Source organism: Xenopus tropicalis, chromosome 2 (assembly GCF_000004195.4).
Source record: "Xenopus tropicalis strain Nigerian chromosome 2, UCB_Xtro_10.0, whole genome shotgun sequence".
Classification (NCBI taxonomy): domain Eukaryota; kingdom Metazoa; phylum Chordata; class Amphibia; order Anura; family Pipidae; genus Xenopus; species Xenopus tropicalis.
Window position 1 is genome coordinate 7,848,986 of NC_030678.2, and position 72,089 is coordinate 7,921,074.

At 45.2% G+C, this 72,089-nt stretch overlaps 3 protein-coding genes across 3 annotated transcripts; all 3 read left to right on the forward strand.

Moving 5' to 3' along the window:
- Positions 1–785: 785 nt before the first annotated feature.
- Positions 786–10,577, forward strand: LOC105946696 (OX-2 membrane glycoprotein). Its single transcript, XM_031896463.1, has 5 exons — positions 786–887; positions 3,940–4,284; positions 5,762–6,052; positions 9,299–9,429; positions 9,703–10,577. Exons 1-5 carry the CDS (start codon positions 836–838, stop codon positions 9,763–9,765), a joined length of 882 nt encoding a protein of 293 aa, XP_031752323.1. The 5' UTR covers positions 786–835; the 3' UTR covers positions 9,766–10,577.
- A 13,274-nt stretch (positions 10,578–23,851) lies between these two features.
- On the forward strand, positions 23,852–37,984 carry LOC116408943 (OX-2 membrane glycoprotein-like; the record flags this gene model as incomplete). Its single annotated transcript, XM_031897468.1, has 5 exons — positions 23,852–24,014; positions 31,826–32,176; positions 35,509–35,796; positions 36,945–37,081; positions 37,955–37,984. Coding segments are annotated over exons 1-5 (861 nt in total), but the record flags the coding sequence as incomplete, so codon positions are not given.
- Positions 37,985–44,050: 6,066 nt separating this feature from the next.
- LOC108645831 lies at positions 44,051–57,349 on the forward strand. Its single transcript, XM_031897469.1, has 4 exons — positions 44,051–44,163; positions 44,530–44,865; positions 46,982–47,194; positions 57,054–57,349. Exons 1-4 carry the CDS (start codon positions 44,079–44,081, stop codon positions 57,347–57,349), a joined length of 930 nt encoding a protein of 309 aa, XP_031753329.1. The 5' UTR covers positions 44,051–44,078.
- Positions 57,350–72,089: the final 14,740 nt, after the last annotated feature.

A 72,089-nucleotide genomic window follows, 5' to 3' on the forward strand; every position in this document is an offset into this window, starting at 1 on the left:
AGATGGTGAGGAGGGAGGGGGAATGGGAGGAGGGCAGCAACATCTAAGAAGTTCTGAATTGAAAGTGAAAGTAACTGTCTGCCCCGCCCCTATGCCTAAGGCATAGAGGCGGGGCAGGCAATATATGATTGACAGCTGGGATTTTAAAATGCTTTTATAATGGGTATGGATGTGTTAATAAAAAAATTATTTTGAAAAGGACTTTTATTATACAGCTTTTTATGTCTGGGTGACAGGTCCCCTTCATTTATCCATATGATGTGTTAATATGGTCAGTGAATTGAGATCTCATTTCTGTGGGTTTGCGCATATGCAAAATGTCTCCTCTTATTGATTGTGTTGTCGCTAATTAATCTCCCATGGTCTATTTCCCTAATTAATGACATAACAAAAAGCCATAAGCTGGCCAGCTCCTATGCAGCCATTATCGCCTGTATTGGGTACAGTTATTCTGAATTCTGTGACAGATTTACAAATCAGATCAGTGACATTTGCCCACTGGTTTCTTTGTCATTAAACTGAATAGAATATAGTGAATATGGCATTGGCCCTACACTACTGGGAGATGTTTGTAGGAAGCTGCAAGGGTTAAACCTGCAACGTAACTGGTACTTACTTATAGGCTAGGTAGCAATTTACAGACACAGACCTAAATATGCCCCAAACTTCATGCCCATCACATAAGCAAAAATCCCCACTGCCTCTGCCTCAGTCTCCGCCTATACAGGAAGTATAAATACAGTATCTCAGAGCAACGGCAACACCAGTGCCAGAGTGTGAGTCTCTCAGGCACGATACTCCCAGCTGCCATTATTCACTGCCGCCCGGTACCGACATGTACCTACTGGGTCTCTGCCTGCTGGGCTCTCTCAGCTGGACCCGCACAGGTAAGTTATACCCCTCTACCCATAAACTGATTTATACAGGGCAGGACTGGCAATCTGGGGGATCTGGCAAATGCTGGGGGGCCACAGACAGTCACTATTTATTGGGCTGGGGGGGCTGTTTGTGCCTCTGGGTACTGGGAATGCCAGGGGGGGGCTGTAAGGTGCCACAGACAGTCACTATTTATTGGGCTGGGGGGGCTGTTTGTGCCTCTGGGTACTGGGAATACCAGGGGGGCTGTAAGGTGCCACAGACAGTCACTATTTATTGGGCTGGGGGCTGTTTGTGCCTCTGGGTACTGGGAATGCCAGGGGGGCTGTAAGATGCCACAGACAGTCACTATTTATTGGGCTGTGGGCTGTTTGTGCCTCTGGGTACTGGGAATGCTAGGGGGGCTGTAAGGTGCCACAGACAGTCACTATTTATTGGGCTGGGGGCTGTTTGTGCCTCTGGGTACTGGGAATGCCAGGGGGGCTGTAAGGTGCCACAGTCACTATTTATTGGGCTGGGGGGGCTGTTTGTGCCCCTGGGTACTGGGAATGCCAGGGGGGCTGTAAGGTGCCACAGACAGTCACTATTTATTGGGCTGGGGGCTGTTTGTGCCTCTGGGTACTGGGAATGCCAGGGGGGCTGTAAGGTGCCACAGTCACTATTTATTGGGCTGGGGGGGCTGTTTGTGCCCCTGGGTACTGGGAATGCCAGGGGGGCTGTAAGGTGCCACAGACAGTCACTATTTATTGGGCTGGGGGCTGTTTGTGCCTCTGGGTACTGGGAATGCCAGGGGGGCTGTAAGATGCCACAGACAGTCACTATTTATTGGGCTGTGGGCTGTTTGTGCCTCTGGGTACTGGGAATGCTAGGGGGGCTGTAAGGTGCCACAGACAGTCACTATTTATTGGGCTGGGGGCTGTTTGTGCCTCTGGGTACTGGGAATGCCAGGGGGGCTGTAAGGTGCCACAGTCACTATTTATTGGGCTGGGGGGGCTGTTTGTGCCCCTGGGTACTGGGAATGCCAGGGGGGCTGTAAGGTGCCACAGTCACTATTTATTGGGCTGGGGGGGCTGTTTGTGCCCCTGGGTACTGGGAATGCCAGGGGGGCTGTAAGGTGCCACAGACAGTCACTATTTATTGGGCTGGGGGCTGTTTGTGCCTCTGGGTACTGGGAATGCCAGGGGGGCTGTAAGGTGCCCAGTCACTATTTATTGGGCTGGGGGGGCTGTTTGTGCCCCTGGGTACTGGGAATGCCAGGGGGGCTGTAAGGTGCCACAGACAGTCACTATTTATTGGGCTGGGGGGGCTGTTTGTGCCTCTGGGTACTGGGAATGCCAGGGGGGCTGTAAGGTGCCACAGACAGTCACTACTTATTGGGCTGGGGGGGGGCTGTTTGTGCCTCTGGGTACTGGGAATGCCAGGGGGGCTGTAAGGTGCCACAGACAGTCACTATTTATTGGGCTGGGGGGGCTGTTTGTGCCTCTGGGTACTGGGAATGCCAGGGGGGCTGTAAGGTGCCACAGACAGTCACTATTTATTGGGCTGGGGGGGGGCTGTTTGTGCCTCTGGGTACTGGGAATGCCAGGGGGGCTGTAAGGTGCCACAGACAGTCACTATTTATTGGGCTGGGGGGGGGCTGTTTGTGCCTCTGGGTACTGGGAATGCCAGGGGGGCTGTAAGGTGCCACAGACAGTCACTATTTATTGGGCTGGGGGGGGGGGCTGTTTGTACCTCTGGGTACTGGGAATGCCAGGGGGGGCTGTAAGGTGCCACAGACAGTCACTATTTATTGGGCTGGGGGGGGGGGCTGTTTGTACCTCTGGGTACTGGGAATGCCAGGGGGGGCTGTAAGGTGCCACAGACAGTCACTATTTATTGGGCTGGGGGGGCTGTTTGTGCCTCTGGGTACTGGGAATGCCAGGGGGGCTGTAAGGTGCCACAGACAGTCACTATTTATTGGGCTGGGGGGCAGTTTGGGACTGTCAATGCCTGGGTCTGTTTTGAATCCCAGTCTGGACCTGGTTCTACACTGAGAAGCTCATAGACCAGCCCTTTACTCACTGTATTTATTTATGGGAATAAATCAGTTACTCGTTATTTAATAACCAGATATGTCTCACTGTATGGCGCAGCCGCTCCCGGCACGGTTATGGGGGGATCAGCATCCAACAACCAATCAATATCCATTAATGATAAATGTTCCGTTTCCTTAGTAAATGTAACTAATGTGAACTAACCTGGAGGAGACTTCTGCTGCGCTCTGGGGCTTATTGCAACCGTAACTGCAGTCTGCAAAGCGCAGCCATGCAATTGGTCCTTTTTTTTCTAACCACAATGTTCCGCACTATTTCTCCATAATTCCAGTGTATGATGAGCGTCATTTTTTGCGAGGCATGGATCTGCAGCAAATTTCCGCATTTCGCCACTGGCGGATTATTTCGTGAAACGGGCGAGACAAAAAAAAACATGCGTTCAAAAAAATTGTTGTGCCATTTTTTTGATGTGCGCAAATTGTTTTTTGACGCACAACATTTTTTTGCCGTTTTGCGAATTGGACACATTGCTCATTACTATTCCAGTGTAATCGCGCCCCTTACTCCGAGGGCAATTTCGCTTATGTATTTTGACGAATTGTATGCAATTGCGCTGCAGAGGGAACGCTGGATTTCTAGGGCTCATTCGCAGCAGGTTCCCCAGTGTGCATTCTGTGCCATTAATCTGAACAGACGCAATGAGAGCACAGGGGGTGGGTTTAGGCGCAAATACCTTTAATGAATGGCGTCAATAGTGCGACTGCAACGGTCATACACAAGCCCCTATATTGATTTCTGCCAATTAGACCTTCAAATTACTTCTGTGCAGTTGGTCAGCAAAGCTCCCAGACAAGCAGGGACTGTCCCTGGAAAAATCCAATCTCCCAGCATGCTCAGCCAGAATGAAACACTGTAGTTCAGCAGCAGGTGTGCAGAAATGATTTCCTTGTGTCCTGGCAAAGGATTGTGGGAGTTGTAGTACACAGATGATGTTTTATTCCCCACTAATATTTCCCTTTCCCCCCCACAGCTGCCAGCCTAGTCCTCTGCTCGGTGGATAAGAGAACAGCGCCAGTAGGGGGCAGTGTAACCATGCAGTGCAAACTCCATAGCGCTGAACCCGACGTCCTGCAGGTGACCTGGAGCAAACAGTCGGGGGACTTTGCCGGTACCATCGCCACCTCCAGCCGGAGCTACGGGCAGAGGTTCCTGGGCGCCTATTCCCACCGGGAGGTCCGACTCGCAGGAGCAACGCAAGATCTTTCTGCCATCACCATCGGGTCGGTGACCCCGGGGGATCGGGGCTGTTTCCAGTGCATATTCAATGTGTACCCCCAGGGGGCCAGTATGGGCAGCGTCTGCTTGGATGTGACGGGTGAGTGACGGGCTCTTACTCATACTCATACTCTTAGGGGTATATTTATCATGCTGTGTAAAAAGTGGAGTAAAACATTACAGGTGGTGTTGCTGATAGCAGCCAATCAGATGCTTTGCTTTAATTTTCTAACTATTGAAATCTAATTGCTGATTGGTTACCCTGGGCAACATCACCAGTAATGCTTCACTCCACTTTTTACACAGCATGATAAATATACCCCTTACTCTCACTGATACTCATACTCTTACTGATACTGAGTAACTGATCGTATGATACCAGGTTTCAGCACAAATTCACATGATTGCATTGTGAAGTTCCTTGGGCGCCACCTAGTGGCAGCAAGCGGAACGGATTGCGGCAGTGTCGTTACAAGGGAACTGCCCATAGGGAACTGTAGTGGGAATTTCCCCAAAAGTCTTTCTGGGATTTCGGCTCTTGTGTTTTTCATGTTCTAGGAAAAACCGTGGTTATTTTCTGTTGAATTTTGGGGGTTTCTAGTAAAAAAAAAAAAAAAAAATTCAGTTACATTTTCGTTATAGAGAGAGCAACTGTCTGTGCATATGTGTGTGTGCTATGTATATATATGCCACAAGGGTCTAGTTGCCATGGTTACTGCCATGGTACCCAAATTGCTCCCAGTTGGTACCCTGCACTAAAAGCACTGGGGCGCACATGAGTTAATGTAGCTTTAAAGGCAACATAAAAGGTTAGAAACAATTTAGTGGCATTGTGTTTTCCGCCACTTAAACGTGAATAATTGAGCTTTAAAAAAAGTCACCTATTTACTTCATTCATGATTTTCTTTTAAAAACCTCTCTAATATATTCAGCAGCCGCGCTGAGTGCAAGGTTCTCGTGCCCAGGCCAATGATCGGGGGCAGTGCCCAGGCTAATGATCGGGGGGCAGTGCCCAGGCCAATGATCGGGGGGCAGTGCCCAGGCCAATGATCGGGGGCAGTGCCCAGGCCAATGATCGGGGGCAGTGCCCAGGCCAATGATCGGGGGCAGTGCCCAGGCCAATGATCGGGGGGCAGTGCCCAGGCCAATGATTGGGGGCAGTGCTCAGGCCAATGATCAGGGGCAATGGCATGGGCTGCTGTTTAATGTAAAAAAAGCAAACAAATAGAATGAGTTACAGTCAGGGGTATAAAGTTAGGGGGCAGGTTCAGTCACTGTCTATTTGCCCATCAAGGAACCATGACAGCTTCCCAGGGCAATAGGGAAACATACCAGCCTGGGCACAGAAAGGGACAGATCTCTTGAGCAGCCGACTTTTACATTACTTAGGTGAAATGTCTGCATCATGGGTCTGAACTATGGGAACTGGTTTTGGATTTGGAGGAAAATGTTTGAAAGTGGCCCTGGGTGGGCTCGTCGGCACAGCTGGGGTGCTTTGTGGGTTCTGCGGTGCTCAGATATGGGACAGTGTGGGCTTTCAGGGTGTTAATAATATGATCTTTGTGTTGTCCTTATAGAAGCCAGGATCTCAGACCCCCATCTGGATGTGAACAGATCCGAGGAACATCATGTTATCAGCTGCTCAGCGACGGGGACACCTGCCCCCACAATCTCCTGGAACCTGACGGGGACCCCAGAGCAGAACCCCCAGGACTACAGCATCACTCACCCCGACCAGACAGTCACCGTCATCAGCAACTTCACCCACAGCCCCTCGGGGAGGAGGGAACGGATCAACATCACTTGTGTTGTACATCACCCCGCTCTCGCCAGCGACATTGTCCTCTCCAAGGCCATCGAGGATCCACGTAAGTAACGGTGACGGCTTCTAAATGGAACAAATATATAATTTATTATATATAATTTTCCTCTATAAATTGTTTTGACTAAAACCAATCCCATCTCCCTGAAGGAGAATGTAGTTGCTATTCCCACTATAATGAACTCCTCCTTATCTGTAAGGCCTATGGCACACTTGTTATGTAATAATAGATACTAAGATTGCCCAGGAGCAGTTACCAATCAGCAGGTAGAACTTACTGGTCACCTGTTTAAAAGCAAACAGCTTATTGGTTACTCTAGGTATTCTGACTGCTACTGTGTTCTCAGAAGGAAACACCCAACACTCCCTTGACCACCCATCACCTATTTCTAATAAAAACAATAGGTGCTGGTGGTCCGAGGGGCAGGGCCATATTTATATATATATATATAGGCAGCTGAGGGCCAGTGCCTAGGCAAGGCAGCTTTTGGGGTGCAGCTCTCGGTGCCTATATAATAATTTTTCTTTAAAAAAAACAAATCCTCCCCAGCCCTAGGTGGAAAGTTTCTGCTGAAATCCAGCACCAGAGTGTGACATCACTCATAAGGAAGTGACATCACCCACACGTGAAGTCACTTCTGCAGTCGTGAAGGGAGGGGTATTAAGGGCCGGTGCCTAATACGGCCCTGCCCAGGGGAGCACCAAGAGCGTAGACCCGCGCCCGACCTGCCCCGCAATGATGCCACAAAAGGGGCGGGGCTTCCAGATGCGCGCCTATAAATAGAGAAGCCGGAAGAGGAAGCCGGCAGTGTAAGGTTGTAGGTGGGGAGAGCAAGCGGCCCAAACCCACCCCACAACCCGCAGGTGATGTACCAAGGTCAGCCCAAACCCGCTCAGACACAGAAGGAACATTAGACTGTCTGTGGTCTCCCTTAATCAAATACCAAGTGTGCCCTACCCCTACCAAGTGTGCCCTACCCCTACCAAGTGTGCCCTACCCCTACCAAGTATGCCCTACCCCTACCAAGTGTGCCCTACCCCTACCAAGTGTGCCCTACCCCTACCAAGTGTTCCCTACCCCTACCAAGTGTTCCCTACCCCTACCAAGTGTTCCCTACCCCTACCAAGTATGCCCTACCCCTACCAAGTGTTCCCTACCCCTACCAAGTGTGCCCTACCCCTACCAAGTGTGCCCTACCCCTACCAAGTGTTCCCTACCCCTACCAAGTGTTCCCTACCCCTACCAAGTGTGCCCTACCCCTACCAAGTGTTCCCTACCCCTACCAAGTGTTCCCTACCCCTACCAAGTGTGCCCTACCCCTACCAAGTGTTCCCTACCCCTACCAAGTGTGCCCTACCCCTACCAAGTGTGCCCTACCCCTACCAAGTGTTCCCTACCCCTACCAAGTGTTCCCTACCCCTACCAAGTATGCCCTACCCCTACCAAGTGTTCCCTACCCCTACCAAGTATGCCCTACCCCTACCAAGTGTTCCCTACCCCTACCAAGTGTGCCCTACCCCTACCAAGTGTGCCCTACCCCTACCAAGTGTTCCCTACCCCTACCAAGTGTTCCCTACCCCTACCAAGTGTGCCCTACCCCTACCAAGTGTGCCCTACCCCTACCAAGTGTGCCCTACCCCTACCAAGTGTTCCCTACCCCTACCAAGTGTTCCCTACCCCTACCAAGTATGCCCTACCCCTACCAAGTGTTCCCTACCCCTACCAAGTATGCCCTACCCCTACCAAGTGTGCCCTACCCCTACCAAGTGTGCCCTACCCCTACCAAGTATGCCCTACCCCTACCAAGTGTTCCCTACCCCTACCAAGTGTGCCCTACCCCTACCAAGTATGCCCTACCCCTACCAAGTGTTCCCTACCCCTACCAAGTGTGCCCTACCCCTACCAAGTGTGCCCTACCCCTACCAAGTGTGCCCTACCCCTACCAAGTGTGCCCTACCCCTACCAAGTGTGCCCTACCCCTACCAAGTATGCCCTACCCCTACCAAGTGTTCCCTACCCCTACCAAGTGTGCCCTACCCCTACCAAGTATGCCCTACCCCTACCAAGTGTTCCCTACCCCTACCAAGTATGCCCTACCCCTACCAAGTGTTCCCTACCCCTACCAAGTGTTCCCTACCCCTACCAAGTGTGCCCTACCCCTACCAAGTGTGCCCTACCCCTACCAAGTATGCCCTACCCCTACCAAGTGTTCCCTACCCCTACCAAGTGTTCCCTACCCCTACCAAGTGTGCCCTACCCCTACCAAGTATGCCCTACCCCTACCAAGTGTTCCCTACCCCTACCAAGTGTGCCCTACCCCTACCAAGTATGCCCCTACCCCTACCAAGTGTTCCCTACCCCTACCAAGTATGCCCTACCCCTACCAAGTGTTCCCTACCCCTACCAAGTGTGCCCTACCCCTACCAAGTGTGCCCTACCCCTACCAAGTGTGCCCTACCCCTACCAAGTGTGCCCTACCCCTACCAAGTATGCCCTACCCCTACCAAGTGTTCCCTACCCCTACCAAGTGTGCCCTACCCCTACCAAGTATGCCCTACCCCTACCAAGTGTTCCCTACCCCTACCAAGTGTGCCCTACCCCTACCAAGTGTGCCCTACCCCTACCAAGTGTTCCCTACCCCTACCAAGTGTTCCCTACCCCTACCAAGTATGCCCTACCCCTACCAAGTGTTCCCTACCCCTACCAAGTGTTCCCTACCCCTAGCAAGTGTGCCCTACCCCTACCAAGTGTGCCCTACCCCTACCAAGTGTGCCCTACCCCTACCAAGTGTTCCCTACCCCTACCAAGTGTGCCCTACCCCTACCAAGTGTGCCCTACCCCTACCAAGTGTGCCCTACCCCTACCAAGTATGCCCTACCCCTACCAAGTGTTCCCTACCCCTACCAAGTATGCCCTACCCCTACCAAGTGTTCCCTACCCCTACCAAGTGTTCCCTACCCCTACCAAGTGTGCCCTACCCCTACCAAGTGTGCCCTACCCCTACCAAGTGTTCCCTACCCCTACCAAGTGTGCCCTACCCCTACCAAGTGTGCCCTACCCCTACCAAGTGTGCCCTACCCCTACCAAGTGTTCCCTACCCCTACCAAGTGTGCCCTACCCCTACCAAGTATGCCCTACCCCTACCAAGTGTGCCCTACCCCTACCAAGTGTGCCCTACCCCTACCAAGTGTGCCCTACCCCTACCAAGTGTGCCCTACCCCTTATTATAGCCATATTCATGATGTTGCTGTAGCCCCACCACTAACTGTATGGTTGTTATTTTCACTGCAGGTGACGACCCTATTGAAAGGGAAGATCCGCCCGTTATGGCAGTGGTTGCAGGTATAATTGTTCTGACTGCCATAATTATCTGCCTCTTCTTGGTTATTGTCTGGCGAAGGAAAAGGCACCAAAAGTACCAGGTGGGTACCCTACCGATGTTCCTTCCCCGTGTCTTCTGTACATACAGGGGCATATTTATTATAGTGTTTACGCTAACATCACCGGTCATGTTGCCCATAGCAACCTATCAGATCTTTGCTTTTGTTTTCTAACTTGTAGCTGACCATTCTGATTGAATTGCTGATTGGTTGCTATGGGCAACACACTATAATAAGTATGCCCCACAGTGTATATGGTACAAATGACTCTTCTGTGTCACAGAATGATTAATATCTGTCCCTCCCTCCTTATAGGGCTGTTGGACTGACACTGAAACCTCCCAAGAAACAGAGAAAATGAATGAAATTATCAAATAACATATCAAAACCTATCAGGAAGTTACATCTATGATGACTATAAGCTATAGCAGGGCTGGGGCCCTAAGGCTGGATTTCACCCGCTCAGAAACTTCATTGACTTCTACTTATGGGATCATCCAATCAGTTCCACCCGGAGTGAGATCTGAAGGTCCCACTGAAGCCCAGACAGACACTCAGCCCACAGCCGCGCATCACCCAAGAGATAAAAGCAGCCTATTGGGTCTCGGGCAGGAGAGAAGAGGTAATTGTTGTTGTGCAAAGGATTCTGCTCCTTTTCCTCATTATATGAACTGGGACATAGGGAACATGACGACGGTGACACTGGGGGTTACCCCCAAGTAGCAGATTTACCTTTGGTAACAAAACCAATGCAATCCTGCCTGCAGATCTGCTTCTCTGTGTTCTGCAGGGTGCCAGGGGCGGGGCTTTCTCTTTTGCACTGAAAACTTCACAGATAGAGGCCATTTTATTTCAGGGAGCCAGTACCCTATTGTAGGAAGAACTGTGGCAGCTAAAGCCGTACTCGCTATAATGGGCATTGCTTCTGCCTGCAGGCGGGTAGAAGTGTTTGGAAAGCTGTGAAATGTGTTAGAGCTTTAGGAATGTGAGAATAATAATAATATAACTGTGTTCTGCCTTTTATATAAAGTCTATTGTGTTCCTGCAACATTAAAGGAACAGTAACATTAATGTTTATACAACATAATCCTGGGGCAACAGGGTGGCCTAGTGGGTAGCACTTGTCTTCTGCTAGGAGTTTGTTTCTTCTCCCCATGTACCCTGAATTCCCCCCCCCCCATGTACCCTGAATTCCCCCCCCCATGTACCCTGAATCCCCCCCCATGTACCCTGAATTCCCCCCCCCCCCCAAAAAAAACTTACTGGCAGGTTAATTGTATGTATGTATAACTTTATTTATAAAGCGCCACAAGGGTACGCAGCGCTGTTCAATCTTACAGAATTACACACAGGGAGGACAAGTGTTATAATAAATACAATAAATAAGTATAAATACACAGGGAGTAAGTGCAATGGGGTATGAGACACAGTAGGAAGGAGGTCCCTGCCCCGTAGAGCTTACAATCTAAATGGTATAAAACTGCCCCTAGATTGTGTGAATGTGATAGGGACCTTAGATTGTAAGCTCACTGGGGCAGGGACTGATGGGAATGTGATAGGGACCTTAGATTGTAAGCTCACTGGGGCAGGGACTGATGGGAATGTGATAGGGACCTTAGATTGTAAGCTCACTGGGGCAGGGACTGATGGGAATGTGATAGGGACCTTAGATTGTCAGCTCACTGGGGCAGGGGCTGATGGGAATGTGATAGGGACCTTAGATTGTCAGCTCACTGGGGCAGGGACTGATGGGAATGGGATAGGGACCTTAGATTGTAAGCTCACTGGGGCAGGGACTGATGGGAATGGGATAGGGACCTTAGATTGTAAGCTCACTGGGGCAGGGGCTGATGGGAATGGGATAGGGACCTTAGACTGTAAGCTTACTGGGGCAGGGACTGATGGGAATGTGATAGGGACCTTAGAGTGTAAGCTCACTGGGGCAGGGACTGATGGGAATGTGATAGGGGCCTTAGATTGTAAGCTCACTGGGGCAGGGACTGATGGGAATGGGATAGGGACCTTAGATTGTAAGCTCACTGGGGCAGGGGCTGATGGGAATGTGATAGGGACCTTAGATTGTAAGCTCACTGGGGCAGGGACTGATGGGAATGGGATAGGGACCTTAGATTGTAAGCTCACTGGGGCAGGGACTGATGGGAATGTGATAGGGGCCTTAGATTGTAAGCTCACTGGGGCAGGGGCTGATGGGAATGGGATAGGGGCCTTAGATTGTAAGCTCACTGGGGCAGGGACTGATGGGAATGTGATAGAGACCTTAGATTGTAAGCTCACTGGGGCAGGGACTGATGGGAATGTGATAGAGACCTTAGATTGTAAGCTCACTGGGGCAGGGACTGATGGGAATGAGGAACAATATCTGCGCAGATGTGGAAGCACTTTATAAATACCAGATAATAAATAGAATAAGTCTCTGAATTGGGCGATTGGGCGGAGCTTTACATTCTCAGTGCAGAAGTCACACACATTTATAGTTCAGCAGCTTCAAATTCAATGCTATAAAGCAGCGCACGTCGGTGTCTCTCCGGCGCCATTAGTGGCACATTCCTATCGGGGAGGCCATTGCACAGTTACATTGCTGGGATTGGAGTCGCCGCGCTATAAACCTGCCCCGTGATAGGCTCCCGCTTCTGGGCTGAGAGTGAGGCACAAAGCTGGCGCTACGCCCCCTCGCCCTATTCCGGGACATATTTGTGGGTAAATGGGTGGGAGAGTTATCTGCAGTTACAGAGTGGGATTAGGTTGTAAAGATTTTTATTGTTACTGTTCCTTTATCCATACATGGGCCTTGTGCCACAAAGCGCTACAGAGGGGAAGTAAATATAATTACCAACGTCCCATCATTTACAGAAAGGGACCCAAATATTTCCAGGTGTTTCTCCCCTCGAGGCGCACTGAGCCATTTGTTGGGTTTAGCTGAAACCTCCGCTAAGGATTTGGCCGAATACTGAACTGAATCGAATTGACATTTATTCATATTTAAGAGAAATTAACAAAATTGCATCAAACATAAACAAAAGAGCTGCTCTCCGGGGGCTTCCGGTTCAGAATGGGATTCGGCGAAATCCTTGCTGTTTGTCTCCGGTCAGATGTTTACATGTTATTTATTCATTTCGTGCAGATGAGATATTGTTACACTGGATAAAGGGTACTGACCCAAAACATGTCCTGGTACCACTGCCCACAGTAAATGTTTTGCAGCAAACCTGCTCAAGCTTCTTTCCTATTTTTTGGATTTCTACGCTTGATATTGTTGCCATGTTGTGTGTGTATAAATGTCGTCCTGTGAAATTCCGAAATTGAGCAATAAAACCTTCCTGCCCTTTCTGTCTTCCCTCCCGTATCCCTGCAATCAGCTCGACAAACATGGAGGAGTCTGGGCTCAGCTCTGTCAGGGTCAGGGAGTAAAGCGCAAGATGGAATTTGGGTAGTGAGGATTCAGGAACACTGCCCCTGCCCCCCGATACTGCTCCTGCCCCCCCAATACTGCCTCCTGCCCCTCTGCCACTGGCCCCCCCGATACTGCCCCTGCCTCCTGCCCACCAATACTGCCCCTGCATCTTGATACTGCAACTGCCCCCGATACTGCCCCTGCCTCCTGCGCCAATACTGCCCCTGCCTCCTGCCCCCCCATACTGCCGCTGCATCTTGATACTGCCCCCCAATACTGCCTCCTGCCCCCTGATACTACCCCTGCATCTTGATAATGCCTCCAGCCCCCCAAATACTGCCTCCTGCCCCCCATTACTGCCTTCTGCCCCCTGATACTACCCTTGCATCTTGATACTGCCTCTAGCCCCCCCAATACTGCCTCCTGCCCCCCAGCCCCCTGATACTGCCCCTGCCTCCTGCACACCAATACTGCCCCTGCCTCCTGCGCCAATACTGCCCCCGATATTAACCCTGCCTCCTGCATCTTGATACTGGCAACTGAATTAAATGGCAGGAGTGGGGCAGTGTTAGGGGGTCACTGGTACTGGTTTGCCGTTAGTACCAACGGCAAGCTTGTCTCATTCCGGCTCCAAAAATTAAAAGTGATACTTTGTTATATCAATATAAAAACATTAGTCACCCAGTCTCAGACTAAGGCCTGATGCGTTTCGGGTTGATAAACCCTTAATCACAGGCTGACTATAATGACATCAGTTTAGCCAATAAAAGTTGACACACAGCACCATCTGGTGACAAGATTGCATAATTACACTCAATATAAAATCGCATTAAGAAGTTTTCCATTGGGAGCAACAATGCGATCATCATTGTTTTCTATTTCACACATTTTCAAGGGGAAGTTAATCATATCTAAATGATCTCAAACTCACATTCAGCCTGAAATTGTAGGATAAAGCCCTAAACATAACCAATGGGAGGAGGTTCTGAACATGAAATAGTTACAGGCACCAATGGTACCAAAGTGACCCCCATTGTAGCTCCCCCAAGGGTATCGGCACATACACAGATACATGCTACAAAATTGTAGCCTCAAAAAGAGGCTACAGGGCCGCCATCAGAAACATTGGGGCCCCACTCAAGTGAATTAGTCATTCAGTTTATTGGGGGTCAGTGGGGTTTGCCCTAAGTTTAACCCCTTCCCTCCTACCTGCCCCTGCTCTGTGCTGTCATTGCTTGATATGGAAGTTATGTGAGTTTTTGCATAAGTTACACAAACTGCATAAGTTTAGGGGCCCAATAATATTGCTGTGGGGCCCAATAACCAGTCAGTAGAAACAATAGGAATTCTACCCCTAATCCTGCAGCCAATTCAATGCAAGGGTGAGACCCCCCTGAACCCAAGAGAAATAAACATCCAGCTGTGCAGCTATTCCCAAGGCAGAGGAGATACCCAGTAACCTGATTAAGAGATAATGTACATGCCATAGTATTACCCTGCTTATGCCCTATGCCTCGTCTGGCATTAGGTAACTACACAATACTGCCCTAGTAACCATAACACAATGCGGGCAGCTGAAAGGAGTTAACACATTACCCAGTGTAGCAGCAAGTAGCCATAACACAGGACTGCTGCAATCTAAGGCAGAGCAACTGAAAGTAACCATAAGGGTGAAGACACACAGAGCTACTAGCAGCAGCTGCTTGTTTTGGCTACTAAAACAGACAATGCTGATCATTTACGGATAATTGTCTCTACGTGTGTTTTAGCAGAGGCAATTCTCAGTATTGTCTATGGCAGGGGATTTTCTGGAGTTTAGTAGCTGTGAAAAAGTAGCTGCTACTAAGTAGCTCTGTGTGTCTTCACCCTAATATAGGACTGGTTACATTCAGCTAAAGCTGCCCAGGTATGTAACAACTATCAGGCAAACTGGCCCATCTGTAGCACATATCATGGCAGCCCAATGGGTAAAGACAGTGGGGTGTCAGGCCCCAAAGACTTTAGGGAGGTGGTTGGCTCCGAACTCGGGTTCCATTCAAAAGATCTCTCCACACAGTAGAACAAAAAATGAAAATGGAGATCACCAGACTCAGGCCACTAACTAAATGCTGAGTACTTCTAACTTCCACCTCTCATCCGCAAAAGTATGAAGCGTGCCGGGCAACACACCATAGCCACCGGAGTCACGGCCCAAGAGGGATACGGATGGGGGACTGGTACTTGCCACTGGCTGCCATTATGGCAAACCAGAAAGGCCCATGGGATGAAGTATACCAAACTGCATTGCCCTACCTTATCAAGCAGAACGGCACCGAAGATCCCAGGTTCCCATATAATGTGCAGGGGAAAAGATCTCATGGAACAAAAACCCCGGTCCCTACGTGCCATTCCCGGCCCCCTAATGCTTTCCCAAGGCTAAAAAGCAAAAAATGTTGCTTCCAATGGAGCAAGGAAAGCAGAAGGATAAAAAGACGCCATAGAGGGGAGGATCCTTCTGACGGGGGCGGGGATATGGCCAATATGGAGTACGACCAGGGAAAGCAGCGATTTCTCTATGTGGTGGGAATGCGGCTGCGCTGTATATTCCATTTATGTGCACTGAGCTGCCCCGATTACTACATCAACTACCCCTCCAACCCCCATGGGCATAATGGACTTGCTATTAAACTGCCGGAGATTCTATAATCTAGTGTCAGTCTCTATTCCATTTCCATTCTATTTGCTCTTCTCTTGTTCCGGGCAGATAACCGCTAATGGATTTTATTTGCTTTAAAGGATTATGGTTTAGAATTGGCGGAACTGGATAAGAACTTCTCGTCCGGGGAACAGAAGGCACAATGAGCTCTGTATAATGTGTTTGTGTAATGGGAACTAAATGCAGAAATGAGAGATATGGAACTTGCACAACATCATTCTTATTCCATTATTGTAGTACAGATACAGAACCCATTATTCATATTCTGAATTCCGGGGACCTGGGGTTTTCTGGATAAGGTGTCTTTCCGTAATTTGGATCTTCATACCTTTTTGTCTAATAATCTATAGAATCTGCCCCCAATAAGGGGTAATTATATCTTAGTTGGGATCAAGTACAGGTACTGTTTTATTATTACAGAGAAAAGGGAATCATTTAACCATGAAATAAACCCAATAGGGCTGTTCTGCCCCAATAAGGGGTAATTATATCTTAGTTGGGATCAAGTACAGGTACTGTTTTATTATTACAGAGAAAAGGGAATCATTTAACCATGAAATAAACCCAATAGGGCTGTTCTGCCCCCAATAAGGGGTAATTATATCTTAGTTGGGATCAAGTACAGGTACTGTTTTATTATTACAGAGAAAAGGGAATCATTTAACCATTAAATAAACCCAATAGGGCTGTTCTGCCCCAATAAGGGGTAATTATATCTTAATTAGGTCCAAGTACAGGTACGGTTTTATTTTTACAGAGGAATGGGAAATAATTTTTAAAAATCTGAATTATTTGCTTATAATGGAGACTATGGGAGATGGCCTTCCTGTTATTCGGAACTTTGCACAGCTGTGTATGTAAAAAGTTGAGGACTTTGAAATAATTACTTTTATCCATTCTCCTGAGCACTGTGGAAAGGGCACCATTGGCAGACACAATGCATTGCTGGCACTTACCCCCACACACAGTGGCTGATTCCGATAGTGGCTGATATAGCCAAGTACCCTTTGTCTCTAAAGGACGCTTCAGGATATGTCAGGGTCACTTGAGATATTTTGCTCAGCAATATGCATGTTTACTGCCTTAATTAGTGGTAGATAAAGGTAATATTTAATTGTTAACTTGTTAAATCTTTAATTACAATTGAGTCTATGGGAGATGGCTTTACAATAAATTTGGGCTACTCTACGTATCAGATTTCTGGATAATGGATCCCTTACCGTGACTAATTACAATGTCTTAAAAAAAGAAACCTTACACTGGGGTTTCTGTCTATTTAAAACTGAATGAAGGAGTCTCATTTATCACTGACCGCATATCATGTTAGGGCAATGTAATCAGCCTGATATCTACACCTTGAGCATTAGTTAAAGGGGCAGTAAAACCCCCTTGTTTGACATTAGGGCAATGAATAGTCATGCACTAAACATACTGTTTGCCTTTTGTTTTAATATATATATCTATTTCTTGAGCTAAACAGGAAAGAGGACCTACTTCCTGGTCCTAATGAGCAAAATCAACAAAACTGAGAAACCCACTGCCTCTGTATAGTGGGCTGTTCTTTATCTATAAAGATAACAGGCTGCAGCTGGGGGAAAGGGAGGAGTTTATTTACACCCAGATTTGTGGGCAGGCCATAACAGCCTGGGAGGCATGAATTTAGGGGCAGGAAGACGTATGAAGCAGAAGGATGAGTGCGCTAGCATGGAGGGAGGTACTTGGATGGATTGGGGGCGGGCTTATAATATCAAGGGCGGGTTTATGACGTGGCGCCACTGTCAATCTAAGAGAATCCCGTCTGGTTTCTGTAATTTGAAAGACCGGGCAGAGAATTTTGACCTGGAGAGCCCTCCTCAAAATTGGGAGGTCGGGTCAAAACCGAACAGGTGGCAACCATAGTTGCAGCAAGTATAGGGGCTCATTGCCTTGCTAGTTTGCTTGACTTTGCTGTCTTTTTTGTCCACATTATCCAAATATTGGATAGTAAAAAAACACACACGATTTAAATAATAAAAATGTATCCCAGTAGCAAAGACAAGAGCGCCTTGCGAAAAGAACTTATCTGCTTAGAGAGCTTATGGGAAAAGCCTTCCATTATCCATCTCGCTAGAATAACATGGGGCTCCAGGCTGTCTGACTGTACAACTATAGGAAACGGTAATCATGGAAGCCAATATAGGCAGTCTCTGGGAAGGGAAACATATAGAAACAGCAATAACTGGGCACAGGGGCTGTATAACCTACAGTTGGCACTTGTACAAAAATATATTGCATTGTATTGGGACACAATAAACGCATAGCAAGCTCCCCGCATTTTATTTCTTCCTTGGGCAGCTTTATATTCTGGAATTATTAGTGAATAATTATAGTGAATAGAGACATCACTGGGAATCCGTGCTGTGTCATTGGTTGGTGTGTGCAGCGGCAAATAATGTGCGTCACTAGGGATTATGGGTATTTTCAAAATTCAGTTCAGAATTACGGGAAGGGCATCTCCTATTGACTCCATTGTAAGCAAATAATTCAGAATTTTTAAAAATGATTCCCTTTTCTCTGTAATAATAAAACAGTACCTGTACTTGATCCCAACTAAGATATAATTACCCCTTATTGGGGGCAGAACAGCCCTATTGGGTTTATTTAATGGTTAAATGATTCCCTTTCCTCTGTAATAATAAAACAGTACCTGTACTTGATCCCAACTAAGATATAATTACCCCTTATTGGGGGCAGAACAGCCCTATTGGGTTTATTTAATGGTTAAATGATTCCCTTTTCTCTGTAATAATAAAACAGTACCTGTACTTGATCCCAACTAAGATATAATTACCCCTTATTGGGGGCAGAACAGCCCTATTGGGTTTATTTCATGGTTAAATGATTCCCTTTTCTCTGTAATAATAAAACAGTACCTGTACTTGATCCCAACTAAGATATAATTACCCCTTATTGGGGGCAGAACAGCCCTATTGGGTTTATTTCATGGTTAAATGATTCCCTTTTCTCTGTAATAATAAAACAGTACCTGTACTTGATCCCAACTAAGATATAATTACCCCTTATTGGGGGCAGAACAGCCCTATTGGGTTTATTTAATGGTTAAATGATTCCCTTTTCTCTGTAATAATAAAACAGTACCTGTACTTGATCCCAACTAAGATATAATTACCCCTTATTGGGGCAGAACAGCCCTATTGGGTTTATTTAATGGTTAAATGATTCCCTTTTCTCTGTAATAATAAAACAGTACCTGTACTTGATCCCAACTAAGATATAATTACCCCTTATTGGGGGCAGAACAGCCCTATTGGGTTTATTTCATGGTTAAATGATTCCCTTTTCTCTGTAATAATAAAACAGTACCTGTACTTGATCCCAACTAAGATATAATTACCCCTTATTGGGGCAGAACAGCCCTATTGGGTTTATTTAATGGTTAAATGATTCCCTTTTCTCTGTAATAATAAAACAGTACCTGTACTTGATCCCAACTAAGATATAATTACCCCTTATTGGGGGCAGAACAGCCCTATTGGGTTTATTTAATGGTTAAATGATTCCCTTTTCTCTGTAATAATAAAACAGTACCTGTACTTGATCCCAACTAAGATATAATTACCCCTTATTGGGGGCAGAACAGCCCTATTGGGTTTATTTAATGGTTAAATGATTCCCTTTTCTCTGTAATAATAAAACAGTACCTGTACTTGATCCCAACTAAGATATAATTACCCCTTATTGGGGGCAGAACAGCCCTATTGGGTTTATTTAATGGTTAAATGATTCCCTTTTCTCTGTAATAATAAAACAGTACCTGTACTTGATCCCAACTAAGATATAATTACCCCTTATTGGGGGCAGAACAGCCCTATTGGGTTTATTTCATGGTTAAATGATTCCCTTTTCTCTGTAATAATAAAACAGTACCTGTACTTGATCCCAACTAAGATATAATTACCCCTTATTGGGGCAGAACAGCCCTATTGGGTTTATTTAATGGTTAAATGATTCCCTTTTCTCTGTAATAATAAAACAGTACCTGTACTTGATCCCAACTAAGATATAATTACCCCTTATTGGGGGCAGAACAGCCCTATTGGGTTTATTTAATGGTTAAATGATTCCCTTTTCTCTGTAATAATAAAACAGTACCTGTACTTGATCCCAACTAAGATATAATTACCCCTTATTGGGGGCAGAACAGCCCTATTGGGTTTATTTAATGGTTAAATGATTCCCTTTTCTCTGTAATAATAAAACAGTACCTGTACTTGATCCCAACTAAGATATAATTACCCCTTATTGGGGCAGAACAGCCCTATTGGGTTTATTTAATGGTTAAATGATTCCCTTTTCTCTGTAATAATAAAACAGTACCTGTACTTGATCCCAACTAAGATATAATTACCCCTTATTGGGGGCAGAACAGCCCTATTGGGTTTATTTCATGGTTAAATGATTCCCTTTTCTCTGTAATAATAAAACAGTACCTGTACTTGATCCCAACTAAGATATAATTACCCCTTATTGGGGCAGAACAGCCCTATTGGGTTTATTTAATGGTTAAATGATTCCCTTTTCTCTGTAATAATAAAACAGTACCTGTACTTGATCCCAACTAAGATATAATTACCCCTTATTGGGGGCAGAACAGCCCTATTGGGTTTATTTAATGGTTAAATGATTCCCTTTTCTCTGTAATAATAAAACAGTACCTGTACTTGATCCCAACTAAGATATAATTACCCCTTATTGGGGGCAGAACAGCCCTATTGGGTTTATTTAATGGTTAAATGATTCCCTTTTCTCTGTAATAATAAAACAGTACCTGTACTTGATCCCAACTAAGATATAATTACCCCTTATTGGGGGCAGAACAGCCCTATTGGGTTTATTTAATGGTTAAATGATTCCCTTTTCTCTGTAATAATAAAACAGTACCTGTACTTGATCCCAACTAAGATATAATTACCCCTTATTGGGGCAGAACAGCCCTATTGGGTTTATTTAATGGTTAAATGATTCCCTTTTCTCTGTAATAATAAAACAGTACCTGTACTTGATCCCAACTAAGATATAATTACCCCTTATTGGGGGCAGAACAGCGCTATTGGGTTTATTTCATGTTGATTTTTTAGCAGCCTTATGGTACGGAGATCCAAATTACGGAGCACCCCAGGTCCCAAGCATCCTGGATAACAGGTCCCAAACCTGGACATGAGTGATGAGTTGGTTGTGGTTTTGCTGAGTCACGCTGTATCACACACTAACATTATATACCAATTGCACAACATGGGTTATTTACTGCACACTTGTCCCTCCCTGCCCCATGTAGAACACACAGGTCCCACTCACAAACTTCCTCAAAAACATCAAAAATTTTTGTATTGCCTCAACAGCTTCACACAATAATCCCCATTGTTTGCAGGTTCATTGGAATAACAGTGTCCCTTTTTATTTTAGTAGAATAAATGCAATTTATACATTAATAGTGACACAAGCAGTCTCACACTGGCCTGGGCTGTCCCACACTATACCCCATATACCCCATATATTAGGTGAGGGGATACTGAAAGCAAAAGTGAAAGAACGATGGGAACCACCCAGGAAATGGTTAATGGGTTACTCATATAAATAGAGACTGTTTCCCCTCAGTTTCACTCTGGGATGGAGGCTGTGCTGCTTCTCTGCCTGTTCTGCTGCCTCCCTGGCTGGGTATCAGGTATGTGCTGTTATGTTGGGAAGGTCACAGAATCCTGACTATATGTCAGGTGGGGGAATTCATCCCAAAGGGATGGGAGATGTATCAGCAGAGATCAGTGGATAATTTCAGAAATGGCACAGAATTCTTGACTGATAATATTTAGACATTTTCTCATTTCCATGGGAGGAAACAGATATTTTAGTTTCTGCTACATTTCCCCTTTGAGAATTCTATCCCAATAGAGAAAAATGCTGCTAGAATCCAATGTGCTGTTTCATAGCGGCACTGCAGGGAATGCACTGGGGGCTCGGTGCTGTCTGTACATTCAGTAAAGATTCCAGAGAATGAGGGGCAGCAGCAACGCCCTAGGGCAGGGGATCGCTAGCTCAGTATTATTCTTTCTTTCTTAGCCTTTATAGGACATTAAATGTATTAATCATTTAATGTGATTTGCAGATGTAATTGCTACTGATGTGGCCGCGCAGCCTCCCATTTACTGGAATGGAATTGTAAAAATGAATTTGCATCTACAGTAATTAAATTGTTCAACCTGTTGGTCAAAGTATCACCTCCCCAAGTACCAGCCCCAATACCTCTCCCCAAGTACCACCTCCCCAAGTACCAGCCCCAATACCTCTCCCCAAGTACCAGCCCCAATACCTCTCCCCAAGTACCACCTCCCCAAGTACCAGCCCCAATACCTCTCCCCAAGTACCACCTCCCCAAGTACCAGCCCCAATACCTCTCCCCAAGTACCACCTCCCCAAGTACCAGCCCCAATACCTCTCCCCAAGTAACACCTCCCCAAGTACCAGCCCCAATACCTCTCCCCAAGTACCTCCTCCTATAGAAGTACATATAAGTAGATTTGGAGAATTTTTTTTTTTTCTGAATGCTTCTAAGATTTTATAAGGAGATTAGTTGAGATAGATTTATTTTTAATGACTTAATCACAGTTGCTCATCCTTCAAGTGCATTTGTAATTCATTGTATAAGTTTGCCCTATAGGGTTAAATTTGGTGGTACTTGTAGAGAGGCACTTACGTACAGAGGGGTATTTAAGAGAGGGTTGGTCCCGAGAGATTTTGCAGTCCATGAGTAAGCGCAGGAGCGCGTGTGCTTATAATTTGGGCCAAGTGGGGTGCGTGTATTAGCCAGAAGGGAGTACCCTAGGGATGCTGCCTTCTTTACTAAGTGAGGAGCTCGTTTAGGAGTTCTTATTATTTATTTGGGTATTTGGCTTCTACACAATATCTTATCTCCATATGACTCTGCTATATATCTAATTGATTGATTCCTATTTACTTTTCAATATAGGTTTTCTTCCCTAGACTTCTCTTATTTATTTAACATATCCTCTAATGAATTAAAATTTTGTGCTGACTTCACTCTTCAATGAACTAATTTTGATTGGATTAAGTCTAGTAATTTTACTGTCCCATTCGTGGCTTTTATCGATACATTGTAATCTTTTAATCTATTGATTTACTGTACAATAAATATTGATTGGTTGGTTTTATTACACATGGTGGTTTATTTTGAGCGCCAACTCCCTTATATAACGTTTAGGCACTTTGGGATTAGTTTGGAGGAGGGCAGCTAATGAACATACCAAGTTCACATCGAATTAATTGTTATTCTAGAGATCACTCATTATCACGCTTAAATTAAAAATTAATTGTTTTTGGTTTTTTTTTTCTTTTTTTCCCTTTATCCTCGCTTTCACTCATACGGTTTTCCTAAAAGGCCGTGAATGGTTGTATATAGTTATATTTATTTTTAAGCGCAGATAAGGTTTACTTATATAATAATATTAGTTGCATTTGTTGTTCTACCTGCAGCTGGCTAAAAAACAAAGCCAATTGCTGATTGGTTGCTATGGGTTACTGCCCATGGGCAAATTAGCCCAATGTTAAAGAGTAAGAGCCAGAGACTGCTAGAATGATGGGAACCATAGAATCCAATTATAACGTGCGTCTGTTGTTTTCTGTATCGGGGTTTTTAATTATTGTAACTTTTTTCCCCCAGTTTCTTCAGCAGTTTCCCAGGGGCCACAGCCCCCAGCAATTGGGCCAAGGTGGGACACATACGAGGGTTTGGCTAGTACTACTGTATAACATACCTCCCAACTGTCCTGATTATAACAGCTCAGCCCACAGTCCCTGATTCTTATTGGACAGTCCCTTTGATCTCCTGCACTGAACACCAAAAAAGATACAAAGTTTCTCAAACTTAATCAAAAAGTAGCTTTTGGCAGAGCCCAGAATACACCTTGCACTGAGATACAGCTAAACAGGTCTCTTGGGGGAACTGAGACTCGCAGGTATGCTATAAGTGATAGAAATACAGGGCACAGCAGAGTATATGGAGGGTAAAGCATTATACCGCTTATTTGCAAAAGTACTGCAATAGGCAAAGTGCTAAAATTGGTTCAAATTGTTGTTTTGCATAATTCAGTATTTCTTCACACCATTACAGATGTAAATTAGCATTCAAGTAACATTGTACCTGCTGTATCCATACTGGTGTGGCACTGTAGGGCTGATTTACTTACCCCAGGGGCACAAGTGCAGGAGTATACCCCTTAGCACAGAGCATTTGCCCCCCGGGGGGTAGGGACAGAAGAGGTGATGCCTATTTGGCTCCTCCCACCAATAAAGTGATGACTAAACATTCAGTATAGTAAAATATATGTTAGGTTTATGATACTGAGAGTTCCTGATTGCCCAAACTTCCTTGTTGTTACTCAGTCGGTGTGAGGATGAACCGTGGGATGGTTCTCTGCCTGCTCTGCTGCCTCCCTTGCTGGGTATCAGGTATGTGCTTTTCTGCTGGGAATTACATTTATTATGCATGATTTTATTTTTAAGTTTATATCCCCACACTCTGCAATCAGATTAATATTATTATTATAGTTTCCCACTGACAAAAGTAGTAAGCAGTATGGCAGCTCCAATAATGAATATGGGGGGTGTAAAATGCTGTAATTCTGTGCTGGGGCATCATGGCGGGAAGCACTTCTGCCCTGTAGCACTGGGAGTTCAATCCCAGCCAATCTCTGCAAGGAGTTTGTATATTCTCCCCTCTCTGCATGGGTTTCCTCTGGGTACTGGCACTGTATTTCTATGTATTTTACCTGGAATTGCCACTGCATTTATTCTGAATCTGGGTCAAAAGTGTTTTAATTAATGTCATTTAATGTATTTAATGAGCCGGTGTCTGTAAGAAGTAGAGATGTAGTGAACCTCAGGAAAAAAAGTTTGCGAACTTCTGCCAAAAAGTGCTAACCTTTGCGAACCCCATAGACTTCAATGGGAAGGCGAACTTTAAAACCTAGAAAAGCCATTTCTGCCCAGAAAAGTGATTTTAAAGTTGTTTAAAGGGTGCCACGACCTGGACAGTGACATGCAGGAGGGGGATCAAGGGCAAAAATTTCTCTGAAAAATACTTTGTTGACACAGCGTTGCGTTTTGTGCTGTAAAGGGCAGAAATCACACTACATTCCTAAACTTGTGTAATAAACTGTTTTAAAACATCCGGCATCTACATTCCAATCAAGTCGTGTAAAGGTTAGGGCCGGTTCACACGCAAAGACAAAACGCCGCAGTAGTGGATACGGAATATATTATTGCTGGTGGAAAAACATCGCTCAGGTGATTTTATTGCAATGCAATGTCACTACTATGGGGCCCATTTACTTACTCACGAACGGGCCGAATGCGTCCGATTGCGGTTTTTTCGCAATGGTCGGTATTTTGCGATTTTTTCGGCGTCTTTACGAATTTTTCGGAAATTGCCACGACTTTTTCGTAACCGTTACGACTTTTACGCAGCTTTCGCGCCGAGTACGAAAGATTCGGATTCATTCAAGCTTCAGTATGGTGACTTTTCTTGGGCCGGGTTGGAGCTGCAGAGTGCCATTGAGCCCTATGGGAGACTTTCCTTGGGCCGGGTTGGAGCTGCAGAGTGCCATTGAGCCCTATGGGAGACTTTCCTTGGGCCGGGTTGGAGCTGCAGAGTGCCATTGAGCCCTATGGGAGGCTTTCCTTGGGCCGGGTTGGAGCTGCAGAGTGCCATTGAGCCCTATGGGAGGCTTTCCTTGGGCCGGGTTGGAGCTGCAGAGTGCCATTGAGCCCTATGGGAGGCTTTCCTTGGGCCGGGTTGGAGCTGCAGAGTGCGATTGAGCCCTATGGGAGACTTTCCTTGGGCCGGGTTGGAGCTGCAGAGTGCCATTGAGCCCTATGGGAGACTTTCCTTGGGCCGGGTTGGAGCTGCAGGGTGCCATTGAGCCCTATGGGAGACTTTCCTTGGGCCGGGTTGGAGCTGCAGAGTGCCATTGAGCCCTATGGGAGACTTTCCTTGGGCCGGGTTGGAGCTGCAGAGTGCCATTGAGCCCTATGGGAGACTTTCCTTGGGCCGGGTTGGAGCTGCAGAGTGCCATTGAGCCCTATGGGAGACGTTCCTTGGGCCAGGTTGGAGCTGCAGAGTGCCATTGAGCCCTATGGGAGACTTTCCTTGGGCCGGGTTGGAGCTGCAGAGTGCCATTGAGCCCTATGGGAGACTTTCCTTGGGCCGGGTTGGAGCTGCAGAGTGCCATTGAGCCCTATGGGAGACGTTCCTTGGGCCAGGTTGGAGCTGCAGAGTGCCATTGAGCCCTATGGGAGACTTTCCTTGGGCCGGGTTGGAGCTGCAGAGTGCCATTGAGCCCTATGGGAGACTTTCCTTGGGCCGGGTTGGAGCTGCAGAGTGCCATTGAGCCCTATGGGAGACTTTCCTTGGGCCGGGTTGGAGCTGCAGAGTGCCATTGAGCCCTATGGGAGACTTTCCTTGGGCCGGGTTGGAGCTGCAGAGTGCCATTGAGCCCTATGGGAGACTTTCCTTGGGCCGGGTTGGAGCTGCAGAGTGCCATTGAGCCCTATGAGAGACTTTCCTTGGGCCGGGTTGGAGCTGCAGAGTGCCATTGAGCCCTATGGGAGGCTTTCCTTGGGCCGGGTTGGAGCTGCAGAGTGCCGTTGAGTCCTATGGGAGACTTTCCTTGGGCCGGGTTGGAGCGGCAGAGTGCCATTGAGCCCTATGGGAGACTTTCCTTGGGCCGGGTTGGAGCTGCAGAGTGCCATTGAGCCCTATGGGAGACTTTCCTTGGGCCGGGTTGGAGCTGCAGAGTGCCATTGAGCCCTATGGGAGACTTTCCTTGGGCCAGGTTGGAGCTGCAGAGTGCCATTGAGCCCTATGGGAGACTTTCCTTGGGCCGGGTTGGAGCTGCAGAGTGCCATTGAGCCCTATGGGAGACTTTCCTTGGGCCGGGTTGGAGCTGCAGAGTGCCATTGAGCCCTATGGGAGGCTTTCCTTGGGCCGGGTTGGAGCTGCAGAGTGCCATTGAGCCCTATGGGAGACTTTCCTTGGGCCGGGTTGGAGCTGCAGAGTGCCATTGAGCCCTATGGGAGACTTTCCTTGGGCCGGGTTGGAGCTGCAGAGTGCCATTGAGCCCTATGAGAGACTTTCCTTGGGCCGGGTTGGAGCTGCAGAGTGCCATTGAGCCCTATGGGAGGCTTTCCTTGGGCCGGGTTGGAGCTGCAGAGTGCCATTGAGCCCTATGGGAGACTTTCCTTGGGCCGGGTTGGAGCTGCAGAGTGCCATTGAGCCCTATGGGAGACTTTCCTTGGGCCGGGTTGGAGCGGCAGAGTGCCATTGAGCCCTATGGGAGGCTTTCCTTGGGCCGGGTTGGAGCGGCAGAGTGCCATTGAGCCCTATGGGAGGCTTTCCTTGGGCCGGGTTGGAGCTGCAGAGTGCCATTGAGCCCTATGGGAGACTTTCCTTGGGCCGGGTTGGAGCTGCAGAGTGCCATTGAGCCCTATGGGAGGCTTTCCTTGGGCCGGGTTGGAGCTGCAGAGTGCCATTGAGCCCTATGGGAGACTTTCCTTGGGCCGGGTTGGAGCTGCAGAGTGCCATTGAGCCCTATGGGAGGCTTTCCTTGGGCCGGGTTGGAGCTGCAGAGTGCCATTGAGCCCTATGGGAGACTTTCCTTGGGCCGGGTTGGAGCTGCAGAGTGCCATTGAGCCCTATGGGAGACTTTCCTTGGGCCGGGTTGGAGCTGCAGAGTGCCATTGAGCCCTATGGGAGACTTTCCTTGGGCCGGGTTGGAGCTGCAGAGTGCCATTAAATCTTATGGGAGACTTTCCTTGGGCCAGGCTGGAGCTGCAGAGTGCCATTGAGCCCTATGGGAGACTTTCCTTGGGCCAGGTTGGAGCTGCAGAGTGCCATTGAGCCCTATGGGAGACTTTCCTTGGGCCGGGTTGGAACTGCAGAGTGCCATTGAGCCCTATGGGAGACTTTCCTTGGGCCGGGTTGGAGCTGCAGAGTGCCATTGAGCCCTATGGGAGACTTTCCTTGGGCCGGGTTGGAGCTGCAGAGTGCCATTGAGCCCTATGGGAGACTTTCCTTGGGCCGGGTTGGAGCTGCAGAGTGCCATTGAGCCCTATGGGAGACTTTCCTTGGGCCGGGTTGGAGCTGCAGAGTGCCATTGAGCCCTATGGGAGGCTTTCCTTGGGCCGGGTTGGAGCTGCAGAGTGCCATTGAGCCCTATGGGAGACTTTCCTTGGGCCGGGTTGGAGCTGCAGAGTGCCATTGAGCCCTATGGGAGGCTTTCCTTGGGCCGGGTTGGAGCTGCAGAGTGCCATTGAGCCCTATGGGAGGCTTTCCTTGGGCCAGGTTGGAGCTGCAGAGTGCCATTGAGCCCTATGGGAGGCTTTCCTTGGGCCGGGTTGGAGCTGCAGAGTGCCATTGAGCCCTATGGGAGACTTTCCTTGGGCCGGGTTGGAGCTGCAGAGTGCCATTGAGCCCTATGGGAGACTTTCCTTGGGCCGGGTTGGAGCTGCAGAGTGCCATTGAGCCCTATGGGAGACTTTCCTTGAGCCGGGTTGGAGCTGTAGAGTGCCATTGAGTCCTATGGGAGACTTTCCTTGGGCCAGGTTGGAGCTGCAGAGTGCCATTGAGCCCTATGGGAGACTTTCCTTGGGCCGGGTTGGAGCTGCAGAGTGCCATTGAGCCCTATGGGAGACTTTCCTTGGGCCGGGTTGGAGCTGCAGAGTGCCATTGAGCCCTATGGGAGACTTTCCTTGGGCCGGGTTGGAGCTGCAGAGTGCCATTGAGCCCTATGGGAGACTTTCCTTGGGCCGGGTTGGAGCTGTAGAGTGCCATTGAGTCCTATGGGAGACTTTCCTTGGGCCGGGTTGGAGCTGCAGGGTGCCATTGAGTCCTATGGGAGGCTTCCAAAAACATGCTAAGTCTGAAAGTTTCGGCCGCCGCTTACGAGCGCTCAATACGAAAAATTCAAGCCAAGATACAAAAAATCGTAAAGACGCCGAAAAATCGCAAAAAATACGAATAAGTCGCAAAATGCTCGTTTTCCAATCGGAATTTTTCTAATTCAGATTCGAATTCGTGTCTTAGTAAATCAGCCCCTATGTGTAACGTGTTTGGTTGGTGCTGGGGGTGAACTACTAGGAGCAGCACACCAGTCCCCAACACAGCTAGACTAATAGCACTCGGCTCTATAAATTACAGTAGCAAAGTAAAAAAACACAAATAAAAAAAAATGATGTGAATGTGTGGTTGGTGCTTAGTGCACTACTATGAGCAGCACACCTGTCTCCAACACACACAGACGGAGCTGCAGTACACAATGAAAAGAAGAGTAACAGTAATCAGAAAATAAAAGCAGTCCTTACAAGGACTATTGGGTTACAGCAGATGATCAGCAGGACAGCTGTCCACAGCAGCTACATACAGAGCAGTAGAAAGTAGATTACTAGTCAGCAAAGCTACCTAAACTCTCCCTCAAACCCCTGCACAGCTCTCTCCCTATGCTAACTCATCAAGCACACACAGGCAGAATGTAAAATGGCTGCTGGGCTTCAGTTTATATATGGAAGGGAGTGGTCCGGGCGTGGTCCAGGAGGGAGAGCTGCCTGATTGGCTGCCATGTATCTGCTGGCTCTGGGGTGAGAGGTCAAAATTTGGCTCCAGCTAAGGCGAACCCAAAATTGCGAACATCGCTAAAAGTTCCCGAACTTGCGATCACCCGATTTTTGTGCGAATTAGTTCTCCAGTTTGCTAAATCTCTAGTAAGAAGCAAGGGAAGGGAAATTCCATAGAAACAAACAAGCAAAACAATCCTACAAAGGGGGTTTTCTTATTAAGAACAAAAATATCTTTATACCCGGGTTTTATTGAATAAATATGTACCTGCCATACTCCTAGGCACATTACATAGCTGCCAATGGCCAGTTTTAACAGGGCAGGCAGATGGGTGGGGCTTAATGGAAAATGGGAGGAGTGGATAGGGGTCTGGTTGTAAATAGGTGTGGCCTGGTGGGTTTGGGGCCGGACCTAAATGTAAAATAGAAATGTTCAGAGGTATAGTCTTAGCAGTATGCCTAGTGCACTGGAGATCATTTTGCTCAAGACATAATACAGTTAGGGTTTTTATCTAAGAAAAGAGAAAAGGTTACTTGCGATTTGCTTGTTGTGGACTGGTGGCGCCAGTAGGGGGCGGGCCCAACAGAACTGGTGCCCAAACTGTGCTTATTGCTCCCAACTCCAACTGCAGGAACAGAGAAAAGGGAGCCATCAGCCAATGAATGGGCAGAGTTCTGCCTTTTGCTCCCACACTACTTCCTGTTACAGTCAGAGCTGCATCACTTCCTGTCAGCTGATCCCTGAGGGGGCACACAGCCCATCACTAAATGGCGGCTCAAGGGAAAGGATGTAAAAGGGCAATATTTACTGATATATATATTCCAGTTTGGGGAGATTCTTTAATAGGCCACTTAACATAATATAAACTGTCTGTTGGTTACGTATTCATTCTGGGGCATACCTCCTAACATTTGAAAACCAAAAAGAGGGACAAAAAGATTTGGTGCGCGCAGCTTGGCAAATTTTTTTGATCACGCCCACTTTTGTGGCCACGCCCCAATTAACACACCCCATTGTTTTCTAAAAATACTCCTTTTATATAGTTGAAATGGCGGGATCAGACGCAAATGTGCTATACCCTCATACTGTACTACCTAAGGAAAACAATATAGCAACTCCTACATATAAATACAAATATAGAGAGAAGGCAGTCAGTTATATGTGAGTTCTAACTATCTACCAGTTTTGCCCCCCCACACAGGGGAGACTCATACACAGTGCCCCCATACACAGTACCCTTTATACACAGTGCCCCCCATACAATGTGCCCCCATACAGTGTTCCCCCCATACACAGTGCCCCCCATACACAGTACCCTTTATACACAGTGCCCCCATACAGCGTTCCCCCCATACACAGTACCCTTTATACACAGTGCCCCCCATACAGCGTTCCCCCCATACACAGTACCCTTTATACACAGTGCACCCCATACAGTGTTCCCCCATACACAGTACCCTTCATACACAGTACCCTTTATACACAGTACCCCCCCATACACAGTGCCCTTCATACACAGTACCCTTTATACACAGTAGCCCCCATACACAGTACCCTTTATACACAGTACCCCCCATACACAGTACCCTTTATACACAGTACCCTTTATACACAGTACCCCCCATACACAGTACCCTTCATACACAGTACCCTTTATACACAGTACCCCCCATACACAGTGCCCTTCATACACAGAGCACCCCCCCATACACAGAGCACCCCCCCTACACAGAGCACCCCCCCTACACAGAGCACCCCCCCTACACAGAGCACCCCCCCATACACAGAGCACCCCCCCATACACAGAGCACCCCCCATACACAGAGCACCCCCATACGCGCTCCGACTCCTTGCGCTGCTTCTCTTCTTATGCGGCTCCTTTGCCGGCGGTCCCAGTTCCTTTTATAAGGTTGCGCCCTGTGTGTACGTGTGACGTCATTACGCAAGGGCGCAACCTTATAAAAGGGCCAGGGACCGCCGGAGAAGGAGCCGCATGAGAGAAGCAGCGCAAGGAGTCGGAGCGCTCATCCCGCTGACGCGGATCGTTCCATGAATGTCCCGCATTTCCGTAATCTATTACGAAAATGCGGGACATTCAGGGAACTATCCGGGACAGCGGGACGAGCTATAGAAAGCGGGACAGTTGGGGGGTATGTTCTGGGGGTGTAGTTTCCCTTTAAGGAACAGTCTTGAAACCAGTGGCAGTTTTGGTTTTGTTGAAGCTGCTGAACTCACCCATTTGGTATCTGTGGCCTCTCAGTTATGGGTTAGTACTTTAGAAGGGGTGGTCTTTCCGTTCTTATAGGTTCTTTGGTGGTAAGTGAAATGATCAGTGTTACATTACAATTAGAGGCATATTTATTACAGTGTGTAAGCCAATATCACCGGTGATGTTTCCTATAGCAACCAATCAGCAATTAGAATTGATTGGTCACCTACAAGTTAGAAAACAAAAGAAAAGATCTGATTGGTTGCTATGGGCAACATCACCGGTGATATTGGTTTAAACACTATAATAAATATGCCCCATACTATACAGCAGTGGTGGCGGTTTACCAGGGAATGCTGGGAATTCTACTTCGGCATAAGGATGAGGAAATCTCTGCAAAAATATTCCCGTGGCGCTAATAATTCTGTTTTCTATTGGCAGGATCCAGCGAAGTCCTCTGCTCGGCGGATAAGAGCACAGCGCCAGTAGGGGGCAGTGTAACCATGCAGTGCAAACTCCACTTAAATAGCTCTAAACCCGACGTCCTGCAGGTGACCTGGCGCAAACAGTCGGGGGACTTTGCCGGTACCATCGCCACCTCCAGCCGGAGCTACGGGCAGAGGTTCCTGGGCGCCTATTCCCACCGGGAGGTCCGACTCGCAGGAGCAACGCAAGATCTTTCTGCCATCACCATCGGGTCGGTGACCCCGGGGGATGAGGGCTGTTTCCAGTGCATATTCAATGTGTACCCGGTGGGGGCCAGTGTGGGCAGTGTCTGCTTGGATGTGATGGGTGAGCATTTAGGGGTCATTTTAAGATAAAACTTTCTCAGCGGTGAATCAGACATTCAACCAAATGGCAGTTCTCAAAGTCGCAACAGTGACCGTGACCATGTAAAGGCCTGAGGCCATCTGCCTGGTGTTCCAAACTAGCTTTTTCCTTGGCATTCATGGTTTGGTTGGAGAGGCGTATTCACTATTTGGTTTGGAAGGCTGTAATAAAAAGAGTAGGAGGAAATAGAAAATATACAGAAGTGATCTCTCTTAGGGCAATGGCACACGGAGCTACTTGTTGTGGCTACAAAATGGCAAAAAAAATCCCCTGCAAGAGACAATACTGAGAATTGCCCCTGCTAAACACACGTAGAGACAGTTATCAGTAAATGATCAGCATTGTCTGTTTTAGTAGCTGCAACAAGTAGCTCCGTGTGTCAATGCCCTTAGGGGGAAGACACACAGAGCTACTAGTAGCAGCTACTTGTCACAGCTACTAAAACAGACAATGCTGTTCATTTACTGATAACTGTCTCTACATGTGTTTAGCAGAGGCAATTGTCAGTATTGTCTATGGCAGGGGATTTGCTGGCGTTTAGTAGCCGTAACAAGTAGAGATGCACTGAATCCAGGATTCGGCAGGATTTGGCCAAATCCACGGTCCTGGCCGAACCGAATCCAAATCCTAAAAATCACGTGAATGCCGAAGTTGAAAATTTGTAAGTATTTTTTTATTTCGTTGAAAATTTATAACAGTATTCTGGCAACATTTAACCCTTCCAAAACGTAAATTAGCATATGCTAATTAGGATTCGGATTCAGTTCGGCAATCGGCCGAATCCTTTACACAGGATTCAGGGGTTTGGCTGAATCCAAAAAAGTGGATTCGGTGCATCCCTAGTGACAAGTAGCTGCTACTAAGTAGCTCAGTGTGTCTTCACCCTTAATGCTCTAACTGCATTTATTGCTTTTGGATGTTGCATTTAGAGAAAAAGGGGTGGATTTTCTGGCTGTTTCATGAGGGGCCTTGAATTGGTCGGCATTGTTATTATTATATTACCCGGGGGCCTTTCTAATTGTGGTGCCGCGAGGCCAAAGACTTAACAGGAAGTTAAAGAAAATTGCTTCATCGTTCCTCTCGGCTATGGCAATGGCATCTGATCGGCTATACAGCTATGTATTTCCCCATACTATAGTCCTGATACTGATAACAGATCAAATCTAATGAATGAGGAAAGGATTTAGTGCAAAGTAATCTGGCTATAGTCATTTACTGACAGGAATAACTGAAATAAACATTGTTCCTGTTCAGATGCTGAGAGGAATGGGGAAGCAAAGGCATTTCTTACTTTGTTTTACTTACTGAAAAGTTTCCCCTTTGTGATGGCAGGGAGAAGGTCTATATATGTTTATATGTAACCCTTTCTTGGCACATTCACTTAATATGGGCTGTATTTTCACAGGAGATGTGTGTTCTCAAAGAATATTACTGGGAACTGGGAACAGCGCAGTGCCGCCACCTAGTGGACACTGAGGAACACACCTCTAGGGGATTTCCACTAGGAAATAATCACACACAGCTTTTGCAGAAATGTTAAACTTTATATAACTGTTGGAGTTGGAAGTTAACACTTTATGTATGCTCTGAGGAAACCATGTAGTTTATCCACAGCTGGCACAGACAGTCTCTATAGATGCCCAATCCCCACTTGGATCCGGATAAACCACAACCCTTAGGTTAGTTCAGTCCCTTCCCCAAGAGCTCTTTAGTCCCCCCAGGTAGCGCTACCTGCCCCAGAGTACCTTCCCTTTATAAAGGTGGCTGTTCCCACGTAGCAGGTAACCGGGCAATACCTGTTCACAGCAGGGGACACACACAAGAGATACCACAGAGGACTGATTCCTTCCTGGCAGCCCAGCAGACTTTTATCCTTTCCAGTCTAACACACAATACTTTGTCTGGCTGCTCACTCTGTATCTCTTTCAACTCTGGCAAACAACAGCAGGGGCTCCCTTTTAAGCTGCTGGGCCCGCCCCTAGATTTTTGGCTCCAAATCTTAAGCACATCTCTCCCAGACGTGCACTGGGGCAGCCAGCCAATCGGGTCCTCCCCCTGTCTGTAGCTAGGCTGGATGATGTCACAGACTGAGAAACAGGGGGCAGGGTTCTCTGATCCCCTACATATATATATATAAAGAGGGTGAGAGAGTATACAAGTGTCCAAAATGAATGAAGCTTTCAAGGGACTGAATCTGGAAAAAATGAAAAAAGATTTATTTAGTGAATGTTTCAGCCCCTTGAGGGAACTTTCCTTCGTTTGCCCCACTGGAAGTCCGGGTGAATAGAGCCTACACTCCAGTTGGGGGAAACACCACCATTTTGTGCAAAAAAATGCTCCTAACAGGCACTGTGCCCCCAGTAACAGGAGGAGCTCCCAGTGTGGGCGGCCATGTTGTGACACTAACATGCAAATGGTACTTAGTGCCCCATCTGATCTATGTAAATCTGGCTCCATGTAGCATACACGCAGTTTCCCAGCATTAAACAAGTCTGTCCCTTTATCCCCATGTTTGATTTCAGTGCCATATAATAATCAGCTCTGTATGTAAGGTACCAGGAGAGCTGCCAAAGTACTGGGAATCAGCATTCTCATTGGTTGGTTCTCTTGCATCTGTAATTCAGATTTTGGGCAGTAGAATTCTCATTGGTGAATTGTTTTCCATGTGTAATTAAAGGGAAACCTATCAGTTGATCAGCTGGGATTCTCATTGGAGGATTATTTTGCCTATTAATGTTGCTGTTGGCCCTGTAGAGCTGGGTCTCTCTCACACACGTGCATAATGAGCAAACTGGGGCACTAAGTACCATTGCATGTTAGTGTCACAACATGGCCGCCCACACTGGGAGCCCCTCCTGTTACTGGGGGCACAGTGAGCCTTAGGAGCATTTTTTCACAAAAGGGTATTGTTTCCCCCAACCAGAGCGTGCGCTTTATTAATCCAAACATCCAGTTGGGTAAACTATTTTCCACCAACAGGTGCCATTTAACACAAACAAAAGTATATGAATGTTTAAACCTCTCAACTATCGCTTCTGGCCAAGTGGTGCCTGGGAGAGAGAAATGGATGGATGGTATTAAAGCTCAGGCTTTAATTATTATTATAAGTTAGGGAGACCAGAGCGAGGGAAGTAATTTGCCTCCTCATATGTCTGTTTATATGTATGTAGCCATAGTGGCTTGCTACAGTACCTAGGGATACCGGGGCCATAAGGATCCCAGGCAAGGCCACATGTAGCCTCTGGTTATACAATTCATTGCTGAACTACAATGTGTCCCCCCTTTCATTCTAGAAGCCAGCATCTCATATCCGAAGATGGAAATAAATCTGGATTCAAACAGTGACTATGTTATCAGCTGCTCAGCGACGGGGAAACCTGCCCCCACAATCTCCTGGAACCTGACGGGGACCCCAGAGCAGAACCCCCAGGACTACAGCATCACTCACCCCGACCAGACAGTCACCGTCATCAGCAACTTCACCCACAGCCCCTCGGGGAGGAGGGAACGGATCACGTGTGTTGTACATCACCCCGCTCTCGGCAGCGACATTGTCCTCTCCAAGGCCATTGGGGATCCACGTAAGTTATTCTTTGGAAATTCTTTTTTCTTTTGAAATTCCATATTTGAAGGGAAATGTTTGTGTTCATGTTGCTATTGTAGATGGCAGACACTGTACAAATAGGTTATTATAGACAAGGAATGTCATTTTTCTGGTTTGTTAATGAAGCTATGCTTGCTCTTATGTGGAAACTTCATCCATATCGTCCAAAGAAAGGTGCCCTCTAGTGGCTCTATTTTTGGGAAACCTTTAAATACACATAAAACTGGACAGAGAATTCTGTCTCAAAAGGGTTTTTATGTGGTTTTATTAAAAAACTTCACAAAAGAGAATTAACAGAACTCAGACCGACATGCCGGCCAATAATTACAAGTTACAACTAAAATTCACCCCCCCAGTCCACTGGCCAAATGTCCCGATGAAGATCCTGACATATGGACAAAAGCAGTCTCAGTCAAGGGATCTGGGCAATGGAAGCGGATCTTATTCTATTATCCACTGTGCCCGCTCCTGGTCAGTGATCCGCTGTGCCTGCTCCTGGTCAGTGATCCGCTGTGCCCGCTCCTGGTCAGTGATCCGCTGTGCCCGCTCCTGGTCAGTGATCCGCTGTGCCCGCTCCTGGTCAGTGATCCGCTGTGCCCGCTCCTGGTCAGTGATCCGCTGTGCCCGCTCCTGGTCAGTGATCCGCTGTGCCCGCTCCTGGTCAGTGATCCGCTGTGCCCGCTCCTGGTCAGTGATCCGCTGTGCCCGCTCCTGGTCAGTGATCCGCTGTGCCCGCTCCTGGTCAGTGATCCGCTGTGCCCGCTCCTGGTCAGTGATCCGCTGTGCCCGCTCCTGGTCAGTGATCCGCTGTGCCCGCTCCTGGTCAGTGATCCGCTGTGCCCGCTCCTGGTCAGTGATCCGCTGTGCCCGCTCCTGGTCAGAGATCAGTGCCAGAATATAAAAGTGTTGCTGGGGGCAGTAGGGGCCACTGAAGAGTAAAATATGATGTGGGGGGTCTAGTTTTTCTTTAAAAAAGTATTTTTTTTTTTTCCTCTGAAACTACTCTGCTTTACCAAATGCCATTTTCTGACATATTGTCTCATTAATGCTTCCTATTTTTTCCTATTCCTATAGGATTCCTATTAATTCTATCACTACCTCTATGTTTTTTCTTTTTTAAATCAGACTTCTTTGAAATGCTAGAACCCTCCTCCATTACATCGCCCATGATGGTTGGTATTGTAGCCGCAGTCCTCATCCTGATAATATTAATATTCTGTGTGAGTGTCCGCCTGTGTATGAAAGATCACATCATCCATAAGGTAAGAATATTAAACGCCTGCTTTCCTTTAAATAACTCAAGTCAGTTGTTTACTACTTTATTGCCGCTGTATAACATCCCCTGCCAGCAGCATTATGCAACCCCACTTAGATTGTAAGCTCTACAGGCAAGCACCTCATTCCTTCTGTGTGCTGGCACTTAATCTTTGTAACTGTGTAAAGGTATGGGATCTATTATCCTAAATACTTGGGACCTGGGGTTTTCCACATAAGGGATCATTCTGTAATTTGGATCACCAGACCTTCTAAATCTACACCTGCTAAAAATCATTTAAAAATCTAAATAATTGGATTGTTTTGCCACCAATATGGAGTTACCACACAGTACAAGGTTCTGTTTTATTACAGAGTAAAAGAAAAAATGACAATTATTTGCTTTAAAGTGGAGTCTGAGGGAGATGGCCTATGTGTAATTCCTTTTCTGGATAATGGATCTCATATCTGTGTATTGCAGGACAGAAATATAAGAAAATACAATAATTCCCTGTGCATATTGTTCAGCCATTTACTTTGCCCATTATAATGTATGGATGCAGAGAAATACATATATAGCCATGGACTCTTCCCTTTTATATTAGCTGCCAACTCAGGCTGGAAAAGCACCGGCACAGATATTATATATATATATATTGTGAAATACTAAATAGTAGTCCTACTGTTGTTGTTAGTCAGTTACTGTATTAAAGGAGAAGTAAAGGTAAAAACTAAGTAAGCTTTATCATAAAGGTCTATGTAACTACAGCCATACATATCAACAGAAAAAAACCCAGGATTTATTTTCTTCTTTTGTTTATATATGTTGTTCTTTGTCAGACTTCCTTCTCTCAGAAAAATCCTTCAGAGCACCGTACAAGATTGCTCAGTGTTCTCCTCTCTCCCCCTCCCATCTCTACTCTCTCTCCCCCTCCCAACTGTGCTGTAATCTGAGCTACCAGAAGCCAGAGCTGCAGCAGAGAAGCTACCGAGACCAGAACAACAAGGACTGTATACAAACGAATCTCCTACGTACATAGACAAACCAATGCATTGGATCAGGATTTCCCCCCTTATCCTCAAGATGGGGCAGGAGAAAGACACATTGGAAGTGGCGGAAGGAAGAGTTGATTCTGCTGCAGAACCTTTTGGACTGTTAAGGTGCCACTAACTGTATGGAAAAAAAGTGAATATGCTTGTTATAAGGAAGGATACAAACATTTTATCGTTTAAATGAATATTATAAAACTCCTGTTGGCATGTGTGTCCCTCCCAGGAGCCATATGGATACAATATCTGAATAATTTGGTTTTCTCTTACAAGTAGGTGCTGCTGTTCTGCTCCTAGTAAGAGTAGGCACAATTTGAATTAAACATGGCTTTTTGGCCTAATTTGGCATAGGGCTGTTGGATCTGCTACAACAGATCTTTCTTCCAGCCCCAACATGTGTAGAACCTCTTGGTGTTGGGCACTTGATGGGCATTCACTTTACACTGGAAGAACATCAGGGAGAGCCAGAGGAGCTTAGAAGATAAGCTGAGCATGTATAAGGGAATCTCTAGTAAGCAGGACTAGGATGGTGGCTCTAGGACAAGAACAGCAGCCCTGTGCCATAATGCTAAATAACACAAGTAATATTTATTCTTAAGTCCAAATATAGAAAGACACCATCTGCCAATTCAGCCTTTCTGAATCAGCAGCAAAGGACCAAAATTATTGCCTTTCTGATCCAGGCAGGACTTGGCTGAAATCCCCATTGGGTATGGGGAGAAAGTAAACCTGGTTAAACATATTAGTCTTTGTGTATCCTTTTATAAGAGGGTCAGCTCAGCTCAGAAAGATGGGGAGAAGCTTCAAATGTGAGCTTCATCTTCTCCTCCCAAAAACTTCCAATGCTCCCTAAAGTCCCTCCTGTCTAAAAAAACCTATTTTTGCACCCTAAATTATCTGAAGTCAACATACCAGGCAGAATCATAATTCTTGTCAACAACATTATGTCAGTTGTTCCTCATCCATTTAGATTGTAAGCTCTTGCAAGCAGGAACCTCTCTATATTGTGTGTTCCATCTTGATTTTCGATGAAACTATTGGCAAGAGCTGGCACTCTATGCATACATGATAAGGACGGATTTCAAAATTCCATTTTAGTTGCTTTCAAATTTTATCACCAGGTTCAAGAGAATTCTGGTGGCCAAATCCTGTTGATAAGTAGGGCAGACAGGCCAGCAGTTCCAATGATAGCAGAATCTTGATTTTGAATCAGTTTCCCAGCTCCCACTGCTTCTTGTCATCTTCGGATTTTTTTTTTAAATGTTTATTTATCTATAGTGTTGAATTGTTGATGCATTTGTGTAAAGGTGACCATACATAGGCAGATTTAAGCTGATGATTCGGGCCAACCAATATCTGACCCAAAATTGGGCAGGTTTGATTTTTCTCTCAGATAAAGGACTGCAGAAGGGAGAGAGGAGAGAGCTTGGCAGACTCGGACCCTGGAATGAAGGATTTTTCTGAGAGAGGAAGTCTGATACCGAGGAACATGTTTACACAATGGAAGACAAGAAATCCTGTTTCTTTTGATAGAGAACTCAGTGCAGTGTTTCTGTGAGTGCTTATGGCTGTAGTTACATAGGCCTTTCTGATAAAGCTCACTTAGCTTTTACCTTTCCTTCTGCTTTAACCAGATGATGAGCCATCTGCCAGTAATGCTTGGAATATAAACATTGCAACTAAAATAATGCCACTGACATAACAAATAACTCACTCACAATAAATGGCCCACATAGGAATGTGCTTTATGGGCCAATGTATGTATGTATGTATGTATGTATGTATGTTTGTATGTATGAATGATCAGTGCAGATGAATGTAACCCTTGCTATGGGTAATCTGTTAACCATCTGTGGGCACGGATAGAAAACTGGAGGCTGAAACAGTAATAACTATTCACTTCCCTGGCCTGCACATAAGGAGAGATCCACAGATCATCCTCTATAAGGGTAAAGACACACAGAGCTACTTAGTAGCAGCTACTTGTCACGGCTACTAAACTCCAGAAAATCCCCTGCCATACACAGTACTGAGAATTGCCCCTGCTAAACACATGTAGAGACAATCGGTTAAAATCAAGATTTAGTTTTCCTCTTGTCCTTCTTATTTTTTCCAGGTATGTTCTATCCCAGAAAAAACAGTTCTGCAATCCCTTTAGCAGGTCTGAATGTTATATAATTATGTATATATATGGACCCAGAGGGTTAATATGCCCCTATGGCTTTAAACCCTACAACTTCTTTAGTTTCTGCTGTTACTGGGCAAAGACCCATGTATCAGTTTATAGTTTTGTATTTGTGCCTTATTGGTTATTTGAGTTGGCCACACCTCTTGCACTCTCATATAGTGTTTAGCTGGAGGGTGTGTCTCCCTTTTTGGCTGCCTCTGTGTCTCAGGTGAAGGGCCACTGAGTTTGGGATCAGAACAAGGCCCCGAAAAGCCATTTATGCCTTAGAGTTATTACCTACTCTAGTGAAGTCGGGGACAGGGACCCCGTGAACGAGGACCAGTTAGATAGTTACTCTTGTAGAGCACTTTCTAGGAGAGTGAGATAGAGAGGGAAGGAAGCAAGAGCAGTTTGGGCTCCACCAAGGAAAGTCGCTGGAATTACCCTTCCATACAGGCACTGTTGCCTCAGCATAGGGCCACGGTTAAGACACAGGAGACAGGCAGTATCTCAACCTTGATCTACAGTCGGCTGTAGGACCCTTAATGCTAGAGGTATTCAACCTGAGGACTGAGGTATCTATCCTGACTGCTTCCAAAGGGGTGTCAAGCTGACCAGTGCATTTACCCTGCCCAGACTCTAAAGTAGGTTGGATAAACCGATGTGCATCCTCTCTTTGTTATCCTCAGAGTACTACTATCATATAACATCTGTAATTGAGTATATGCAATAACCCTGCACATTGACTGTCTCTTACAATAAACCCAGTTCTATTGTTCAACTGCAAGAACCTTCTGGCGTCCATTTTGCACTGCACAGCTACAGTGCTACACCCTAGCTACACTGGTCACTTCCATTTAGCGAAGGCCCATCCCGAAGGATTGAGTCGCATGTACCCCATGCTCTAAACCTATACTAGTCTGGGTTTGACTGTTTTACAACCAAATAGGGGTTACATATATATATATATATATAATTGTTCATTTATCTACCTAGCGAGGTTTGCTTTAATTGCTGCCAAATAACCTCATTAATAATTATTACCAGCACACTGACTAAGCAGGTATTGCTGCATCTGGCTGTGTGCCTATAATTACTGCATTTCACCACGTGTATCTGTGGATAATAGCGCGGCGCTGCTATGTTTGTTTATATTCCCAACATTTTCTTGTGCCCCCCTGGCCCAATGCCTGATTAATATAGAGAAATATGACCCCTTGGACCATTGGGGCATAAGGACTCACTGGCAATACAGCACCACACTCTATCCCAGTCTTTGCATTTTGTAGAGAAGAGCTGAGCATATAAGTGATTTCATATTTTCTGTTGGATTTCTTTCCTGCTCCCCGCACAGCTGGGCTGCCATCAGTTGCTACACTTTCAGCATCAAAAAGTTAAATGGATTGTCAGCTCTTGAGCCATTGTGTCCAGTTTAATTAAAGGTCACCTCCACTCCACATTCATTCATTTTTATCCCAAGGTGAATGGATTGTCAGCTCCTGTGCCACATACAACCTAACAGACTATAAGCTCATGTTAGTTTTCAGTTAAAATTATTTCTATGATCATTTTTTACTACCACTCCCACAGTTTATATATATATAATGGATTAATTACACACTATGGACATACAGGAGGCGGAGTTAGTCTCAGTGTAAGATACGTGAGGGGCTGATTGGTTCTTCAGTTCTGTTCAGAACTTTGTTCACTTATTCTGGAGCCTATTACATCCTGCCTGTGTTTTTTTTGTTTTTTTTTGAGTTTGGGCAGAAACCAGAGCACCCAGAGGAATCCACGTATACAAGCTTACATACCATATAACTACAAACAGGTGGCTTTTAAAGGGGTAGTAAACCTGCACTGCTCAACCAAATGTTACTCAGTAGGTTCTGAAGAAGAAGACTGAGGCATGATGGGAGCTGTAGTCCAGCAACAGTTTTCAGGGTTTTATTCTCAAAGCAATATTGCACAATAAAACTTGTCCCTAAACCTCCACAGCCAATGACTGCAATTTAATGCAAAAAATCCTCCAATGAGAATCCCAGCTGATGTGAGTAAATCCGGCTCCCTGTTCTCTGTTCCTGCAATTGGAGTTGGGAGCAATAAGCACAGTTTCCCAGCACTGAACAAGTCTGTCCCTTTATCCCCATGTCTGATTCCTGTGCCATATAATGACGGGAAAATGCCATCATTATCTCTATATGTAAGGTACCAGCAAGGGGCCTGACACAGTGCTGGGAATCAGCATTCTCATTGGTCACTTCTCTTGCATTTATAATGAAGTTTTTGGTCAGTGGAATTCTCATTGGAGAATTTTATTTCATCTATAATTATGTTCTTTGAAAATGTCTATAGATAACTAGGGGGCACAATGGGATAGGGTTATGGTTGGGTTTACAACCACTTTAAATGTGGGAGGTTGAGTAGGGGCACGATACACTGTGAGTTCTATGAAATGTAATGGATATAAGGGATATGGAGAGACCTATCTGGCATGAGAATTGCTCATAGACTGCCCTTTGGATGGAGAGTGCAGTGATGGACCCCTCTATTCCATTTATGCCCCGCTCTGTGCAGCATTGCTATAGAAGAAGACTTGAAAAAAGATGCAATGCATTGTGGGGGATGTCATTTCCTTTTTGCAGAGGGGAAGAGTCATTAGCAGCAGTTGCTCTTAGTAACTATAATGTGACCTCTGAACATTCAAACTGCTGAATTTTAAACAAATGAGTCAGGCAAATGGGGATGCAATTGGAGTGGGGGTCTGAGCACAGGAGCTGGAGCAAATTATTTGGCCAATACTTTACTTTCCCTTTAAAAGTTTATAGTACACAATGTGCCAGTAGATGGCAGTGCTGGTAAGAAATTCTGTCAAATACAAACTGTAAGGACAGAGAAACAATATAAAGAAGAGGCTCAGTGCAGTGAATACAAGAGAAGCCCCGTGTGTGGGTAATCGGCCGGATGAAATCAGTCGGGGGGGTCCATTAATTGAAAAGCATGGGCTGCTGGAAAGGTAGTGAAAGCAGTCTGGGGGGTTGTTTGGAAACAATCGGCTGCTGTAAGGGAGGGGAAAACTGAGTGTGGGACTAGGTGTAGGGGGAATTAAAAGGTAGCACACAGAGGGATCATAACTAACCTGGGATTTTATTCCCTAAGTCTTACCAAGTCAGTACAAGCATAAAAACACTGTGGTCTGCAAAGGAAAGGCAGAGAGGTGGCAATGGGGGCCCCATGTGGTGTTTGGGGGGCCCTGGAACTGTGTGGGGGCAACTGCTGGGAATCCACCTGGCAGGGATTCTGCTTTCTGGCCTTGGGGATAACCCAGGCAAAGCCCATTTTAATGGAGGGGCAAGCACTGAGGGGCTCACTGGCGCTGGTTGTGTTCCCTGTACCCCTACAGAAGCCCATATATGTCTACTGTGATAATTAGAGTTGGGCCTGGCTGTTTGCAACGGTGCAAAGTGTGTATTATTTATTTCATACATTTTTAATAAACTAATTATGTTGTCTGACTGGTTATTATGATAACAATCTTTTGCTAGGAGTTGGGGGTTTTGCTTTGAGTGACAGGAGGTCGATTACACGCTACAGACCTTATGGGAAATGTCAGATTTTAGGATTCTGCCCCACAGGCTGGTAACAAATCTTCAGCCAGTTGCTGGGGCTGCGGAGTCTCAGGTTAATCAGTCACAGCAGTAAGAATGAAAATGAAAGTTGTATCTGTGGCGGGAAATTCTAATCCAGTCCAAGGGAACATTTCTGGAGGGAAGACGTACGGTGCCATTATGCCCCTGCACAGGGTCCCACTGAGGGGGGAGTTTCCATTCCAGAAGGTTACGGTTATATTGCTGTGTCTGGCTCATACTGTAGGTAAGAAACATGGTCCTGATATCTCTATATAGTACCCACACCTGGCATTCTCCTGCACTTGTACTGTCAGCCATGTACTGTGAGACACGTGCTTCTCTCTAAATAGCCTATTTATGTGTCTTATCACCCCCTACTGTTATTATAAGGGATAATGTACCCCCTACTGTAAATGATAAGGATATTAGCAGTCACTGAGGGGTTCTGTGCCCCCCATATAAATGAACAAAGCTGCATGTATTATAAGGGATACTGTACCCAGCAAATGCTGGACTTCATACATCCTAGTATAAAGGTAAATAGTAATAAATGCCCAGTAATAAACCCTCTAATATTGTTCTCACTAAATAACTGCTATGTTTCTTTCAGTAACTGAGCCTGGGGTAAAATGCAAGCTCCTAGGGCCTCCCGTTATAGGGGGCAATGCTACACTGAGGTGCCACCTCCCAGGATCCTTTGAGGTTCTGCAGGTAACCTGGCAAAGGAGCAAAGATGGCTTCCGAGAAAAGATTGCTACCTACAGCAAAAGGTATGGGGTTAATGTACTGAGCCCCTTTACCAAACGTGTAGAGGTCAACACAGACCCAAAAAAGTCATCCATGAAGGTTTCTGCACTGACAGAGGAGGATGAAGCCTGTTATATTTGTGTCTTCAATGTCTATCAGCACGGAGCCTACACTGGGCAAGTCTGTCTCCCTGCCCTGGGTAAGTTTAAATATAAAGTCTAAGATAAAGAAGAAAAAAATAACCCCTTAATTAGAAAACACTTTTAACAATAGCTTCCCACTGTTTGATTCAACTCAAAATACCATTTAGGAATTCATTAATTGATTCAGTAAAGTGATTTGTGCTAAATAAATAAGAAAAGTGCAATTATTTGAAGGTTTTAGCTTTTTCAATACTGTCACTTAAAAAGCCTTTTCTAAAAAAAAAAACAATTCAATTCAACAGAGGGCAAGTGCTATAACTTTGTATTCTCACAGTTTCTCTTCAAAACCATCAATTGGTGACTGAATAAATTAGATAAAAATGTGCAAATTTTTGAAAGTGCCAATTTTTATAATCTCATTTAAAAAATACCTTTAGAAATCATCCAGTCAAATGCAAGTGCTATTCCTTCAAAACCATTAGAAAAGTGCTAGTGCCACAAATTCAAATATCACCATATATATACAGTATATATATAGTTTTCTTATTAAAAGGTCAAATATTAATAAATTACTATTGAATCAATGAATTAACAAACTATCTGCCAAATTATTGATTGATAATTCACCTTAATTTGGTGTATATAGAGAGAAAAGAAAGATTCAAGAGGTGTGGAGATATCCCAATTGTATTTAACTATCTCAGTTTTTGCTGACTAGTTAAAGGGTTACCACAAAGCACTGTTTGTCACTGGGTGACTTTAACTCAAGGTTAGAAAAAGTGGGCACCCCCACCAACCACCAATCACAATTCACCTATTGACTTTTATTGGTTTAAACTGCTGCCGTTCTGTAACTATTAATCCTAGGGCCCCTAATCTTCGCAGAGTAAGTCACTGGGTTAGCCACCAACAGATCAGATTTCATTCCGTGACTTCACGTTTTTCAAACCAACATGAAGTTTGTTCTCAAACTTCTCTTTCGAGTTTATTTTTTGTAGTTTTTCAATTATTTAGCTTTTAGCTTAGCAGCTATCAGGTTGCTAGGGTCTTGTTTGCTTTAGCAACCAGGCAGAAGTGTGTATGAGAGACTGGAATATGAATAGAAGAGGGACTAAATAAAAAGGTAAGGAATATAAAGTAACAATAATAATAACTAGAGAGGTACATTTCCTGAAGAAAATGTGAGTGGTGCTTGCCGTGGCAAAACTCGTGCCCCAATATTACAATGTTTCCTTCAGTTTGGTTAATTGCCCCCTGCTGGGGCAATTAACTGGCCACCCCTCAGAAAGGTCATAGCACCCCATTCCCGAATAAGCCGCATGGTTTGACACCTCATTCATGGGTCTACGACAAACGGTGCGGGACTCAAAGTTGGTCTCAATGTTAAGTCTATGGGCGGATAATTGCCCCCTGCTGGGGCAATTAACCGCCCACCCTTCAGAAAAGGCATAGCACCCCATTCCCGAATAGGCCGCACGGTTTGGCACCTCATTCATGGGTCTACGACAAACTAGTTATTTGGCAAAATCCCCATTATAAGTCAATGTGGCAAATTTGGGGACCTCTCTTGCCCCGGGGGTAAAACTTATACCTTTGTGCAGGGTATCTTCTGACACAGGTTGCAAACCTCTTCAAATGTGGTAAATTTCACGTTTCTAAAAAATTCCCTCTCTGCGCTACAATCCGTCAAAGTTGGCCTTAATGTTAAGTCTATGGGATTTTTGGGCTGGTTAATTGCCCCCTGTGGGGGCAATTAACCGCCAACCCCTTAGAAAAGACATAACACCCCATTCCCGAATAGGCCGCACGATTTGACACCTCACTCATGGGTCTACGACAAACGGTGCGGGACAAGTTCCGTGCCGAACTTTTGTACGGAAGAATAATAATAAGCCTGTGAGATAATAGTAGTGATGCTTTGCTTCGCAAGCACCACTAAAAATGTAGCCTCAAGAGAAAAAGTTTTTTGGCTGCCGGGGTCAGTGACCCCCATGTGAAAGCTGGAAAGATGTAGACAAAGAATGCAAATAATTATAAAAAAATAAATAATGAAGGTGCATTGCAAAGTTACTAGGAATAAGGAAAGACTATGGAGGTTGGGGTTGCGATAGGACAGGGCTCTGAACATGATTCCAGATGAACCAATAATAATGACTTTTTCCTTTGCTTCAGTTTCAAACAATGAATTTATTTGCTCTGCTGATGGGTCTCAAGAGCATATCCCCAAAATAACCCTGAATCCCCCCAAAACCAACACTGACCCTACACTACAGTCAGAAGGTGGAATAATAAGGGCCATACGGAAAGGCACCCTTAGAGAAAGAGAGAATCTGACCTGTACTTTCCAGCTGCTCAGGATGGGCCGGCAGAAACAGGATATTACAGGTAAATTAACTTTTATTCTATACAAGACTTTTGTTTTAGTACAGATATGGGATCCTTTATCTGGAAAGGCCATCTTCCATAGACTGCATTATAAGCAAATATTTCTAATTTTTAAAACTGATTCCCTTTTCTCTGTAATAATAAAACAGTACCTGTACTTGATCCCAACTAAGATATAATTACCCCTTATTGGGGGCAGAACAGCCCTATTGGGTTTATTTAATGGTTAAATGATTCCCTTTTCTCTGTAATAATAAAACAGTACCTGTACTTGATCCCAACTAAGATATAATTACCCCTTATTGGGGCAGAACAGTCCTATTGGGTTTATTTAATGGTTAAATGATTCCCTTTTCTCTGTAATAATAAAACAGTACCTGTACTTGATCCCAACTAAGATATAATTACCCCTTATTGGGGCAGAACAGCCCTATTGGGTTTATTTAATGGTTAAATGATTCCCTTTTCTCTGTAATAATAAAACAGTACCTGTACTTGATCCCAACTAAGATATAATTACCCCTTATTGGGGCAGAACAGTCCTATTGGGTTTATTTAATGGTTAAATGATTCCCTTTTCTCTGTAATAATAAAACAGTACCTGTACTTGATCCCAACTAAGATATAATTACCCCTTATTGGGGGCAGAACAGCCCTATTGGGTTTATTTAATGGTTAAATGATTCCCTTTTCTCTGTAATAATAAAACAGTACCTGTACTTGATCCCAACTAAGATATAATTACCCCTTATTGGGGGCAGAACAGCCCTATTGGGTTTATTTATTATTTAAATGATTTTTTTTTATAGACTTTTGGTCTGGAGATCTAAATTATGGAAAAAAACCCTTATCCAGAAAATTCCAGGTCCTGAGAATTCTGGATAACGGGTCTCATACCTGTACTTTTACATTATTTTATGGGAAATAAACTGATAAATATGTGTATGTAAATGTGTAATGTTATTATGTAAGAGGAACAACAAAATATTAGGCTAATGCCAGACGTGGCGTCACTTGCTGAAAATAGCGCCATTCGCCTCCTACCTGTGCCTGCACCCCAATGAATGAAATACGCTCAGGTGCAGGCACATGTAGCCGATATCCGCCGAAGATATGAAGTCTCGTGTTTTTTGGTGGATATCGGCTACATGTGGCTGCACCTGAGCGTATTTCATTCATTGGGGTGCAGGCACAGGTAGGAGGCGAATGGCGCTATTTTCGGCTTGCTGAAAATATACGCCAAACCCCACGTCTGGCATTAGCCTTAGTGCACTTCTCTTTTGGATTATGTTCCAGCTGTAACATCCTGCCTGAAATTGAACCAGTGACCTGCAGGCTGATGTACAGTATCTTTACCACTGCTCTATATGAGCAGACAGCGAAGGTTCTGGTTGCCTGCTAAGGTAACCCTTGTATATTCATGCAGTGTTAGTTACACCTGTTGGTAATCTGGTCACAGGTGCTCTGTGTTAACAACCAACCTGCCTATATAACCCTCTGCTCTGCACTCAGTTATTGCCTGTTATAGGTCTTCCTAGCAAAGTTTCTGGGTGTGCTTCTGTTCTGTGTTTTTGGTTCTGACCCGTGCCTGTATCTGACTTCGAGTGAACTCCACCTGGACTGACCCCTTGCCTGTTTGACTTCTCTTCTGGATCCTGATTTTGTACTGCACTGACCTGGCCTGCCGACTCTAGTAATCTCCTCCAGTCCTTTTCAAACAATCTGGTTCCCTTGCTTGCCCAGAACCTTTGCCCTGATCCTCTCACTTTAAGACCTGGTGGCACCTGAGTAGCTGAGGGCTCCACCCGAAGTGAAAGGTGTTTGTTATAGGCAGAAGTGTGAGCTGTGACCGGGACCTTGGCAATTCTTCTTGGTTTTGGGTTAACGATCGTGACACCAGCACTCTATTGCTTCTCAATTTATTAACTGTTTGACTGCCTTTCTTTCCATCCTAGTCCCACCCACTTCTTGACTTACTGGTTCCCTGCAACTCCCCCAACTCAAACCACTTTACTCTTCCCTTTTCCAATAAAAGTTTCTTGTTTCAGCTGCATCGGCTTCAGGCAGGACATTGGGAAATGGGCTGTAACAGAACCTTTCATTTTCCTTTAGAAAAACATAATGATCTGGATAATGAGTCTGAAGAAATTGTCTCTATAAACTGTTCTGCATCTGGGAAAACGAAACCTTATATAACGTGGGAGTATGAAGGGAAACCCATCAGTACAGAATATAAAGAAAAAGTAATTGGTGATATCACAACAGTCAGAAGTACTCACTGGTACTCACAGGCCTGGCTATTGGCACAAGATAAGCCAATCATGTGTCATATTACAACCACACCCCCTGACCTAGGTGAGTTCTGTACCTATTTTATATATATAATATACAGTTTGGTAATTTCCCTATGGGACCAAACTGTAAATTATATCCTTATAAACAATGAGTAGTGATGTGATCAGTTATAGTCGGAGCTTAGTGATGTAATTTCTGTCACATGACTTACTGAAACTTGTATATTATAATAGATGAAGTACCCCTATTGTAAAATATGAAGATATTAGAAGTCACCTCGGATTTCCATTACCTGTATAAAAGCACTTAGCCTATGCCCTCGTGCTTTTATATGGTCATGGAACTCCTTGTGACTTATAATATCCTTATATTTTACAATAGGGGGTACTTTATTCACTATATAATTTCATCTTTCTCAAGATTGAAGGTGTATATTAGTCACAATAATGGTGCTTGGGTACTTGGGCCACACTGCAGAGACACAATTAATTTTCCTAGTTATGGTAAAGAGTAATTTTTACTTTGGTCAGTAGTGGGCAGAAACCACTAGAACTGGCTATGACTAAGGTCCACTGGGAAGTATTTATTATAGGGGAGGGCCTGGGCTGTGGAACATATATATACATGGCTATTGAGCAAGAGGAAGAGCCTCTTTGATCTGATTAAGATCTCTAATGCACCTCAGGAGGCACTTGGTAAGGGGAGCAGTTGGTCCCTATAGTTATAGCTACTGTATATCTGTCAGTTTAGTCAAGTTAAATCTCTCCTCGGGCAGTTAAGCTAGTTAGCAGGGGCAGCTGATGCCACTAGGAGGAGGTTAGATAGGCAGTGACCCCAGTGAAATTGTTGCTCTTCAGGAAATCTGTTACAGTTATTGTTTACACCATAAGTTTCAAACCTGTAAAAATGGATCAAGACCCCAACTTTCCTATACACAGCAGTATCATTATGTTGGGCTGAAAAACCCCACAGACTGTTCTTTGGCCTCAGCTTATACTTCAAACTCTTGTTATTCTTAGCGCCCCCCATTTTTTAAACGCTACTCCTCCTACAGTTTTAGGGGTACCTAAGGGCCCCAGGGGCCCCAAACGTTTCACAATTGGTTACTGGGGGACTGCAGTTTTAGGTTTGGAAAAAGTAGACGGAGCCACCAACAGTTAATCAGATTTTACCTATAGATTATTCAACCTGCTGCCATTCTCACAGTATTAACACCAGGAACCAAACTCTTCACAGTTGGTCACTAGGGGACTGCAGTTTTAGGTTTTAAATAGCGGGTGGAGACACCAACAACCATCAAATTTTGCCTATTGAATTTTATTCGTTTAATGCCAGGGTTCTCAAACTTTGCACAATTTGTCACTGGGTGACTACGTCCCAAGTTTGGTAAATGGGCGCGGCCAACAACAGCCAATCAGATTTCACCTCTAGACTTTCATTGGTTTAAATTTAAACTGCTTTAAATATTAATACTAAGGTCCCAAAACCTTGCAGAGTTTAGTTAATTAGGCATTTAGTCATCAGATAACTGCAGTTCAAGCTTAGAATTAGAAAGGGACCAGATAGCTGGTAAGCAGAAAGCTAAATAACTGAAAAACTACAAAAAAAAACTAGAAAGGGAAGTTTGAGAACAAACGTCATGTTGGGTTGAAAAACGTGAAGTCACTAATTAAAATCTGATCTGTTGTTGGCTCCGCCCACTTTCTCTAACCTTGTACCCACAGTTATAGAGTAAAAACCACTGTGCAAAGTTTGGGGCCCTGGTTTTAATAGTGTCTGAATGGCAGCAACTTAAATTTCCCCATTGAAAGTCAAAGAGTGACATCTGATTGGCTGTTGGTGGCTCTGCCCACTTTTTCTAACCTGGAACTGCAGTTACCCAGTGACTTACTCTGCAGAGTTTAGGTACCCTAGGATTAATAGTTAAAGAACGGCAGCAGTTTAAATTTAAACCAATAAAAGTCAATAGGTGAATTGTGATTGGTGGTTGGTGGCTCCGCCCCCTTTTTCTAACCTTGACTCAAAGTCACCCAGTGACAAACAGTGGGCACCCTGGCATAAATAGTGTGAGAATGCCAGCATTTTATATTTAAGCCAATGAAATTCAATTTTGATGAAATCTGATTGGGTGTTAGTGGCCCAACCCACTTTTCCTATTTTTGAATTGCAATTCCCCAGTGACCAAAGTTTGGGGACTCGGGCATAAAAATTGTGGGTCTGACAGCATTTTACACTTTACCATTGAAAGTAAATAGGTGAAATGCGATTGGCTGTTGGTGGCTCCGCCCACTTTTCCCAACTTTGAACCGCAAATATCCAGTGACTAACTTTGGAAAGTTTAACTTTTTTCTAACCCTGAATATGTGGTCAGTCAATGACTGACTGTGCAAAGTTTGGGAACCCTGACATAAATAGTGTAAAAAAGGCAGCATTTTAAATTTAAACCCAAAAAATTCAATAGGATGTTGGTGGCTCCACCGACTTTTTAAAACCTAAAAATGCAGTCTCCTAGTGACCCTGGTGTTAATACTGTGAGAATGGCAGCAGGTTGAATTGCCCCTTTAAAAATCAATAGGTAAAATCTGATTGGCTGTTGGTGGCTCCACCCACTTTTTCTGAACCGCAGTTACCTGGTGCCTAACCCTGCAAAGTTTGGGGACCCCAGTATAAATAGTGTGAGACTGGCAGCAGGTTGGATTTCCGCCAAGTCAATAGGTAAAATCTGATTGGCTGTTCACAGCTCCGCCCACTTTTGGGCATCCAACAATCATTATATTTTCATTCAGGCTGAGCCCATGACTGTGTGATTCAAGTTTGGGGGGTGTAGCCTCAAAGCTGCAGTTTCAATTTCCCCATTAAAGTCAATGGGTGAAATTTGATTGGCTGTTGTTGGCCCCTCCCACTTTGGGGTCATCCAACAAATGTTGCTGTTTCATTCGGGGTGACCCCATTATTATGTTATTCAAGTTTGGGGGGTGCAGCTTCAAAGCTGTAAGTGGGGCAGCAGTTTGAAAATCTTCCCTGTCAAAGTCAATGGGGAAAATTGGGGGGTTCGGAGCGGCGCCACAAAAAGACGGGGGGCGGGATCACTTAGAAAAGCACAAGCAGCCTGCTCTGCTATAGGGCGTAGAAGTGTGGGGAGTTTGGGTGTTGTACCCCTAAAACTGTAGGAGGAGTAGCGTTTAGAAAATGGGGGGCGCTAAGAATAAGAAGATGATAAAGCAGAAGAATAAATTGAAGAACAGTATGTTGGGTTTTTGAACCCAACATAATAAGTGGGTGGAGCTACCAACAGCCAATCAGATTGTTGACTTTCAATTGGAAAATTCAACCTGCTGCCATTCTCACAGTATTAACACCAGGGTCATTAGGGGACTGCATTTTTAGGTTAGAAAAAGTTGGTTGAGCCACCAACAGCCAATCAGATTTCATCTATTGAATTCTATTGGTTTAATGCCAGGGTGACTACCTATTCAAGGTTAGAAAAAGTGGGCAGAGACACAAACAAAAAAAATTGATTTCAGTGGGGAAATTTTAACTGCTGCCATTCTCACACGCTTAATGCCAGGGTCTCCAAACTTTTCACAGTTTGTCACTGTGGGACTAAGGTTAAAGTTTAGGAAATGTGGGCGGAGCCACCAACAGCCAATCCATTTCCACCCATTAAATTTAATTGGTTTATATTTAAACTGATGCCATTATTTAAGTATTAATTCCAGGGTTGTTAATTTTGTAAAGTTAGTCGCTGAGTATTTGTGGTTCAAAGTTAGAAAAAGTGGGTGGAGCCACCAACAGCCAGACACTTTTGTCCATGTAATTATATGCTGACAAATTTGCTAATTTTTTTTTTTTTCCATTAGGCAAACAAATGGCTCATACACATGGAAACCCTTATGTTCATTTAGCCACAGTAATTGGTGCAGTTGGTGTAGTTGGTGCAGTTGCAGTCATTGTGCTTTGCCCCGTGTGTGTCATTTCCTGGAAAAGAAAAGCTTGCCCGTAAGTAACAGATATCTGAGAAACCTTTGCACATACATTCATCATTTCTATCCTTCTAGTTTTTGAAATATTTCATGCTACAGTATATAAGTGAGCTCTCCTGGCCTAATATTTGTCCTGCTGCAAACAATTTAGCCATTGGTGACCATTGCTAGGGGCCTGGTTTTGACTTCTAAAACAATGGAGAAGAAGACAAGTCTCCTCTAGGTCCGTTAATCCAACTGGCTTCATTGCTATGTTGTTTCAGGAGTCTGACCCAGCAGTGCAGAGAATATAAACAGACAGATACTGCTTTCAAAAGCAATTGTATTTCCAAATACCTTTAAAACCACAGACAATATTTAATGAATGTGTAAGGAGGTAGTGCTGGGCAGGGTCGGACTGGGGGGTGAAAGGCAAGGTACCCTGGGGGGCCCTGCAGGTGCCCGCACCGCCCCCCCCCCCATAGGAGCCCCCCTAACCTCCCTCACAGGGCCCTCCAAGCGACATCCTCCCCTGAGTGTGTAAATTTAAAGCGTCAGGGGAGGAGCGGTCAGGCAGGGGGAGCGCAGGTAAGGGATGGGTCTGGGCCGCCGATTTTTCCAGCCCCCCAGCCCTTCTGGGAGTTCCTCACACAGGCAGGCAGCACCCCCAGCCCTTCTGGGAGTTCCTCACACAGACAGGCAGCACCCCCAGCCCTTCTGGGAGTTCCTCACACAGACAGGCAGCCCCCCAGCCCCTCTGGGAGTTCCTCACACAGACAGGCAGCCCCCCAGCCCCTCTGGGAGTTCCTCACACAGACAGGCAGCACCCCCAGCCCTTCTGGGAGTTCCTCACACAGGCAGGCAGCACCCCCAGCCCTTCTGGGAGTTCCTCACACAGACAGGCAGCCCCCCAGCCCCTCTGGGAGTTCCTCACACAGGCAGGCAGCACCCCCAGCCCTTCTGGGAGTTCCTCACACAGACAGGCAGCCCCCCAGCCCTTCTGGGAGTTCCTCACACAGACAGGCAGCCCCCCAGCCCTTCTGGGAGTTCCTCACACAGACAGGCAGCCCCCCAGCCCCTCTGGGAGTTCCTCACACAGACAGGCAGCCCCCCAGCCCCTCTGGGAGTTCCTCACACAGACAGGCAGCCCCCCCAGCCCTTCTGGGAGTTCCTCACACAGACAGGCAGCCCCCCAGCCCCTCTGGGAGTTCCTCACACAGACAGGCAGCCCCCCAGCCCTTCTGGGAGTTCCTCACACAGACAGGCAGCCCCCCAGCCCCTCTGGGAGTTCCTCACACAGACAGGCAGCCCCCCCAGCCCCTCTGGGAGTTCCTCACACAGACAGGCAGCCCCCCCGACCCCTCTGGGAGTTCCTTACACAGACAGGCAACCCCCCAGCCCCTCTGGGAGTTCCATACACAGACAGGCAGCCCCCCAGCCCCTCTCGGAGTTCCTCACACAGACAGGCAGCCCCCCCGACCCCTCTGGGAGTTCCTTACACAGACAGGCAGCCCCCCAGCCCCTCTGGGAGTTCCATACACAGACAGGCAGCCCCCCAGCCCCTCTCGGAGTTCCTCACACAGACAGGCAGCCCCCCAGCCCCTCTTGGAGTTCCTTACACAGGCAGGCAGCCCCCCAGCCCCTCTGGGAGTTCCTTACACAGGCAGCCCCCCAGCCCCTCTGGGAGTTCCTTACACAGGCAGCCCCCCAGCCCCTCTGGGAGTTCCTTACACAGGCAGGCAGCTTTCCAGCCCTGTGCCCCACTCTGAGAATGAACCAGTCTTAATCACCAATCACCTCCCTAACTCAATACCCTTTTATTTGCTGCTCACCTGCAGCCCAATCAGGCAGCTACTTACAGCTGGCCAAATCAAAATGCTAAACTGGCGTATGGAATGGAGGACCTACCCTATTAACCCTCCATTTACTCCAGGACTCACCTATCCAGCTTTTCCAATGCCGCTTGCATGAAAAACAACATTAGCTGCTGCAGAACCAGGCATTTTCCCTGGTACTACATGTAACCCACCTTTAACAATGGTGGAACATACACCAAACTGTTATTACTGCTTGGATCTCTCACAATATATATATATATATATATATATATATATATATATATATATATATATATATATATATATATATAATCAATTAAATAACTGTACACAAATGTTCAATTCCAGTGTAGCCATTCTGCTAACATGGCTATTAAATAACTGTACAAAGTATAATTCTGTGTATAATCATATTGCTGGGACTTGTAATTCTATTAATCTTCAGCACTGAAACAGTTAATTGCTGAAGACTTTGCTGGGCTTGCAGGAAGAAGGAAGATTCCTCCCACCAATAGGAGAGCAGCTTTCAGACTGAGGAGTTTGTAGCCAGTGAGAGAAAGACTTACTTCAGGGAGAGGAGAACTTTCTGGAGCTGTGAGGGGGAGGGCTGGAAGGAGAGAAACGCAGGGGTGTATCCAAGGCAGAGCATGCACAGAGCTGGGCAGTATGGAAGGTGGAATCCCTTTTCTCCAGAGTGACCAGTGACTGACTGCTCTCTGAAGAGGTGTTTTACAGACCACTCCACATGGTAACTGCTTCTTCTGCCTAATACCTGGAGAAACTCTTTATTACTGCAGTGTGAAGGAAGCTGAGACAGCAGTGATCGGCTGATAGTGGATCCAGTCTATTGGTATGCTTTATCCTCTGCCTATATTGCAGCCCCTGCACACTCACAGGCCCAGTTTTCAGTGAGTGATTCCTGTGGATAACCAGTACTGTTTTATGTGCCTTGTGGATTACAAGTACTAATATATATGAGCTCCAACTGCCGGCCTTGCTGCTTATACTAACACTGGCCAGTGTTCAGGGAACTTGACTTAAACATAATCTTAATCTGAGTTGATTATATCAGTCTGTTTATATAAGTCTGTTATCTAAAGTGCATTCAACAATTCATTGTCATTTTCTATTCACTGTTTGCTATTGCATTGCTGATGTAACTTTGTGTTCAGATGCTACAACCTATTTGTTGGCACATATCGCTAGTAGAGAGATTGTTCAATTTATCTTTGTTAATGGGTCTCCGGATCCAATAAAAGTGCTTAGCATTATACTGCTGGTTTATGTGTATCACTGGGGGTTGTGGGTGTCACCAAAGGTGGTCGAGAGCAGGACCCATATAACACAGCTACACCTACGGGTGCGCTACACTTGGGGGCTCGTCCGGGATCCTTGCTCCGCCCAAATCTCCGCCCCTATTTCCCTAGAGTAAGTGTTAAAGTGATACAGAAGGCAAAATGAACCCAGAAGCAGCTGCAAAGTGGTGTAAACAGCACAATGCTCAGCCGGAACAGTGCTTAGTTTTCACGTTGCCAGATACTAAATGGACTGATGTACAACTACGTAAAGTAGCTGAGTCCTTACCAGTGGTTGGCCGTGGATTTGTATTAGACAGCATCATGGATACTGCTGAACACAAGACTCTAGCTTTATTAGAATAGAGAAATCCCTTGGTGCGTGAGCAAATACCTCAGAGTGTGTCAGGTCCAGGAGAAAATGTAGTCCATGTGATATTCCCTGAAAGATGCACTACTTCACCGACAGAAGAAATACCTGGGGACACTGCATCACCTTCTACAACAGAGGTTGAAGTCTCACTACCCAGTAATGCCATAGGACCAGAAGTTCTGAATGCTTTGGGAAGTCTTGTAGAAAAATGCCTGAAGCCCACACAGCCATTTACTGGATTTGGGTACCGCAAATTACGTTTCTTTTCCGGCAAGCAACCCACCCCTCAGGGAGAGGAAGATTTTGAATCATGGATGGATCAGGCTTCACAGGCCGTAGAAGAATGGGACATCCCAGAAACCCAAAAAAAACAAAGAATAGCTGAAAGTTAAAAAGGATTAGCTGCTGACACCATACGCAACTTAAAGATGAGCAAGTATGATTGCACGGCTAAAGACTATTTAGAAGTGCTGCATGATGTGTTCGGGAGAACAGAGAAGGCGTCTGACCTCCTGTACCAGTTTGAGCATACATACCAAGAGGTTGGTGAAAAATTATCTGATTATATTAATCGCTTAGACAAAATACTCCACCAGATCATCCTAAAGAAGGGAGTGGACCCAAAAGTAGCTGATCAGGTGCGGATTGGTCAGATTTTGCAAGGAGCTCAAGCTATGGATCCCATCATGTGGAAACTGAGGATGAGAGACAGAAGAGAAACTCTCACCTATTCACAGTTGGTTAAAGAAGTGAGGGAAGAGGAAGCACTGCTGGAAGCCAAATCTCAGACTTCAACTCAAGCTGCAAGCGGAAGTAAGCCGGAGCTTGCAACAGTACATACTACCCAAACAGGGGTCATGGTCCCAAGTGTTGTGAGTACCGAGGTATCACAGCTACAAGCGCAAGTGTCTACACTAACAGAAGCAATAACCCAAGTTACCAGATCCGTTGCAGAGCTGCAGAAGATTGTGGTAGTTTTAGCTGAAGGGAAGGATACCCCTGCCAAAGCATCTACAGTGAGACCTAAGGGAGAATCTGCAAAGCCCAGGTCCATAGCTATATCTGGATTTTGTTTCCGCTGTGGAGAAACAGGGCATATGAAGCGACAATGTCCCAATGCTGAAAATTTGAGAAAAGTAAATGAACTGCTATTGGCAAGTGCGATGCAGGAAAACTTCAGAGGGCCTCAGTGAAGGAGCCAGCTGAGTGCCCAGCTAAAAGGAGCTCAACGAAGACCAACAGAAACAGAAGTCTCATTGGATCTAACCTTCCAAATGCTTCTAGCAGGGAAAGGGGGAAAGTACCCACTGTGGCCCCTTTCAACTCATCTAAGTCAGTTAGCAAAAGCGGAAAACCAGCTCGGCAAGAGTCTTGGCATCGAAACTCACCAAGAATCACTACAAATGAATCCTGTCCTCAAACAGAAGCTTTAAAAGGCTGGAAGCAGCCAACTGTTCCTCAAAAACATGCTGACTGTCGCACTGCTGAGCAGCACAGAAAAGAGGAATTACCTGAAGGCTTAGTGGGACCTTCTCCTATAGTGACAGTAAAGATAGAAGATGTGTACAGTAAGGCATTACTGGATACTGGTGCACAAATCACTATCTTGTTTAGAGACTTCTACCAGAAATATTTAAAGCATTTGCCTCTTTTGAAACTAGAAGACTTGCAGATCTGGGGACTAAGTGATACTAAGTTTCCCTATTATGGCTATGTCTCACTGAAACTAGAATTTCCCAGCTCTGTTGTGGGGTCAACGGAAGTTTTTGAAACTCTTGCTGTTGTGTGTCCAAGACCAAAAGAAAAGAGTATAGCTTCTATTCTAGTGGGGACCAACACTGACCTTGTCAGGAGAATGCTGAAGCCTCAGCTAACTCAAGAACATCCAACACTACATCCACTTCTGAGACCAGCATTTTGTGCCCTTCAGAAGGAAAAGGACAACAAGAGAGAGGAAATAGGACATGTATGGACTCTATCTGGGAAAGAATATGTAATACCCCCTGGTCATGTCAAGTGTTTCAAAGCCAAAGTAAGGATGTGTGGGCAAGCAGCCACATCTCATCTTATGATGGAAATGGATCCAGAATTACAACTGCCACCTGGACTTGAGTTAGTACCAGAAATCTGGCCTGTTGACAAGCTGAAACATCCTTATGATACTGTATCTGTGGGACTGATGAATAAAGGAAGTACCCCTATTGTTCTTAGCTCACAAGTGCGTTTGGGTAATGTACACGCTGCCACTCCCTTACCTGCTTCTGTTTTGACAAGTGACAAGGGTAATGCGGAACAGTTGAAGCTGGAAGATGTTGATATAGGAGGTGGTCTGCTGACACCTGAATGGGTATCCAGAGTTAAAAAGAGGTTGATGAAGAGGAGGAATTGTTTCTCCACCAGTGAGCTTGATGTGGGGTGTGCAAAAAGTGCGCAACACCATATAAGATTAAAAGAAGACCGGCCATTCAGAGAACGTTCCAGAAGGGTTGCTCCAGGTGATTTGGAGGACTTGAGAAAACATCTGGAAGACCTCAAAGCGGCTGGAATAATTAAAGAGTAAAGAAGCCCATATGCTTCTCCCATTGTTGTTGTCAGAAAGAAGAATGGATCAATTCGCATGTGTGTTGATTATCGCACTCTGAATCAGCGAACCATTCCTGACCAGTACACCACACCTAGAATCGAAGATGCTCTTAATTGCCTGGTGGGCAGCAAATGGTTCAGTGTGTTAGACTTGAGGAGTGGATACTATCAAATCCCTATGCACCCTGAAGATAAGGAAAAGACTGCATTCATTACTCCTTTGGGGTTTTTCGAATTTGATCGCCTGCCTCAGGGCCTCTCAGGTGCTCCCGCAACTTTCCAGAGGATCATGGAAAAAACAGTTGGAGATATGCATCTCCTGGAAGTCCTAGTCTACCTTGATGACATTATTGTCTTTGGGAAGACACTAGAGGAACATGAAGAGAGACTGATGAAAGTACTGGACAGACTTGAAAAAGAAGGGCTGAAGTTGTCCCTGGATAAATGTAAGTTTTTCCAATCTTCAGTGACCTATGTGGGACATGTGGTGTCCGCAGAAGGAATATCAACTGATCCCAGCAAAATTGAAGCTGTGACATCTTGGCCCAGACCCAGAACCATCACAGAACTGCGGTCTTTTCTTGGGTTTTGTGGTTATTATAGAAGGTTTGTGGAAGGGTTCTCAAAGACAGCTAGACCACTCAGCCAACTGCTGCAAAATGATATAGGAGTTGATGAAACCGATGAAGACATTCTTTTGAAGAAGCCAAAGGGACCAAGGAAATCTAAAGAGTGCATAGAGAACCGTTGGACTTCTGAGTGTGAAGGGGCATTTGAACAGCTTAAGTATTGTCTTACACATGCCCCAGTACTGGCTTATGCTGATTCAAGAAAACCATACACATTACATGTTGATGCTAGCAGAGAAGGTTTGGGAGGAGTCCTTTACCAGGAGCATGACCAGAAACTGAGACCTGTAGCCTTTATCAGCCGAAGCTTATCTCCAACAGAGAGAAATTACCCTGCACACAAATTGGAATTCCTAGCTCTGAAGTGGGCTGTGGTTGATAAGCTGCATGACTACCTTTATGGAGCTGAATTCGAAGTCCAGACTGACAACAACCCTTTAACATATATCCGGACCACTGCCAAGCTAGATGCTACTGGACATAGATGGATGGCTGCTTTATCCAACTACAATTTCAGTTTAAAATATCGTCCAGGACATCAGAATGGGGATGCTGATGGTTTGTCAAGAAGGCCACATGCAGACTCACACCCTGAGGATGAATGGGTGGAAATTCCAGCACCAGGAGTGAGAGCTATGTGCCAGATGGTAGCTTACTGTCAGCAAACCGAATGTTGGGCCCGGAAGCTGAGTCTGCCAGATTCAAGCATACCCCAAGCCTACTGTAATCTTGTTTCATTGCAAGGCTACTCTTTACCAGCTTTGAGCAACAGTGATCTCAGGAGAGACCAGAGAAATGACCCCCTGGGACAGTTAGTTGTTGCTGCTTTGGAGTATAAAAAGGTTGATATACTTCATACAGATTCTCATCCACTAGCAAGTATTCTAGCAAAAGAATGGCACAGACTACAGATACGAAATGGCCTAGTGTATAGAAGGTCCCCTAGTGTTCATGACAATGAAAAGTGGCAATTGTTGCTTCCCCGAAAGTATCAAGAAGTGGTACTTCAGTCACTGCATGATGAACATGGCCATTTGGGCTATGACAAAACTCTGGGACTTGTAAGAGACAGATTCTACTGGCCATGTATGAAACAGGATATTGAAGACTATTGTCGTTCATGCCTTCGCTGCATCCAGAGAAAGACTTTGCCCACTAAAGCTGCCCCATTAGGTCAAATGGAGAGTAGTGGACCTATGGAACTTGTCTGTATAGACTTTCTCTGCATTGAACCCGATGAAGGAGGAATCAGCAATGTGCTGGTAGTGACTGATCACTATACCAGATATGCTCAGGCATTCCCAGCTCGTGACCAAAAAGCTGTCACAGTGGCCAAGCTACTGGTTGAAAAGTTCTTTATACATTATGGTCTGCCAAAAAGAATACACTCTGATCAAGGGCGTGACTTTGAAAGCAAACTCATCTATGAACTACTTACGCTTCTGGGAGTTCAAAAGAGTCGTACATCTCCTTATCACCCTCAAGGTGATCCCCAGCCAGAGCGTTTCAATAGGACTTTGCTAGATATGTTAGGAACACTGTCTGCTGAGAAGAAGAGTCAATGGAGTAGACATGTGGCTACAGTAGTGCATGCTTATAATAGCACTAAGAATGATGCTACAGGATTTTCACCCTACTTCCTAATGTTTGGAAGGGAAGCTCGTCTTCCTGTTGATTTGACTTTTGGAGTTACAGCTGATGATACTCCTTTGCGATCTCATGCCAGTTATGTAGAAAGACTCAAGAAGAACCTCAAAGAAGCCTATGATCTAGCTGAACATGCAAGTGGTAAGAGGCATCAACGGAACAAAGCTCATTATGATAAGAATGTGAAATTGCATGATTTGCAACCCGGTGATAGAGTTCTGTTGAGAAATTTGGGCCTGCATGGAAAGCACAAACTAGCTAATCGATGGGGCTCTGAGATCTACATTATTTGCTCTCAGCTACCTAACATTCCAGTCTATCAAGTCCGCCCCGAAGGTAAAGAAGGACCTATAAAAACCTGGCACCGCAATAATTTGATGCCTTTGGCAGAGTCAGTGAGGCTTATAAACTCTGAACCTACAATGTCTCAGCGCAGGCCTAACTCAAGGCGATCTAGGAGACTAAGACAGAGACAAGATGCTCTTCCTGCTATTCAACACTCAGGTATTTCCCCAGAAGAGGAAGAAGACAGTGAGGATGAATGGGGATTGGATGGACTTTTCTATGACAATATTCAAAATTCCATCAACAGTAATCTCAATGCAGATGCATCAGAATTCATCCCTTGTCAAACTGAACAACCAGTTTCTAGCAATAGACTGACAGATGTTTCCATGCCTCAGGCAGAATTCAATGTCACTGAAAGTTTTGACAGTAATCCTGATGGCAGTGGTACAGTGTTGGAGAAACAGATTGAGGCTGTTCAAGAAGAGATTTTAGAAGAAGACAACATACAGGCTGAAAACTTAGATATTGAATGTGTGACAAGTGATCAACCCTCAGAACAAAGTTCTTCAGTTAATGTCTTTGAACCAAGGCCTCAGAGACTGGTGAAACCCCCACAGAGACTCACATATGATACTTTAGGGAATAATACTCCAGAGCCTGTGGTCACTGCTCATCGTAGAATCTACGCCCATGTTCCCTCCGCTTCCTACTCAGTTGGTGACACCACACCTCAGTTGACTTCTACAGTTGAGATACCACGTTATAAAACAGTGGTTGAGTTAATGGTACACTAATGTTATAATTGTATTTTGATGGTAAATTACTTTTGACTTGGGAGGACCCAAGTATTTTCAGTGGGGAGAGAGTGTAGCCATTCTGCTAACATGGCTATTAAATAACTGTACAAAGTATAATTCTGTGTATAATCATATTGCTGGGACTTGTAATTCTATTAATCTTCAGCACTGAAACAGTTAATTGCTGAAGACTTTGCTGGGCTTGCAGGAAGAAGGAAGATTCCTCCCACCAATAGGAGAGCAGCTTTCAGACTGAGGAGTTTGTAGCCAGTGAGAGAAAGACTTACTTCAGGGAGAGGAGAACTTTCTGGAGCTGTGAGGGGGAGGGCTGGAAGGAGAGAAACGCAGGGGTGTATCCAAGGCAGAGCATGCACAGAGCTGGGCAGTATGGGAGGTGAAATCCCTTTTCTCCAGAGTGACCAGTGACTGACTGCTCTCTGAAGAGGTGTTTTACAGACCACTCCACATGGTAACTGCTTCTTCTGCCTAATACCTGGAGAAACTCTTTATTACTGCAGTGTGAAGGAAGCTGAGGCAGCAGTGATCGGCTGATAGTGGATCCAGTCTATTGGTATGCTTTATCCTCTGCCTATATTGCAGCCCCTGCACACTCACAGGCCCAGTTTTCAGTGAGTGATTCCTGTGGATAACCAGTACTGTTTTATGTGCCTTGTGGATTACAAGTACTAATATATATGAGCTCCAACTGCCGGCCTTGCTGCTTATACTAACACTGGCCAGTGTTCAGGGAACTTGACTTAAACATAATCTTAATCTGAGTTGATTATATCAGTCTGTTTATATAAGTCTGCTATTTAAAGTGCATTCAACAATTCATTGTCATTTTCTATTCACTGTTTGCTATTGCATTGCTGATTTAACTTTGTGTTCAGATGCTACAACCTATTTGTTGACACATATCGCTAGTAGAGAGATTGTTCAGTTTATCTTTGTTAATGGGTCTCCGGATCCAATAAAAGTGCTTAGCATTATACGGCTGGTTTATGTGTATCACTGGGGGTTGTGGGTGTCACCAAAGCACCAAAGGTGGTCAAGAGCAGGACCCATATAACACAGCTACACCTACGGGTGCGCTACATATATATATATATATATAATCAATTAAATAACTGTACACAAATGTTCAATTCCAGTATGTACATTTTATAAAATGAATTAGATCTACATGTTCTTGTTTGAGTCTGAACCACACAGAGGGGAAGATTAAGGAAGCTGCAAAACACTATATATTTATTCACTGAAAGGATCACGATTAAGCGCTGAAACCCTGTTGATTAGTATTTTTGGATTCCCTGTAACTGGAATTTGTTTGCTCTAATTCTTAAAGGGACACTGCCATGATATTTATGGGGCACTTTTTATCTCTAAATGACACTGTTACACAGCAAATAATTCCCTCTGTCATTTAACCTTTTATTCTTGTACCAACAAATGTATTTGTAGCAGTAATATTGGTGTGTAGGCGCCATCTCAGTGCATTGTGCCTGAGTCTGAGCTTTCAGCCAGCGCTACCCATTAGAACTGCTTTCAGCTAACCTATTGTTTCTCCTACTCCCATGTAACTGGAGGAGTCCCAAGCCGGACTAGGATTTCTTACTATTGAGTGCTATTCTGATACCTACTGGGAGCTGCTATCTTGCTCCCTTCCCATTGTTCTACTGATCGGCTGCTGGGGGTGAGGGGGGGGGATATCACTCCAACTTGCAGCGCAGCAGTAAAGTGTGCCTGAGTCTGAGCTTTCAGCCAGCGCTACACATTAGAACTGCTTTCAGCTAACCTATTGTTTCTCCTACTCCCATGTAACTGGAGGAGTCCCAAGCCGGACTTGGATTTCTTACTATTGAGTGCTATTCTGATACCTACTGGGAGCTGCTATCTTGCTCCCTTCCCATTGTTCTGCTGATCGGCTGCTGGGGGTGAGGGGGGGGGTATCACTCCAACTTGCAGCGCAGCAGTAAAGTGTGCCTGAGTCTGAGCTTTCAGCCAGCGCTACACATTAGAACTGCTTTCAGCTAACCTATTGTTTCTCCTACTCCCATGTAACTGGAGGAGTCCCAAGCCGGACTTGGATTTCTTACTATTGAGTGCTATTCTGATACCTACTGGGAGCTGCTATCTTGCTCCCTTCCCATTGTTCTGCTGATCGGCTGCTGGGGGTGAGGGGGGGGGGATATCACTCCAACTTGCAGCGCAGCAGTAAAGTGTGAGTGAAGTTTATCAGAGCACAGGTCACATGGCTGTGGCACCCTGGGAAATGAAGAATATGGCTAGCCCCATGGGAAAAACAGATTACAATGCAGGATTCTGCTGGAGAAGCTCTATTAACTGATGGGATTTTGAAAAAAAACATGTTTTCCCATGACTGCATTGCTTTAACTTTGAAACTAAGTGGAAATTCAATATTAAATAAACTTGCAGCCCAATTAAAGGATACAGGCACTGGGGGTGGGGCAGCACCCCTCATTGACTGAAATAGGCTAAAATGTGTCACAATCACTTTAAAGGACATCTATTCAAATAGTATTTTAGCATTTTTTCAAGAATAGACCCCTATTGGGTACTGTGCTCATTAAGTGTACTTTTTGCTTTACAGGATAACATCAGAAACAAGGCCGGATTCAAAATCAGACAAGGAAAATAAACCTGAAAATGCAAAACTGGATTACGACAGTTTATAATTGTAGGGAGGTAGTGCTGGGTCCCTGCACTTACCCCCCTCCTGCTGCTGTTCCCTATAGGGGGGCAGCACTGAGACTTTGTGCTGTGAGCTGCTGCCTAACAACAAGCTGAACAGCAAGCTCAGGGCTGCAGGAAGTTGCAAAGCAGCCTGGGAGAGGAAGTCAGAGGGAGGAGAGAGAAAGTTCCAGAGCTCCAGAAGCTGCACATGGGCTCAGAGAGAGGAGCAGCATAACAAGAAGCTGGCCTTTGGCACAGGCTGGTACAGGGAAGGCAGACCCTCTACCTGGAGAGACAGAGATCCTGTGGGAGACTACTCCTTTACTCTCCTCTCCTGGGTGGAGCAAGAAAGCTGCTCTTTCTAAATAGAAACTGTCTGACTCACTTTCCTAGAAAGTGCTCTGATATTATTTAACCTGTTCTTCCTTTACCTCGTTTACGGGGCCCCCGCTCCCTGACTTCACTAAGGGTACTTGTACCCTTAGGGCCTAACTCTCTGGGCCTTGTGGATCCCAGGCTTCCTCGAGACATCCACTTAAGTCAGATGCTGCAGGCCTTTCCTAACATTATATTAAAGTGAGGAAGGGTGTGGTCTAGCCTTGGGCCAATAACAAGGTATATGTAATGTAACCCTATCCTCACCACTTCTGGCACTTTTGACAGTGTTACACTCCACGTGTGGCGCTTACCTGATGGCACGGGACAAACCTGAATCACTCCGCTGTGGTATTGGGAGAGACTGGGTACCTGGTACTTATTAGCACAGTGCCACCTAGTGGGATCCAGGAGTGCACCTACGGGTGGCCCCACTAGGAACAATAATAATGCACACACAGTACTTGATAAACAAAATAACTTTTATCTGAAATAAAGGGGAAACTAATACACATAACACTCAAAGTGGCAATAAGGGCCTTACTAACTATCTTTGCCAGTGCAAGCTCTCTCACTAACTAGTCTTTTGGGTGATTCACACAAAATCTTCAGGCGAGTCCGGCACTCACAGACATGCAGTGCGCTACTCGCCCCTTTAGGTACTCAGATGGGCTCCCCCTGCAGGTGTTTGTTCCCCCAGTCAGACTCCTCACAGGCTCACTTGCCTTAGATTAGGAACACAGAAGAGCCAGGGACTAGGCCAGTCTTAACCCTGCTCTAACTCTACAAGAGAGGGATACACCGGTGGACACCATACTTAAACTTCTTAATCTGTGTTGCTGAAATCCTGTTATACCTCATCAGAGAGTGAGTAGTGAGAGTGAGTGAATAAATAAAGAAGTTCATTTGGTTAACCAGCAATCTCAAGTCTTATGGGTCATTCCTCCCCAGGCGGATCAACAGCAACCTGGTAAGCATTCACGCAAGGGGCAGCAAGGTCCCGGGAGTTGCAGGGAGTTTGCTAAGTTGAGGCTTACACAAATCAACACAGCTCAAACAGCACACAAGCTCAAGGATACCTATAGCCAACACTCATGGGTGTGCTACATAAGCAATTAATGCTACCAGTGATAAAATAAATCAATTTGTTTATTACATAATAGTGAGAAATTCATACATTAAAATATAACAATAAAATCACCTATAATGCATACTATCTCTTTTCCATTTCGGTATAGGGAAATATAATTACAATACAAATTGATACTGTTAATAAATGGTCATATGAGGATTAAAAATGCTAAAAAATATATCGTAGAGGAGATCAGTTCAGAATATATACAAAAATAAAAAATGCCTGGTATCTGCAGTGGAGGGAATCAATTCAGAATTTATAATCGATTCAGAATATACACAGGAGAGGGAAACAAGCAAATAGATAGCAATGTAATTAGACTTACTATAACCATACGGTGGTATTAGGTCTGTGCAGGGATATTCAGTTCAACACACACACAGGGGAGGGGAACAAGCAGATAGGTAGTAGTGTATTTTAGTTTAATATAGCTATACAATGGTACTAGATCAATTTGGGTGGTATACTCACTCAAACCCGACAATCCAATTGTCCAGCGCTACCTAGTCAAAATGTTTATGCACAAAATATATGGCTCAACCAACCAGTGGCCACAAAAATTCTAGCCAACAAACCGCACTGCTGCTCTCCTCACCCAAGGAAATAACGGTAAATACCGCTAATATAGATATTAACTAGATAGCCCCCTCAGGAGTAATTACCTTACACGTGGTTTCCTAAGTCCCGGCCGGGAACTCACTTATAGAATAGCTCATGAGGGAAGAGCACGGGCTCCGTGTACTCGGGCTTCGCGCCGGATCCTCCGGTGACGTCACCACAGAAGCCGAGCTCTTAACTACGGGTCCTCTCTACAACCACACTTCCTGTCGACGCGTTTCGCGCTCATGCGCTTCTTCCTGGACTGTAATCTTACCTTAGAGGCTACACCATCTATTTATATACCCCTTGCTGTTAATCTTTCTCCAAATTAACCCTCTCCTGGGTTAACTATATTCACTAGAGGTCAAAAATTACTCCTAATTCTGTCCTTCAAAAACTCTAAACAGCCTGTCCTTCAAGAACTCTAAACAGCCCCAGACGAGTGAACCATATACCCAAGAAATTACTAACTTAATGAGTAATGATATTAGTGGACTGATTACAATACACAGTCTTCTGAGTGAATCCGAACCCATAGATGGCCTTAAAATAGGCACTAATGTACGAGGAACCTCTAAATTCTACCCATATGAATCGAAAGGTCCCCACATTTCTCTTTATGAAAAGTTGGTAATCCGGGAACTGTTGGAAATGCGAAACCCTCCTTGGAAAGACAATTTAGCCCCCCCGGAAAGGGAGGCTATTTTATCTTTACAACAGAATTCAGAGATAATTATTAGGCCTGCAGATAAGGGAGGGGGAGTGGTAGTTCAAGATCAGGTGGAATACCTTAAGGAAGCGTATAGGCTATTAGAAGATAGTACGACTTATGCGAAACTCGCGAAGGATCCCACAAAGGAGTTTCAGTTAAAGTTATTTATTATTTTAAGGAAAGCCGTTTGTAGGAACATAATACAACAGAAAGAATTTGACTTCTTATGGGTGAGGTACCCGAGACTAGCAATCTTTTATCACCTTCCGAAAATTCATAAGAAACTGATTAATCCGGAAGGTCGCCCGATTATATCAGGTATTGACTCCCTAACCTCTAGACTGTCACTATATATTGACCTTTTCCTACAACCAGTTGTACCATGCATACAATCTTACCTGAAAGACTCCGGAGCGGTAATGGAGTTACTGCAAGACATCATGTGGGAAACAGGATATATATTGGTGACAGCAGATATATCAGCCCTCTACACCTCTATAGAACATCATAAAGGTGTAGAAGGAGTAATTAGAATCCTGGAAAAATTTTACTTTCCGGAGTATAGACAAAGGGAATTTTTAAAGGAAACTATGCTATTTATTTTACAACATAACTATTTTAAATTTGGGACAGATTTTTTTCTTCAGATTAGAGGAACGGCTATGGGAACGCGGTTCGCTCCCAGTTATGCAAACTTGTTTTTGGGAGACTGGGAAGATAAACACATCTGGGGTCAGGCCCGCCCCAAGGCTCTAAAAATGTATCGTCGTTATATTGACGACCTATTGATAATATGGGATACTAAAGTTTCCTCTATTGATAACTTTTTTGAGATTCTTAATAAGAATAATGAAGGACTTAATAATTCTCATATAAATGTAGTGAAGTTAGCATAGAGTTCCTGGATTTAGAGATATTTGTGGAAGGAGGGAAATTATGCACAAAAACGCACTTCAAGGAAGTAGACAGGAACACTTACATACTCAAAAGCAGTCATCATAGAGATGTGTGGCTGAATAATGTACCGAGGAGCCAATTTATGAGAATTTGCAGAAATTGTAAGAAAGACTGTGACTTCCTTGAACAGAGTAGTTTCATTTACAAGAGATTTGAAGAGAAAAAGTACGATAAAGACCATCTGATAAGGGAGTTTTTGAAGGTGGCTGGACCAGATCTTTCTGCTTTCCTTCCGAGGTTGGGAGGTACCTATAGAGCTGATCAAATAGATCTGATCTCCCAGGGAGATGTCCGAAATCTGGAGATTAGGGATGATCTTGACCTCTTTCTTGGGAATGGGCTTGCTGTGGGGATACGAGCTATTGGCATGCCAGCCTCGGAGTGCTATCAAAAAGGAAGTAAGACTAGTACTACCGAACGGGAAATTAAGTTGAAGAGGAAGGAATTAAGGGAAAAGAGAGGTGGAGAGCGTTTAAATGCAACAAAAGAAAAACCTTTCCCGAAAGTGAAACAAAAGAAATACTAAATAAATAAAATAGAACAAATGGAGGTGCTACAATCCACCGTCAATGAGCCATCCAAAGAGTATGGCAAGTTGGCTATGGTGGTAAGGTATCACTGCAATCTAGGAGAAGTTCTACGCATACTTGAAAAATATTGGCCAATACTGCTAAATGATCCATTCCTTAAAAAGGTTCTACCTAATACCTTACTGGTGATTTATAAGAAGAATAAAACTTTGAGAGATATTTTGGCACCAACGGTGCTAAGACAACATAGGAAAAAGTGTAGTGATAAGAAGGAGTCCATACTAGATTATTTTTGTGAGGAACAAGGGGAAGTAGGAAAGTTTAAACAGGAGGTACTCAGGGGCTGGCATGTGTGTGGTAGATGCTCCCAGTGTAGCTTTTGTCCAAAGAAGGTAGTTAAGATGGAACATCCCAAAAACGGCAAGGAATATATTATTAGAAATCATATCTCCTGTTGGTCACAATATGTAATATATATAGTCGAATGTAGTTGTAGCAAAAAATATGTTGGACGTACTATTAGATCTTTCCGTACGAGATTGTATGAACACATTAGGAAGATCAGATTAGGATCCACTGAAATACCACTATATAGACACTTTAAAGAGATACATGCATCTGATGCAAGACATCTTAAAGCCTGGGCTATAGAGCAAGTAGAGGTAGATTACAGAGGTGGAGATAGATTATTGACATTAGATAGGAGAGAATCTTTCTGGATGTTTACTCTGAATACCTTTGAACCAGTAGGTTTTAATGAGAATTGGAATATTAAGTCTTTTATAAACTGAGTTTTTGAATTATGGCCAGTATATGGTGATTGTTTTTGAGGGTGTAAGTAAAACAGAGCATTGAGCTCTTTATGCTGGACACGCTACCTATGTAGAAACTTTGGTTGCTATTTGAGTGCCTATTAGTATTTCTAGTTTCCATTTAGGAATTTTTGGCTGAGGCGCCACCTAAGTGTTAATCCGGAGTACATTAAGTTACACTGGTGAAGGATTAGAGGTATGTGCCTCTAAACCCTAAATGTGATATAGTTCAGCCAATATACTGTATGGATACTTGTTTTATCCTTCCTTTTTTTTTTTTTTTCTTTTTTCCTTTCTCTATATATTTTATTATTTTTTATCATTTTTAATTGGTTTTTAATGTTGCACTATTGTAGTATTATAATTTGTGCCAGGTAGTGGGGAGTTTTTGAAGGACAGAATTAGGAGTAATTTTTGACCTCTAGTGAATATAGTTAACCCAGGAGAGGGTTAATTTGGAGAAAGATTAACAGCAAGGGGTATATAAATAGATGGTGTAGCCTCTAAGGTAAGATTACAGTCCCGGAAGAAGCGCATGAGCGCAAAACGCGTCGACAGGAAGTGTGGTTGTAGAGAGGACCCGTAGTTAAGAGCTCGGCTTCTGTGGTGACGTCACCGGAGGATCCGGCGCGAAGCCCGAGTACACGGAGCCCGTGCTCTTCCCTCATGAGCTATTCTATAAGTGAGTTCCGGGCCAGGACTTAGGAAACCATGTGTAAGGTAATTACTCCTGAGGGGGCTATCTAGTTAATATCTATATTAGCGGTATTTACCGTTATTTCCTTGGGTGAGGAGAGCAGCAGTGCGGTTTGTTGGCTAGAATTTTTGTGGCCACTGGTTGGTTGAGCCATATATTTTGTGCATAAACATTTTGACTAGGTAGCGCTGGACAATTGGATTGTCGGGTTTGAGTGAGTATACCACCCAAATTGATCTAGTACCATTGTATAGCTATAGTAAACTAAAATACACTACTACCTATCTGCTTGTTCCCCTCCCCTGTGTGTGTGTTGAACTGAATAGTTACATATAGTTACATAGTTACATAGTTACATAGGGTTGAAAAAAGACCATTGTCCATCAAGTTCAACCCATCCGAGTAAACCCAGCACACAACCTATACTAACCAATCTATACACTCACATACATAAACTATATATATACAACCAGTAATACTAACTGTAGATATTAGTATCACAATAGCCTTGGATATTCTGCTTGTTCAAAAACTCATCCAGGCCCCTCTTAAAGGCATTAACAGAGTCTGCCATTACCACATCACTAGGAAGGGCATTCCACAGCCTCACTGCCCTCACCGTGAAAAACCACCTACGCTGCTTCAAATGGAAGCTCTGTTCCTCTAATCTATA

What these genes read in the sequence shown, in the direction of transcription:
- LOC105946696 (XM_031896463.1), top strand. Translation starts at nt 836, where the DNA reads ATGTACCTACTGGGTCTCTGCCTGCTGGGCTCTCTCAGCTGGACCCGC. An exon ending in CAAGGCCATCGAGGATCCAC is followed by an intron (nt 6,053 to 9,298) that starts GTAAGTAACGGT and finishes TTTTCACTGCAG; the next exon opens with GTGACGACCCTATTGAAAGG. An exon ending in AAAGGCACCAAAAGTACCAG is followed by an intron (nt 9,430 to 9,702) that starts GTGGGTACCCTA and finishes CCCTCCTTATAG; the next exon opens with GGCTGTTGGACTGACACTGA.
- LOC108645831 (XM_031897469.1), top strand. Translation starts at nt 44,079, where the DNA reads ATGCCCCTGCACAGGGTCCCACTGAGGGGGGAGTTTCCATTCCAGAAG. An exon ending in GTGTCTGGCTCATACTGTAG is followed by an intron (nt 44,164 to 44,529) that starts GTAAGAAACATG and finishes TGTTTCTTTCAG; the next exon opens with TAACTGAGCCTGGGGTAAAA. An exon ending in GCAGAAACAGGATATTACAG is followed by an intron (nt 47,195 to 57,053) that starts GTAAATTAACTT and finishes CTTCACCGACAG; the next exon opens with AAGAAATACCTGGGGACACT.